Source organism: Triticum aestivum, chromosome 1D (assembly GCF_018294505.1).
Source record: "Triticum aestivum cultivar Chinese Spring chromosome 1D, IWGSC CS RefSeq v2.1, whole genome shotgun sequence".
NCBI classification, from domain to species: domain Eukaryota; kingdom Viridiplantae; phylum Streptophyta; class Magnoliopsida; order Poales; family Poaceae; genus Triticum; species Triticum aestivum.
In genome coordinates this window covers 51,946,927-52,019,015 of record NC_057796.1, presented here as the reverse complement: position 1 = coordinate 52,019,015, position 72,089 = coordinate 51,946,927, and the positions used below count along the sequence as shown (strand labels likewise).

General features: G+C 46.0%; 2 long non-coding RNA genes across 7 annotated transcripts; both read right to left on the bottom strand.

Moving 5' to 3' along the window:
• Positions 1 to 29,883: 29,883 nt before the first annotated feature.
• LOC123180223 (uncharacterized) lies at positions 29,884 to 32,964 on the bottom strand. Of its 2 annotated transcripts, XR_006490780.1 has the most exons (3): positions 32,442 to 32,959; positions 30,748 to 32,299; positions 29,884 to 30,330 (listed from the first exon to the last, which is right to left on the bottom strand). It is a non-coding gene; the product is annotated as an uncharacterized lncRNA (long non-coding RNA). The 2 variants fall into 2 exon arrangements; XR_006490779.1 differs by lacking the exon at positions 29,884 to 30,330 and having other exon boundaries at positions 30,659 to 32,299; positions 32,442 to 32,964.
• A 28,520-nt stretch (positions 32,965 to 61,484) lies between these two features.
• LOC123180221 (uncharacterized) lies at positions 61,485 to 63,670 on the bottom strand. Of its 5 annotated transcripts, none has more exons than XR_006490775.1 (5): positions 63,038 to 63,669; positions 62,888 to 62,945; positions 62,611 to 62,681; positions 62,206 to 62,303; positions 61,485 to 61,739 (listed from the first exon to the last, which is right to left on the bottom strand). It is a non-coding gene; the product is annotated as an uncharacterized lncRNA (long non-coding RNA). The 5 variants fall into 5 exon arrangements; XR_006490777.1 differs by having other exon boundaries at positions 62,888 to 63,152; positions 63,254 to 63,669; XR_006490778.1 differs by having other exon boundaries at positions 62,888 to 63,382; positions 63,519 to 63,661.
• Between the last annotated feature and the right edge of the window lie 8,419 nt (positions 63,671 to 72,089).

The following is a 72,089-nucleotide window of genomic DNA, read 5'->3' as shown; positions in this document are numbered from 1 at the left end:
CCAGGGAGGCGAGGCACCGAGCTCCGCCGCAAGTCCCTCTGCTGCTCTGCGTCGCGCCGCTGCTCTGCTTCCCGGAGAACCTCGACGAGAGCCTCGCTCGTGCCCCCTTTGTCCCGTCGCCAAGGCCCGTAAGCGGACTGTCAAGCATCGCCTCCGGGGTTTTGCGTCAAGTACCCCACCGGCATGACCGACACCCGTACCAGTACACCGGCGCTGTGGGTTTCGTCAAGTCCTTCGACGACCGACGCTTAGTACCACTACGTTTGCCATGTACATCTACACCAAGACCGGACCGACAAGTACCCCGACAACGTGTGTACCTCTACCGTCGATCCCGTGGACGTCAAGTCCCTCTTCGAGACGTATACCACTACTTCCCTCGACGAACTCGACCCGTTCCAAAAAGGCACGCTTCGAAGGTATATTGACGAGTCGACGCCCGTGAACGAATGTATGAGTGTTGTATGAGATGCCCGTGGTTGCACCATTTCCGTTGTCGTTGCCGTGGCACCATTTCCGTTGTCATTGCCGTGGCACCATTTCCGTTGTCGTTGCCGTGGCACCCCTTTCGTTCCGCCATGGTGGCCAAATGCTTCATAACATGCTATTGTCCACATTTTCATAAAATTGCTTAAACCTTGCATTGTCATCCGCATCATGATAACAACAATTAAAATGTCTAAAATTGATGTTTTCTTTAAAATTGCCAATTGACATATGGGGATTTTCCGGTATTGTCGTTTGTTATTTCCGGCCTCTTTTAAACTTGCCTTCATAGATAGTTTCCATATGCTTCACCCCTTACCATGGTTAACAACATTTAATATTGTTGGTTACTTAAACAAGAGCGAACTAAATAACTTGAATGTGGTGTTTCGTCAATATGCAACTCGTTGCATATTGAGCTCCACTTAATTTGTAGTGTTGTTTGTTGCACTTTGCCATGCCATGCCTCACTAAACCGGACATGCATCATATTTGTTTTTGCATCATGCCATGTGTATGTGGTGGTTGTTTACTATGTTGTTTGTTTCTTTCCGGTTTACTTCTCTCATTAGCTTCGGTTTCGTTCCGGAGTTGTGAGGATTCGTTCGACTACATCCGCCTGTCTTCTTCATGGACTCGTTCTTCTTCCTTGCGGGATCTCAGGCAAGATGACCACCCCTCGAAATCACTTCTATCTTTGCTTTGCTAGTTGCTCGTTCTATTGCCATGCTGCGCTACCTACCACTTGCTATATCATGCCTCCCATACTGCCATGTCAGCCTCTAACCTTTGTCACCTTCCTAGCAAACCGTTGTTTGGCTAGCCCCTCTTATAGCGTTGCTAGCTGCAGGTGAAGATGAAGATTGCTCCATGTTGGATTATATTTATGTTGGGATATCACAATATCTCTTATATTATTAATGCATCTATATACTTGGTAAAGGGTGGAAGGCTCGGCCTTATGCCTGGTGTTTTGTTCCACTCTTGCCGCCCTAGTTTCCGTCATACCGGTGTTATGTTCCTTGATTTTGCGTTCCTTACGCGGTCGGGTGATTTATGGGACCCCCTTGACAGTTCGCTTTGAATAAAACTCCTCCAGCAAGGCCCAACCTTGGTTTTACCATTTGCCTACCTAAGCCTTTTTCCCTTGGGTTCTGCAGACTCAAGGGTCATCTTTATTTTAAACCCCCGGGCCAGTGCTCCTCTGAGTGTTGGTCCAACCTGTCAGCCGCCGGTGGCCACCAGGGGCAACTCTGGGCTGGCCTACCGGAAGCTTGGACAATCCGGTGTGCCCTGAGAACGAGATATGTGCAGCTCCTATCGGGATTTGTCGGCACATTCGGGCGGCTTTGCTGGTCTTGTTTTACCATTGTCGAAATGTCTTGTAAACCGGGATTCCGAGACTGATCGGGTCTTCCTGGGAGAAGGAATATCCTTCGTTGACCGTGAGAGCTTATAATGGGCTAAGTTGGGACACCCCTGCAGGGTATAAACTTTCGAGAGCCGTGCCCGCGGTTATGTGGCAGATGGGATTTTGTTAATATCCGGTTGTAGAGAACTTGACACTTGACCTTAATTAAAACGCATCAACCGCGTGTGTAGCCGTGATGGTCTCTTCTCGGCGGAGTCTGGGAAGTGAACACAGTTTCTGGGTTATGTTTGACGTAAGTAGGAGTTCAGGATCACTTCTTGATCATTGCTAGCTTCACGACCGTTCCGTTGCTTCTCTTCTCGCTCTCTTTTGCGTATGTTAGCCACCATATATGCTTAGTGCTTGCTGCAGCTCCACCTCACTACTCCTCCTTTTCCTATAAGCTTAAATAGTCTTGATCTCGCGGGTGTGAGATTGCTGAGTCCTCGTGACTCACAGATACTTCCAAAACAGTTGCAGGTGCCGATGATACCAGTGCAGGTGACGCAACTGAGCTCAAGTGGGAGCTCGATGAAGATCTTGTCCGTTGTGTTGTTTCTTTTCTTGTTGATCAGTAGTGGAGCCCAGTTGGGACGATCAGGGATCTAGCAGTTGGGTTGTCTTCTTTTCTTTTGGTTTCGTAGTCGGACCTATGTGTGTATCTCTGAATGATGTATGATTTATTTATGTATTGTGTGAAGTGGCGATTGTAAGCCAACTCTTTATCCCATTCTTGTTCATTACATGGGATTGTGTGAAGATGACCCTTCTTGCGACAAAACCACAATGCGGTTATGCCTCTAAGTCGTGCCTCGACACGTGGGAGATATAGCCGCATCGTGGGTGTTACACTATCTATAAACCGCCATCTTGGGTATACTCTTGGGCTTCATTTAGATGAACCATCATAATGGATGACCTGGACCCTCCTGGGCGGGTCATATCTGATAGTCATATCCCCAACATTAGGCCCCAGGTTGATTTGAACTTGTTCATGTCAATCTTCAACATTTTTAGAAAGAAATCCTTCTTCATCTTCCTGTGCAATGCTGTAACCCACCGTGACGTCATCCCCGGAAATTGCGGTAACCCGTCGTGATGTCACCTGTAATTAATACGACGCATGACCCAAATCTTAATAAATCTTTTTCTTAACTGACCCTTCCAAAAATTGAGGCGCTCACGCCGTCACATATCCACTTTTCTGTCTCCTCGATTCCCGCGCATGCCACTTATCCTTCTGGCCTTATAAATAGGGCCATGAGCTCACTTCTCATTCTCCCCCTTTGCCTTCTCTCCTTCTTCTTCCTCCTCACGACGTCCCAGTGCACCCGAGCTCTGCCGCCATCGACCTTCGTCCTCTTCATCAACTCCGGCCGCTGCATCACCTTGAACCGACCAGAAACGCCGCGGTGCTCCTCCGCTGTCAATCAGCGTCAGTAAGTCTTCCCCTTTCCCCTTCATAGATCTGTTTTTAGGGTTTCTTTGTTCGTCGGTGTTCATCGCTGTTCTTCCCCTTCTCCGTCTCAAATCGCATAGTTTTGATCGGAAAGTTGTACAAATCTCGCGCGGTAGCAGTTTTAGCACCTGTTTTTGATACTAGAGCATATCCTTATCGCAACAGATCTCATCTAGGCACCCCCACTTTTTCTGCTGTCGCCACCTTAGGTTTAGGATTTATTTCCTTTTTTCTGACCTGTCACAGATCCAATCTCATAGCTTCAATTTGTGAAACTTGTTTGTCCCACTTAGTAAAATTTCGCTCTTATCAGATCTTGAATACTAGTACGTGTCATGGCGGCTTACATATCCGGTTTATAATTAATCATATATCATTAGTCCTCACTTAAGCCGCCAGTCTGAATGTATACTGCAACTGTTAACTTGTGATTTCACCAACTGACTTGAACCGGTAAATAATTCACTTCCTTTAGGTTTTCTTTCTTTCACAATGCCACCAAAGATAGTCTATACATGCAATTGGGTCCCCTCCATCGTCACTGAGGGCACATTCAGAGACTTTGTCAAAGTCGGGTACTTGCCCGCAAAGAGCGTTATGCATTACCGCGCCCCTGAACCGGGCGAAGAGAAACCTCAGCCAAAGGATGGTGAAGTCATTGTATTCACTGATCACATGAACCGGGGCTTCTCACCACCCGACTCTAAGTTTTTCCGGGATGTTATGCACTTCTTTCAGCTCCATCCTCAAGACATCGGACCCAATTCCGTGTCAAATATCTGCAATTTTCAAGTCTTTTGTGAAGTATACCTTCAAGAGGAGCCCATTGTTGAACTTTCTAGAGAATACTTCTATTTAAACCGCCAAAATGAGTACACGAACGGACCCAGCTTGGAACTTGGCGGAATCTCAATTCAGCGAAGAAGAGACGCCATCTTCCCTTACGCGACTTTGCCGAGTCACCCCAAAGATTGGAATAAGACATGGTTTTATTGCAAAGATACCTCTCCGGCTGATGAGAATCCATTGCCGGGTTATTGCATTGAGCACTTGGACCCAAAGCGTCTTCTTCCTAAAAAACTTACTGCTGCTGAACGTGCAAAGCTTGCCCCTACTATTGCAAAAGTCAAGGCTTTGCTGGCCAATGGGTTAACTAGCATTGACTTGGTTCGGTGCTGGGTTTCTTGGCAGATCATACCCTTGAGTCGTCGGTCTGGCTTAATGTGTACTTACACTGGTGGTGTAAAGGATCCACTGTGTCACACCTCCGTGCAATTAACTAACGAGGCAATTAATGAAATGACCGAGTCCCTTGTGAATGAAGACCCGGAAGATTGCATTAAAGTGGGTCTGGCCCCTTTCTGCAAACTGAACCCACCACCGGATGTGAGTCTCTGAATTTTTCTTACCTTTACTTCATTATTCAAATACCTTTATTAACTCAACCTTTAATGACCTTTACAGGCGAAGTCTGACTTTTGGAAAGAGGAGTATGATCATGAAGCTGCCAAGAAAGCCAGGGTTGTCAAGAAAGTCGCCAAGAAGACCACCAAGAAAAAGAAGAAACCAAGCGCCTCTGATATGCTTAGTCTGGATGACACTTCTGAGTCGGTGGTAGCCCTTGACTCTCTTGGCTTGTTTTTCAATCATCTTATTGACACTGACTATTTCAGGATAACACGGGAGCCAGCCAAGCAGTTGAAGAAGAGGTAACTATTATTTCCTCCGGCTCAGAACCTTTGTCACGACAGAAACTTCGGCAAGTAACCCAGAAAGTAAGGTTTTCACACCCCTTGGCTTATTTAGACCCTCACTTTCTTTTGAAGCAACAGCAACACGAGAATCGACGTCAGACCCGGACCAGTGGAGGTGAAGAATTGTCCTCCGGTTTACCGAACACTCCCGCTCCTCGAAAACGGCGAAACGAGGTTCTTTTTTAAGTTAATACTTTTACCTGCTGGCGGGTCTTATTTTTCTATCATTTAACTCTGTTGATTTCATTTGACCAGGAAGTTGCCCGCTCTTCCTTTGGTGACTCATCGCAAACTGAGTTGCCGGCTTTTAAAACTGCCCCTGGGTAATGGCAATCACTTTTTACTCTGTACCTCTTTATATTCTTATACTTAAACTGACTTATCATAACCCGTACAGTGGACAAGCGAAGCAAAATAAGAAGGCGAAAGCGACCAAGCCAACCGAAGCGCCTATAGTCACTGAGCCGGAACAGCAAATCTCTGTACCTGAAACTTCTGACAAACAGCTAGAAAAACCGGCCTCTGACGCTTCACCTGAAATTCCTGACCTCTCCCGTGATCACATGGATGTCAATCCTGAACTCACTGAGTCATCCAATCCACTTAAGCCGCCAGAAGATCATGGTGAAGATGTCATAATTACTGGCACCAGCTTCAAAGAACCTGGACATCCAACCTTCTTGGCCAAACACTCCGCGAAAGATGAATTCATCGAGAAGCGGAAAATGAAATTTGACATTGCTGATTACTCTCAACTGAACGTTAATGAAGTATTCTCTGGTTATCTCAACCAAGTTCATTCCAGTCGCGACCTTGAAATTGATATGGTGAAGCAGATGCACCAAAAATAAGAGGTATGGCTTCCGGCTTTTAAATAAGTTATGTATATCCTTCCAGCCCCCAAGTCTACTGGTTATGATAATAGGCTGTAGACTTAGCAGAATCCATAAGCTTCTGTCATAGAATCCCTCCAAGGCCGGTTTAAAATTAAACCGGATGTTTGAAAGAATGTAGCCTTGCATCCGTAGTCCCCAAGGGCCGGTTTAATCAGCATGAATAGGCCGGTCCTATTTACCATTGTCTTAAGAAAAGAGAGCTTATCTGTGTAGCCCCCATGAGTCGGCTGGGACTGTTTACAGCACAACCGGCTCATCAATAGAAAGACACAAGCAATATGCATTAGCCCCAATTGCCAAGTAGTCTTGCTTGCAAAGTGCTTGGGATTTTATTCAGAAGAGTCGTGTTACTTAAAGAAACTCTTTGACAGACATTAGCCCCCAAGTGCCAAGTGTTATTGCTTGCAAAAGGCTTGGGACTTATATTTTTGTCATCCTGGTATGAATGTATTTACAACTCTGTGCTTCATACAGACTGCTGTCGCTGAACTGGAGTCACAGTTAAATGATGCAAAGACCCGGTTGGCGACTCAGGAATCTGAGACCCAGAAAGCCGAGTCAAAATTCCAGTTTAGCGTAGCTGAATCGGAGAAGCTGAAGACCAGTTTTGAGGCGGAGAAAAGCACTTGGGCTGAAGAAAAGACTGTTTTAACGCAGCGGGCTGAAAAAGCAGAGGCGACTCTTCAAGAGGTGACCACTGAGCTCACCGGCTTAAAACACCGTGTTTCTCAGATGGTCTCTGCTATCTCTGGTGAGTCGCCTTGCTAGTCATCAAAAGTGAATCCTTGTCGTTATAATATAAATCGCCATTTAACCAATCTATGATGTATCCAGGGCCCAGGAGCAGCAACTTAAACCAAGACATGCTTAGGAAGCTCAAGGCTGTCTACACACTTCTCGAACAGCTGTACACCGGAACCCAACGTGCATTGGCCGCAATTTCTCCAACGAACCAGGCGCCTACTCTGTTGATAGATGTGTTGAAAAAGCTTTCTGTGCTGCCTGCTAGGTTTGAGGAGATGAAGCGATCGTCTGCAAGAGCTGGCGCCGTGACGGCTTTGAGCCGGGCCAAGGCATGGGTACCAGAGCTTGACCCGTCTAAGGTAGCCACTGGATACCCAAGCTTAAAGGAAGATGGCACTCTGTTTGATCAAAAGGACTTCTCAGCTTGCGTAAAGGAAATACGTCTAATGGCGACTCTGATTGCCAATGATTCTGATCTTACGAAGTACCATCCGACTTATAACCAGGAGAATCAGAAGATGCCGACCCTGGCTTATAGAGTGATGAACTTAATCCCCCCAATTCGTAAGCACACTTTTGCCCCTGAAGTTGAGCCGTCTGATCTTATAGATGACGAAGCTGAATTTCAAGCTTTATCTGGTATCAATTGGTCATCACCAAACTTTCAGACGGCGGAAGAGGACGAAGAACCGGAAAGGGAGAGGCCTCCAATCAACAAGGCCAAGAAGATTGAACCGCCTGGCGGTTTATATATTTGATCCTTGAAAAACTTGATCTCATTTGGCTCATACAACCATGTAATAGGGTAGTGAAAACTTGAATCTGTCGTGCCATCATGCACGTTTTTGTTTTTGCGCAACACTGCTCGTTCGTTGGTTAAAAGACTATCATTTTATGCTTATAATAGCACTGATTGATGTAGATCTGGTTTATCATTACCCTGCACACAAAGAAAACACAAGTGCCCTGGCGGCTTACCGCCGGGCGGGTCATGATATCCCATTGAAGCCACTGGGGACAAATAGTCCAAAACCAAGGCTGGTCTGACCGTAATGTTTAACATAAAATATCATACCAGTGGCTTTATGCTTAGACTGCCGGTTGAGCAACCTTATGCAGTTAGAGGAGGTAGAGCTTGAACTTTTGACAGGAGCAATTGGTAGCCCCCAAGGGATGGCTCATTATGATGTGATGAGTCGGGTCTTCAATAAGGCCAATAAAAATGACTTTATGTATTTGATGTAATCTCAACTTGAATAATGTAGCCCCCAAGTGCCAGGTTGTAAGCCTACAGCGACTCGGGACAATTCCTTAAATCGTAGAAGAAATTATATCCATTGATAAGATAATATCCATTGCGCTGAAGCGACTTTGAAAACCTCAATCATAATATTAGTTATTGATAACCATAATAAAAATCCAGCCATGTTGGCTATTAAAGATTTGAATGATATAACCCGGTTTGGAGACCGGTTCCTGTGGTGCATATTTAGACTACCGGCTTATCAGCTCCACACAGCTAGAGTTTTTAGAGTGATGACTCAAAAACATAAGATTATTATTCTGGCGACTTAGAGTCTGCCATCCTGGCGGGTTGTAGAGACCCAAAAGATGCTTCAAATATGAGCCATAAGTAGGGCACATGGACCCGACTTGTAAAAAACCAGAAGGCAAAAAAGAAATCATAGAATAAGAAATCAAAAGAAATTCAAGGCTTTTGTAGGCTGCCAAGCCAAAGTATCTTCTTCAATGAAACTAGCCTGAGCCACTGGATTGTTCGTGCATTCCGTGAGCCTGACTCACAGTACCCAATCAACATTTGAACCCAGATAAAGTCAGGTCTTGCTCAAAGACTTATCAGGAGTACGCGGGGTCAGAGTAACAACATACATCACGGGCCGATTTATCCAAGTTTCAAGGAAGGCGGCTTATGGAGCCTGGATCGATCCTGACTATCTGTAAGCCGTGCTCTCACATGACAGCCGTCGTTTGAACCTTAACAAGCTCAGATCTTGGTCGAATACGCCATAAAGATTGATCGTTAAGAGTTCGACGGGTCAATCGGGATTACCCGATGGAGTTGAAGCAGCTGGCTACAGGTAGGATGACCCAGAAAGGTTATGTCCTGTTTGGTAAAATACGCCTATGTTTGGACAAACCTGGTCAAGAGGGTAGTAAGGCTATGTTCTCTTTGGTCGAATACGCCTATGTTTGAACAGGAAGCCCCCAAGTGACATACTGACAAATCGTGCTCATCAGGGACCTATGTTTGAGCGGTGTTGTGCATCCAACTCTCTTTGGTCCCTGAGGTTTAGGCGTCGAGCCTCTTAAAGGAATATGATGATAAAGACTCAGCTTCGAGGAAGTGAAACGACAGAGGCCCTGAATTATCAGGGATGCCGGCTTTATTATACTGCTTATAATATATACATCAGGTAACTATATACATCATGAGAGTCATGGCTTAAGTATAGTAGGGCCGAAGATGAGCAATATTCCACGGCCGATGGGTCTCCTCCTCCGACTTACATGAATCCTTGTGTTCTCGAACGTCGATAAGATAATATGACCCATTATGCAGATTCTTGCTGACCACAAAAGGTCCTTCCCAGGGCGGCGAGAGCTTATGCATATCTGTTTGATCCTGGATGAGCCGGAGCACTAAATCGCCTTCTTGAAAGGTTCTGGTTTTGACCCGGCGGCTGTGATAACAACGCAGATCTTGCTGGTAAATCGCCGAACGAGCCGCCGCGAGGTCACGCTTCTCATCTAACAGGTCAAGCGCCTCTTGACGTGCCTTTTCATTGCCAGCTTCAACGTAAGCCGCCACCTGGGCTGAATCGTGACGGATGTCACTAGGGAGAACCGCCTCTGCGCCATAAACCATGAAGAAAGGTGTGTAACCCGTAGATCTGTTGGGGGTTGTATCGATACTCCATAATACCGAGGGTAACTCCTCCACCCAAACAACCCGGCGTTCTCTGCAAAGGAAGCATAAGCCGGGGCTTGATGCCTTGCAGAATCTCCTGATTAGCTCGTTCCGCTTGACCATTAGACTGAGGGTGAGCCACAGACGAAACATCAAGCCGGATATGCTCTCGTTGACAGAACTCTCTCATAGCACCTTTAGAGAGATTAGTGCCATTATCTGTTATAATGCTGTGTGGAAAGCCAAAATGGAAAATCACCTTCTTAATGAATTGAACCGCTGTTGCCGCATCACACTTACTGACCGGCTCTGCTTCAACCCATTTGGTGAACTTATCAACCGCCACCAAAAGGTGGGTCTTGTTATCCTTGGACCTCTTGAAAGGCCCAACCATATCAAGTCCCCAAGTCGCAAACGGCCAAGTAATTGGAATCATCCTCAATTGTTGAGCCGGTACATGAGCTCGTCATGAAAATTTCTGACAACCATCACATTTTCTTACCAAATCCTCAGCATCAGCATGAGCCGTCAACCAAGGGTGTGTTTGGTTTCGGAACGAAGTGGAATGGAATGTCATGGTTCCATTCCACTAGAATGGGTTGGTTCCGTCCTTGTGTTTGGTAGAGACAATTCGAAGGAATGGAACGGTTACATTTCGGTGTTTGGTTTTAGAGATCGAAACGGAATGGATTTCTTCATATCTGTTATTTTCTTGTGATTATGTACAATAGAACTTTGACATCAAACACAAACAAGACGCATATATAGAGGTAAAAGGAAATCATCAACACAACAATTCTTTCAATTGCAAATGATGGTATATGCCCAAAACAAGTGATACATATTTGCCTGTCAGACATTAGCAACAATTAGCCATAGAACTTCATCAATTTTCTGTCATCTACAAATAAAACATCAAATTCAGTGGGAAGACAGCAAGAGCAGCACGACACACAACAACAATTGTAGCAGTTGCAGGCCATGAGCAGCACTTGCAGGACGCACGCAAGGGCCAGCTAGGAGCAGCACGCACGCACGACACACGTGGGGCTGCCGCCGGCAAGGAAAGCAACAGTGCCATGAGTGTGACTGTGGGGGTAGATGAGTGGGAGAGAGAGGATCCACAGGCAACTGGAGATGTCCGTCGCCGTCGCTGGACCTTGAAGGATCTGACGGGAAGGGAAGGGGAGGGGACGGCCACGATCCGGTCGTCGCCACCAGCGTCAGCGGCAAGTGTGCCGGCGGCGAGGTTGGGAGCATGGCTTCGTACCGATCCGTTGTCGCTCGCCTGCTTCCGGCCGCCTCCCTAGGCTTGCCGGATGTGAGAGAGATACGAGAGAGAGATAAGCAGGGCGCTCAGAGAGCCGTTCCGTGTCGTCCGCTCGATTTGGAGAGACGACTCGGTTGCGCATAAAGAGAGAATATGCCATTCCCAGGAATCAGTGCGTTCTGGTCCTTGGACAATCTAAACACGGGAACCAACCCGTGCCGTTCCACTTCGTGACAGAAACCAAACACACCCCAATAGAACCCATGACGGAAAGCCTTAGTTACAAGAGATTTAGAGCCGGCATGATGACCACAATCTCCTTCGTGAATCTCTCGTAGAATCTCCCGGCCTTCTTCAGGAGAGACGCAACGCTGAAACGCCCCTGTGACACTGCAATAGTGCAACTCCGCATTGACAATTGTCGTTGATTTAAACCGCCGGGTTATCTGTCTGGCCAAGATCTCATCCTCTGGCATCTCACCCCGGGTCATGTAAGCCAAATACGGAATTGTCCAATCAGAAATAGCATGAAGAGCCGCCACCAATTGTGCTTCCGGGTCAAGGACAGCAAGATCTTCCTCTGTAGGCAATTTGACAGAACGGTTAAGCAAAATATCCAGGAATGTGTTAGGTGGCACCGGCTTACGCTGAGATCCTAGACGGCTTAAAGTATCAGCCGCCTCGTTCTTCCTGCGATCAATATGCTCAACTTGATAACCCTTGAAATGACCTGCAATAGCATCAACCTCTCGGCGATAAGCCGCCATGAGTGGATCCTTAGAATCCTAGGTGCCAGAGACCTGTTGGGCTACCAGATCTGAATCGCCAAAACACCTCACCCGGCTTAAATTCATCTCTTTAGCCATCCGAAGACCATGGAGCAGGGCCTCATACTCAGCTGCATTGTTAGTACAAGGGAACATTAGCCGGAGAACATAAGAAAATTTATCACCTCGGGGGGAAGTCAAGACAACTCCAGCCCCCGAGCCCTCCAATTGCCTAGATCCATCAAAGTGAATAGTCCAATATGTCTTATTCGGCTTTTCCTCAGGTGCCTGCAACTCTGTCCAATCATTGATGAAATCCACAAGTGCTTGGGACTTGATGGTCGTACGAGGCACATACTTTAAACCATGGGGTCTGATGTCTACTACGCAACCTTCTTCTTGTAGACGTTGTTGGGCCTCCAAGTGCAGAGGTTTGTAGGACAGTAGCAAATTACCCTCAAGTGGATGACCTAAGGTTTATCAATCCGTGGGAGGCGTAGGATGAAGATGGTCTCTCTCAAACAACCCTGCAACCAAATAACAAAGAGTCTCTTGTCTCCCCAACAGACCCAATACAATGGTAAATTGTATAGGTGCACTAGTTCGACGAAGAGATGGTGATACAAGTGCAATATAGATAGTAGATATAGGTTTTTGTAATCTGAAAATATAAAAACAGCAAGGTAACAAGTAATAAAAGTGAGCGTAAACGGTATTGCAATGCTAGGAAATAAGGCATAGGGTTCATACTTTCACTAGTGCAAGTTCTCTCAACAATAATAACATAATTGGATCATATAACTATCCCTCAACATGCAACAAAGAGTCACTCCAAAGTCACTAATAGCGGAGAACAAACGCAGAGATTATGGTAGGGTACGAAACCACCTCAAAGTTATCCTTTCTGATCTATCTATTCAAGAGTCCATAGTAAAATAACACGAAGCTATTCTTTCCGTTCGATCTATCCTAGAGTTCGTACTAGAATAACACCTTAAGACACAAATCAACCAAAACCCTAATGTCACCTAGATACTCCAATGTCACCTCAAGTATCCGTGGGTATGATTATACGATATGCATCACACAATCTCAGATTCATCTATTCGACCAACACAAAGAACTTCAAAGAGTGCCCCAAAGTTTCTACTGGAGAGTCAAGACGAAAACGTGTGCCAACCCCTATGCATAGATTCCCAAGGTCACGGAACCCGCAAGTTGATCACCAAAACATACATCAAGTGGATCAATAGAATACCCCATTGTCACCACGGGTATCCCACGCAAGACATACATCAAGTGTTCTCAAATCCTTAAAGACTCAATCCGATAAGATAACTTCAAAGGGAAAACTCAATCCATTACAAGAGAGTAGAGGGGGAGAAACATCATAAGATCCAACTATAATAGCAAAGCTCGCGATACATCAAGATCGTGCCAAATCAAGAACACGAGAGAGAGCGATCAAACACATAGCTACTGGTACATACCCTTAGCCCCGAGGGTGAACTACTCCCTCCTCGTCATGGAGAGCGCCGGGATGATGAAGATGGCCACCGGTGAGGGTTCCCCCCTCCGGCAGGGTGCCGGAACAGGGTCCCGATTGGTTTTTTGGTGGCTACAGAGGCTTGCGGCGGCGGAACTCCCGATCTATTCTGTTCCCCGATGGTTTTAGGGTATATTGGTATATATATAGGAGGAAGAAATACGTCAGGGGAGCCACGAGGGGCGCACGAGGGTGGAGGGCGCGCCCTCTGCCTCGTGCCTTCCTCGTTGCTTCCCTTACGTACACCCCAAGTCTTCTGGATTGCTTCCGTTCCAAAAATAACTCTCCCGAAGGTTTCATTCCGTTTGGACTCCGTTTGATATTCCTTTTCTGCGAAACACTGAAACAAGGGAAAAAACAGAAACTGGCACTGGGCTCTGGGTTAATAGGTTAGTCCCAAAATTAATATAAAAGTGTTTAATAAAGCCCATAAACATCCAAAACAGATAATATAATAGCATGGACCAATCAAAAATTATAGATACATTGGAGACGTATCAGCATCCCCAAGCTTAATTCCTGCTCGTCCTCGAGTAGGTAAATGATAAAAACAGAATTTTTGATGTGGAATGCTACCTAACATATTTACCCATGTAAGTCTCTTTGTCGTGGCAAGAATATTCAGATCCATAAGATTCAAAACAAAAGTTTAATATTGACATAAAAATAATAATACTTCAAGCATACTAGCAAAGTAATCGTGTCTTCTCAAAATAACATGGCCAAAGAAAGCTATCCCTACAAAATCATATAGTCTGGCTATGCTCTATCTTCATCACACAAAATATTTAAATCATGCACAACCCCGATGACAAGCCAAGAAATTGTTTCATACTTTTGATGTTCTCAAACTTTTTCAATCTTTACGCAATACATGAGCGTGAGGCATGGACATAGCACTAAATGTGGAATAGAATGGTGGTTGTGGAGAAGACAAAAAGGAGAAGATAGTCTCACATCAACTAGGCATATCAACGGGCTATGGAGATGCCCATCAATAGATATCAATGTGAATGAGTAGGGATTGCCATGCAACGGATGCACTAGAACTATAAGTGTATGAAATCTCAACAAAATAAACTAAGTGGGTGTGCATCCAACTCGCTTGCTCACGAAGACCTAGAGCATTTTGAGGAATCCCATCATTGGAATATACAAGCCAAGTTCTATAATGAAAATCCCCACTAGTATAGGAAAGTGACAACATAGGAGACTCTCCACAATGAAGATCATGGTGCTACTTTGAAGCACAAGTGTGGTAAAAAGATAGTAGATTGCCCCTTCTCCCTTTTTCTCTCATTTTTTGTTTTGTTTTTGTTTTTTTTGTTTTTTGGGCCTTCTCTCTTTTTTTGGCCTCTTTTTTCTCTTTTTTTTCGTCCGGAGTCTCATCCCGACTTGTGGGGGAATCATAGTCTCCATCATCCTTTCCTCACTGGGACAATGCTCTAATAATGATGATCATCACACTTTTATTTACTTACAACTCAAGAATTACAACTCAATACTTAGAACAAGATATGACTCTATATGAATGCCTCCGGCGGTGTACCGGGATGTGCAATGACTCATCAGTGACATGTACAAAAGAATTATGAACGGTGGCTTTGCCACAAATACAATGTCAACTACATGATCATGCAAAGCAGTATGACAATGATGGAGCATGTCATAATAAATGGAACGGTGGTAAGTTGCATGGCAATATATCTCGGAATGGCTATGGAACTGCCATAATAGGTAGGTATGGTGGATGTTTTGAGGAAGGTATATGGTGGGTGTATGATACCGGCGAAAGGTGTGCGGTATTAGAGAGGCTAGGAATGGTGGATGGGTGAGAGTGTGTATAATCCATGGACTCAACATTAGTCATAAAGAACTCATATACTTATTGCAAAAATCTATTAGTTATCGAAACGAAGTACTACGCGAATGCTCCTAGGGGGATAGATTGGTAGGAAAAGACCATCGCTCGTCCCCGACCGCCACTCATAAGGAAGACAATCAATAAATAAATCATGCTCCGACTTCATCACATAACGGTTCACCATACGTGCATGCTACGGCAATCACAAACTTTAACACAAGTATCTCTCAAATTCACAACTACTCAACTAGCATGACTCTAATATCACCATCTTCATATCTCAAAAGAATCATAATGAATCAAACTTCTCATAGTATTCAATGCACTTTATATGAAAGTTTTTATTATATCCCTCTTGGATGCCCATCATATTAGGACTAAATTCATAACCAAAGAAAATTACCATGTGAAGCATGAGAGTTCATAAATTTCTTCAAAATAATATAAGTGAAGCATGAGAGTTCATAAATTTCTTCAAAATAAATCCACCGCCGTGCTCTAAAAGATATAAGTGAAGCACTAGAGCAAACAACAAACTACTCCGAAAGATATAAGTGAAGATCAATGAGTAGCCAAATAATTATGCAACTATGTGAAGGCTCTCACATTTAAGAATTTAAGATCTTGGTATTCTATTCAAACAGCAAGCAAAACAAAATAAAATAAAATGACGCTCCAAGCAAAACACATATCATGTGGTGAATAAAAATATAGCTCCAAGTAAAGTTACCGATGAAAGAAGACGAAAGAGGGGATGCCTTCCGGGGCATCCCCAAGCTTAGGTGCTTGGTTATCCTTGAATATTACCTTGGGGTGCCTTGGGCATCCCCAAGCTTAGGCTCTTGCCACTCCTTATTCCATAGTCCATCGAATCTTTACCCAAACCTTGAAAACTTCACAACACAAAACTCAACAGAAAACTCGTGAGCTCCGTTAGCGAAAGAAAAGAAAACACCACTTCAAGGTACTGTATTGAACTCATTATTTATTTATATTGGTGTTAAAACTACTGTATTCCAACTTCTCTATGGTTTATAAACTATTTTACTAACCATAGACTCATCAAAATAAGCAAACAACACACGAAAAACAGAATCTGTCAAAAACAGAACAGTCTGTAGTAATATGTAACTAACGCAAGCTTCTGGAACTTAGAAAAATCTACCAAAATAGGAAGACCTAGATAATTTGTTTATTGATCGACTGCAATTGGAATCAGTATTTTATCACTTTCTGGTGATTTTTAACAATTGTTTTCGTGAACAGAAAGTTTCCGGAATTTTCAGCAAGATCAAATAACTATCATCCAAGAAGATCCTATAGGTCTTACTTGGCACAAACACTAATTAAAACACAAAAACACATCTAAACAGAAGCTAGATGGTTTATTTATTACTAAACAGGAACAAAAAGCAAGGAACAAAAATAAAATTGGGTTGCCTCCCAACAAGCACTAACGTTTAACGCCCCTAGCTAGGCATGATGATTTCAATGATGCTCACATAAAAGATAAGAATTGAAACATAAAGAGAGCATCATGAAGAATATGACTAACACATTTAAGTCTAACCCACTTCCTATGCATAGGGATTTTGTGAGCAAACAACTTATGGGAACAATAATCAACTAGCATAGGAAGGCAAAACAAGCATAACTTTAAAACTTTAAGCACATAGAGAGGAAACTTGATATTATTGCAATATGTAGAAGCATATATTCCTCTCTCATAATAACTTTCAGTAGCATCATGAATGAATTCAACAATATAACCAGCCCATAAAGCATTCTTTTCATGATCTACTTGCATAGAAATTTTATTACTCTCCACATAAGCAAATTTGTTCTCATGAATAATAGTGGGAGCAAACTCAACAAAATAATTATCATGTGAAGCATAATCCAATTGAAAATTAAAATCAAGATGACAAGTTTCATGGTTATCATTATTCTTTATAGCATACGTGTCATCACAATAATCATCATAGATAGGAGGCATGCTTTCATCATAGTAAATTTGCTCATCAAAGCTTGGGGGACAAAAAATATCATCTTCATCAAACATAGCTTCCCCAAGCTTGTGGCTTTGTATATCATTAGCATCATGGGTATTCAAAGAATTCATACTAACAACATTGCAATCATGATCATCATTCACATACTTTATGCCAAGCATTCTATGTAATTCTTCTTCTAGTACTTGAGCAAAATTTTCCTTCCCATCATTTTCACGAAAGATATTAAAAAGATGAAGCATATGAGGCACCCTTAATTCCCTTTTTTGTAGTTTTCTTTTATAATATAAACTAGTGATAAAACAAGAAACTAAAAGATTCGATTGCAAGATCTAAAGATATACCTTCAAGCACTCACCTCCCTGGCAACGGCGCCAGAAAAGAGCTTAGTTGACGGGGTGTGAGTGCCGCTTACCTAGCCTCCCCGGCAACGGCGCCAGAAAAGAGCTTGATGTCTACTACGCAAACTTCTTCTTGTAGACATTGTTGGGCCTCCAAGTGCAGAGGTTTGTAGGACAGTAGCAAATTTCCCTCAAGTGGATGACCTAAGGTTTATCAATCTGTGGGAGGCGTAGGATGAAGATGGTCTCTCTCAAACAACCCTGCAACCAAATAACAAAGAGTCTCTTGTGTCCCCAACCCACCCAACACGATGGTAAATTGTACAGGTGCACTAGTTCGGCGAAGAGATGGTAATACAAGTGCAATATAGATAGTAGATATAGGTTTTTGTAATCTGAAAATATAAAAACAGAAAGGTAACAAGTAATAAAAGTGAGCGTAAACAGTATTGCAATACTAGGAAACAAGGCATAGGGTTCATACTTTCACTAGTGCAAGTTCTCTCAACAATAATAACATAATTGGATCATATAACTATCCCTCAACATGCAACAAAGAGTCACTCCAAAGTCACTAATAACAGAGAACAAACGAAGAGATTATGTTAGGGTACAAAACCACCTCAAAGTTATCCTTTCTGATCTATCTATTCAAGAGTCCATAGTAAAATAACACGAAGCTATTCTTTCCATTCGATCTATCCTAGAGTTCGTACTAGAATAACACCTTAAGACACAAATCAACCAAAACCCTAATGTCACCTAGATACTCCAATGTCTCCTCAAGTATCCATGGGTATGATTATACGATATGCATCACACAATCTCAGATTCATCTATTCAACCAACACAAAGAACTTCAAAGAGTGCCCCAAAGTTTCTACCGGAGAGTCAAGACGAAAACGTGTGCCAACCCCTATGCATAGATTCCCAAGGTCACGGAACCTGCAAGTTGATCACCAAAACATACATCAAGTGGATCAATAGAATACCCCATTGTCACCACGGGTATCCCACGCAAGACATACATCAAGTGTTCTCAAATCCTTAAAGACTCAATCCGATAAGATAACTTCAAAGGGAAAAGTCAATCCATTACAAGAGAGTAGAGGGGGAGAAACATCATAAGATCCAACTATAATAGCAAAGCTCGCGATACATCAAGATCGTGCTAAATCAAGAACACGAGAGAGAGAGATCAAACACATAGCTACTGGTACATACCCTCAGCCCCGAGGGTGAACTACTCCCTCCTCGTCATAGAGAGTGCCGAGATGATGAAGATGGCCACCGGTGAGGGTTCCCCCCTCCGGCAGGGTGCCGGAACAGGGTCTCGATTGGTTTTTGGTGGCTAGAGAGGCTTGCGGCGGTGAAACTCCCGATCTATTCTGTTCGCCGATGGTTTTAGGGTATATTGGTATATATAGGAGGAAGAAATACGCCAGGGGAGCCACGAGGGGCCCACGAGGGTGGAGGGCGCGCCCAGGGGGGTGGGCGCACCCCCTGCCTCGTTGCTTCCCTTGCGTACACCCCAAGTCTTCTGGATTGCTTCCGTTCCAAAAATAACTCTCCCGAAGGTTTCATTCCGTTTGGACTCCATTTGATATTCCTTTTCTGCGAAACACTGAAACAAGAGAAAAACATAAACTGGCACTGGGCTCTGGGTTAATAGGTTAGTCCCAAAAATAATATAAAAGTGTTTAATAAAGCCCATAAACATCCAAAACAGATAATATAATAGCATGGAACAATCAAAAATTATAGATACGTTGGAGACGTATCAGGGTCCGAGCTCAATGGCCCATTTAGCGACCCGGCCTGTGGCTTCCCTGTTTTGGATGATGTCTCCTAAGGGAGCAGAACTAACCACAGTAATGGGGTGACCCTGAAAATATTGCTTGAACTTCTGGCTTGCCATAAAAACCCCATACACAAGCTTCTGCCAGTGTGGATATCTCTGCTTGGACTCAATAAGTACCTCACTGATGTAATAAACCGGCCGTTGAACCGGATATTCCTTGTCTGCCTCCTTCCTTTCTACCACAATAGCCACACTGACGGCTCGGCTATTGGCAGCCACATATAACAACAGAGGCTCTTTATCAATAGGGGCAGCAAGAACCGGTGGCTCAGCCAGCTGCTTCTTAAGTGCCTCAAACGCCTCATTAGCCGCATCACTCCAGACAAAATGATCTGTCTTCTTCATCATCTGATACAGCGGAATAGCTTTCTCTCTCAACCGGCTTATAAACCGGCTTAAAGCTGCAATGCGACCCGCCAGGCGCTAAACATCATTAACACGCGCCGACTTAGCCAAAGAAGTAATAGCTTTGATCTTCTCCGGGTTAGCTTCAATGCCTCTGTTAGAAACCAGGAAACCCAAGAGCTTGCCAGCTGGTACCCCAAAGACACACTTGGTCGGGTTAAGCATCATCTTGTAGACCCGGAGATTGTCAAATGTCTCCTTCAAATCATCAATCAAGGTCTCCTTCTTCCTGGACTTCACCACAATGTCATCTACATAAGCGTGAACATTGCGCCCAATTTGATTGTGAAGGCAATTTTGCACACACCGCTGGTAAGTCGCCTGGGCACTCTTGAGCCCAAAAGGCATAGATACATAGCAGAAGGCTCCGAACGGAGTAATGAAAGCCGTCTTCTCCTGGTCCTTAACTGCCATCTTGATCTCATGATAACCAGAATAAGCATCCAAAAAACTCAGACGCTCACAACCCGCCGTAGCATCAATGATTTGATCAATACGGGGGAGAGCAAACGGATCAGCCGGACAAGCCTTATTCAAGTCCGTGTAATCCACACACATGCGCCAAGTGCCATTCTTCTTAAGCACCAGCACCGGGTTAGCCAACCACTGAGGATGAAAAACTTCAACAATAAACCAGACCGCCAAGAGTCGGGCCACCTCTTCACCAATGGCCTTCCGCCTCTCCTCGTTAAATCGGCGAAGAAACTGCTTGACCGGCTTAAACTTGGGTCAATATTAAGAGTGTGCTCAGCGAGTTCCCTCGGTACACCCGGCATGTCTGAAGGCTTCCATGCAAAGATGTCCTGGTTCTCATGGATGAACTCGATGAGCGCGCTTTCCTATTTGGGATCCAGATTGGCACTGATGCTAAACTGCTTAGATGAGTCGCCAGGGACAAAATCAATCATTTTAGTGTCGTCTGCCGACTTAAACTTGAGCAAAGGATCATGCTCTGTGGTTGGCTTTTTTTAAGGACGTCATGTCTGCCGGGTCAACATTATCCTGGTAAAATTTCAGCTCCTCTGCTGCACAAACTAATTCAGCATAGGCAGCATCTCCCTCTTCACACTCCAAGGCCACCTTGTGACTCCCATGCACTGTGATGGTGCCCTTGTAACCCGGCATCTTAAGCTGTAAGTAAACATAACAAGGCCTCGCCATGAACTTAGCATAAGGCGGCCGCCCAAACAGAGCATGATAAGGGCTCTTGATCTTGACCACTTCGAAGGTTAAAGTCTCAGACCTGGAGTCATGCTCATCTCCGAAAGAAACTTCCAAAGATATCTTACCCACTGGATAGGCTGACTTACTCGGCACCACGCCATGGAACACGGTGTTTGACGGCTTAAGATTTTTATCAGTCAGTCCCATGCGAGGGAAGGTCTCATAATAAAGTATGTTACTGCTGCTGCCCCCGTCCATGAGTACCTTAGTAAATTTGTAGCCCCCAACCTGAGGCGCCACCACTAGAGCCAGCTGACCCGGATTATCAACCCGGGGTGGGTGATCCTCGCTACTCCACACAATAGGCTGCTCTGACCACCGCAAGTAACGTGGTACTGCCGGCTCAGCAGTATTGACTGCCCTCTTATGAAGCTTCTGACCCCGCTTACATAAGCTAGTGGTGAAAACGTGGTACTATCCACTATTCAACTGCTTCAGGTTGCTCTAATAACCAGACTACTGATGCTGCTGATTTCCCTGATTATTCTGTTGGTTGTAGCTGCCCTGGTTACCGTGGCCCTGAAACCCGGAATTTGAACCGCCGCCTCCTTGACCCGGACCACGAGAGCCGATCCCTGAACCGCCGTTCGGGCCATGGTTGCGTTGGATGGACTCCCTAAAGCTTCTCATTATGCTGCAATCTTTCCACAGATGGGTAGCCGGCTTCTGATCCATTCCGTCTTTAGGACATGGCTGATTTAACACTGCATCAAGGTCAAACCTGGTCCCTTGAACCGGCGGTCCCTTACGACGCTGGCTATAATTGCGCACACCGGTGTTAGCCACAAAATCATCAGCCTTGCACTTACCGTTGCCACCCTGATTGGTAGGATTATATTGCTGTCCCTTCATGCCGCTACTCTTCTTTCCCTTTCCCGATCTTTCATCCTCAGAGTCGGGTCCTTGGTACCATCAGAGTCGGCATACTTAACAAGAGCCGCCATAAGCTGCGCCATGTCGTTGCAATGAGGCTTAAGCTGCCCAAGTTTCTGATTGAGTGGAATAAAACGGCAATTCTTCTCCAGCATTAGAACCGCTAAGCCGACGTTGATGTTATCTGAAGAATGTATAATAGTCGAGACCCGACGCACCCAGCTGGTCGTTGACTCGCCCTCAGCCTGGACACAAGAAACCGAATCCACGATCGACATAGGCTGCTTGCATGTATCTTTGAAATTCTGGATAAACCGGGCTTTCAGCTCTGCCCATGATCCGATGGAGTTAGCCGGCAGCCCCTTCAACCAGGTACGAGCCGTCCCTTCCAGCATCATGGTGAAGTACTTAGCGTATGCAGCCTCGCTAACATCCAGCATCTCCATAGCCATCTCATAACTCTCCACCCAAGCCTCTGGGGGCTGATCTGCTGTATAATTGGGCACCTTGTGAGGGCCTTTGAAGTCCTTGGGCAAACGCTCGTTCCGTAGAGTCGCCGTTAGACACGGCACACCGAAAGCTCTAAAAGTTACACGCGCCTCAACTGAAGCCATCGGGTAAACCGGCGTGTGCTGGTGAGCCGCCAGCTCGGCCTCCCGGCGCGTTCTGCCCTGGTCCACCAAATCCTGTGCATTGGCACCATTGCGCGCCGGATCATGTTCATGAGGTTGGTTACGACGCCGCTCAGTACTCGAAACTGCTGGCGAGTCAATGTGCCGGCTGTAGCTCCGGCTCGGACGAGGGGTCGAATGAATCCAGTCACGACTATAGGAATAAGCCTACTGTTGTACCAAAGCCGTTTGAAGAAGCTCCCTGGCCCTTCGGGTTTCAACCGCCATCGGAGTCTCGCCCTCAACTGGCAGAGCCACCAATCGCGTAGCTGCAACAATCATATTGTCTAGAGGGGTGGAGTAATGACCCGGTGGCGTCATCACGTGCTGACGTGGGGTGTTGTTCATATGCGGAGAACCTGCTATGCGCGGCTGACCCGACGCCCCACCCCCTGGCGCCTCAAGTGCCTGGTCTATCATCGGCGGGTTACTAGCCCCCACTCCGGGTGTGTTGAAGAGGTTCCTTGACTCATAAATTGAGGGCAGACGACTCTGGCGTTTTCTTCTCAAGACTTCGTTTGAAGCATTCTGGTCCACCATAAGCCGGTACGAATCTGCTTGAATCCGCTGGGCCTGGGCGTTTAAGACGGCCTGCTCTGCAGCCATCCTAGTGTTCTCCGCTGCCAATTCCGCTTTAGCTTGCACTATCTCATCACGCAACTTAGCCACATCCACCTTATGCTGTTCCTAGTTGTCTGCGGTTACCTCCATCCCCATCAGAGTCGCCAGATCATCCAACAGATCCGTCAAAACTTGAGCCGGCGGGCGTGTTGAACCGCCAGCACCCGCCGTCGTCACCGCCGCAGCACTGCAAGTCATGGTCGCGGCGGCTGTCGAACCAAGAACCGGCTGCGTGCCAGCCATGAAAATCGACACTCTGTTCGGCGGCTCGTGGGGGTCCGGAATACTGTCGCCATCGGAACAGCCCCCAAGCCGTCCGTCTTGCAGTTGATACAGCGAATCGGTTTCGCCTGTGGATGACTCACCATCGGAGTAGATGGCCGTCTCACGGCCAGACACATAGCCTTCAAACTCAGCCCCATGGATTCATCCAACAAAGGCATGCTTCACGGCGGGTTTAACCCGGGCGGGTCATGCACGCTGAGCCGTCTCGATGATGTCGGTGCAGATGTCCGGCTCGGGGCCTGGTTCGCCGATCTTGCCGATGAAGACGTGTATTCCGCCGACGGGGACCCGGTACCCGTACTCAATTGAGCTGGCCTCGGGGCCCCAGCCTGCATCGTCGATGTAGAGCTTGCCGCGACAACTCTTGGTCATCCGGCTCACAGCGTATCCCTTGATACCTTTGAACCTGCACTTCAAAAACTCAAAACCACCGTGCGCTAACCCTATGGCGGGCGCCAACTATCGTAGAATTGCAACGGCAGATGTCCTCATGGAAGGACTTAGTTGTGGAACCATTACGACGAGGTTAGCTTAAAGGGGTTAAACGGGACAAGGACACGAGGAGTTTATACTGGTTCGGCCCCTTGCGGTGAAGGTAAAGGCCTAGTCCAGTTTGAGGTGGTATTGCTAGGGTTTCGATTACGAGGGAGCAAACACGCTTTGCCTGGCTCTCGAATTGTTGTTTCTTGCGCTAAGCCGCTGCCGGGTCGTCCCCTTATATACATGGGTTGACGCCCTGCGGCCTACAGAGTCCCGGCCGGCTCATACAAACGTGTCCGGCTCGGTGACTTATCTTACATGCCTTATAATACAAGTTTACATATACATGGCGATTTACACTTACGAGCCTTAAGCCGCCTCCGGATTTGGGCCTTTTAACAAGCCTATCTATAAACCGTAATCTTGAGTATACTCTTGGGCTTCATTTAGATGAACCGTCATAATGGATGACCCAGCCCCTCCTGGACGGGTCATATCTGATAGTCATATCCCCAACACTAGCTTAACCCGTTCATCATCTAACATTGCTAGTGGAAAGAACCAAGTAAAATGTTTCGCGTACATGTAGGCTGATTCATGTGCTTGAGTTGGAGATGTCTTGGCCTTGCCAAATGAGTATCTTTAGTTCTTTACGTCCACTTCGAGTGAAGTTCAGCTGTAGATAAATCACCAGAAATCTGCGCCATGGCTTGAATGGATTACTAACTCCAGAGCTACTACCGTGATGTGAGATCAATACGAGCTACTTGGCTGTTTACATTAAAGAGGTGGCAAAATTTAAGTTAGTTGTTGTTGTCCTCTGTCCACCTATTATTTGGTACGACTTTTATATTCTACAGTGCAGCATACGCTAGACGTTTTGTAGCTAGCTTGGCCTCTATCACTAGTAGAGTTGTTTGTCAGTCTCACCAATTTCTCATATACATGTGTAGTGTGCAACTTTGTTTGGGAATGGGTGGTATCATGAATGAGTGGGACACAATTTCTCCGGTGGTCGCTACCAATCTGGAATGCCAAGCCAATAGCCCATATGACCATATACTTCTGGAGCCTTTTAAGGTAGATGATGAATCCATCTGGTGTCCAAATATGAGTTGGCCTTAGCTTAGTTTCGCAACAAATTTGTAGGATTTGTCCCTACTTAATGAAGGTTTGGCTGAGAATTTGATTGTCTGCAGGCACCCAGATGCGAAGCTACGGCTACTCGATCTCAGTCGGAGTCTCTCAAGGATGATGAAGTTACAGAGGTGTTGGTCAGTCTATGGGCGATATGGTGGGCTTGGCGCAACAATCAAGGTGCTAAGTATCGTGATTATTAGAAAAGCTAGGATAACGTAAAATATTATTCTACCTTGCCTTGTACTCCAAGATGATCATGTACTCATGTATATATGCCCACGAGGCTCAAGCAATAAAACAACTATTCCACCAATCTCTCTCTCTCCCTTCTAACATGGTATCAGTTTCCGGGTTCTAAGCCCTAGCTGCCGCCGCTTCTGCACCCGTGCGCCGCCCCCGGGGCGGTCGATCTCCATGATCATCGCCGGGGGCCGCGCCGCCCGTACTTAGGGTTCGTCCGCCGGTCGTGTTGACCGGCTACCCTAGAGAGTCTTTTACTCGATCCATTGATTGAGGTTTTTCTCTCTCGCTAGTCGATTGATCGGTATTCTTTTTTGGTTTTCCGATTTACGATCGGTTTGCGTCGCCCACATCGTCCGTCGTCTTTGCGTGGCTCTACTTCAACACTGGCCTCGAGGACATCTGTCGCCCCCCGCGCTTGTGCGCTGGTGGCACGCCCGCATCGCTGCGTCCTGTGTGCTGGCTACATCACCCGTGCGTGGCTCGTTGCTCGCGCGCCTGATCGCTCGCGCTAGGCTACCCAAGCTGTTCCACGTTGAACGGCCCGGATCACATGCGTATGCATGCTGGTCTTGGCTTATGCATGTGTGTCCCGCTTGGGTAAGTGCCCATGCGACGTACGGTTGCGCGATGCAGCTCGCAGACACCTCGTCGTTCGTCGCATCTTCTTGGTTTTGTTTGTCGCGTCTTCGGTCTGATTAACCGCATACACGCGTCTCCCTGGAATTTGTGAAGATCGCCTCCAAGTACAGCACCGCCCTTCACCGATCGAGCAACGCAGCTACAGCTACGGCGCCCCGTCGGGCCGCAGCGCCGCCGCCCCGTGGTTTTCTCCGTGGCTGCATCGATCCGCGCCGCTGCTTCGTCGTCCCTTCGGGCCGTAGCGCCACGGCACATGGTCCCCGCCATCACCCTGAGGCCGTTTCCGTGGTTGCACCACTCCACGCGCTGCCGCTGCGTCGCCCCTTCGGGCCGTAGTGCCGCGGCCCGCGGTCAACTGCCGCCCTGAGGCCGTCCCCGAGGCTGCACCGACCCTCGCGCTGCCGCTGCGTCGCCCCGTCGGGCCGTAGCGAGCGTGGCACGCAGTCCCTGCAACCGCACTGAGGTCTTCCCCGCCGTCGTCCCGACCCGCGCGCTGCCGCTGCGTCGCCCCTTCGGGTTGTAGCATCGCTGCGCGTGGTCCACTACGCCGTCCCCGCGCGTTGACTTCCACGTGATATGCGCCGCGCTGCCTCCCTTGGCGCGGGAACGTCACTGTCCGCGCCGGTCTTCGTCACGTTGTCGGGTTCATTATCGCCTACTTCGAGCACCGCCGCCGCTCCTTCTCTAGCCGCCGCCGCCGCCTCCTTAGGCCGCCGCTGCTCTTCTTCCGCGGCTCCACGGCGACTACCTCGACACCGGCGACCCCCGACTCGACACAGACCACGGCGTTCTTCGCACGGCTACAGCTACACCACCTACGCTCTCAACTACCTCGACAAACGGCACAAAGGGCTACCGCCTTGCTTGAGCAACCTCGTCGGTTTCCACTCCAGCCACGACTCCGCGATGCATCGACTGTTATGACTGTGGGGGGTGTCCGTCGGCTTCCCTTCGGATTCTTCTCCAGTCTCGTTGTCTGCGTCGCTACCGTTGTGACTGCAGGGGATGTTGAGTATCGTGATTATTAGAAAAGTTAGGATAGCGTAAGATATTATTCTACCTTGCCTTGTATGTACTCCTATATATATATGCCCACGAGGCTCAACAATACAACAACTATTCCATTAGCACCTATCGGTCAGTCAACGGAAACGTCTCCTCGCCGGAAATTCTGAAATAAATTCGGAATAAATGTGAGCACCAGGACTTGACTCTAGTGGGCTGGGGATACCACTGTCCACCTAACCATCCCAACCGCAGGTTGGCTCGCGCTCCACAGGAGATTTTTGAAGTGATCAAGATCGAGCATGAAACTAGGGAGTCGAACTTTGAAGCACACAACCTGGAAAAGGTTGTTGTCTCGCTTGATCCTAGCATATATGTGTGGTCACAAGGTTTACCTGATACTGTTGTAATCCCGAACTCCATTTTAGTTGAATAAAGTGGTTACAACCCCTCAATTTTTTTGACGGATTCCTCTCCACACGACTCACTGGATATGTTCTGTCGGAATCTCTTGACAGGCTGAACCCCGCTAGCCCAATTGGATTAGAAAGGTTGAATGATCAAATAGCTCTTGAGTGAACCCAAATCTAAGCTGGTAGTTGTAGCTACAAAAAGCCTGCAAGCCGGCAAACCAAGGTTTTTCCTTATTTACGAAAAGGCCTTAGGTTAAATTGTTAGGTTCTATGGTAGGGTGCATCGACTGTAAATTAAAATTTCCTACGCGTAGACAACCAAGAACATGCTATGGGAGATGGATCACAGTTTGTTACCACTAGACGCGCAGTGCCGTGCAGCGGAAGAAGAGTTGGTGCAGTGCGTTCGCGTGGATCGTCTCCTCCTCGTCCGATCTCCCTCGAACAGCCGGTCGTCCGATCCCACGTACAAGTTCGCCGGAGCGGCGCAGGTCCACCGCCTCTAACGGTATCCGCGCGTGCAGGAAGGAATACCGTGCTACGGACTGCTAGGTCCGATCACACAGTCGGCGACGAGTTGAGGTGGCTATTCGCAACACATGCAAACCCTAGTGACAGCGCCGAAGCGATCAACCAAAATGAGTGTGCGCACCTCCACTTTATATAGGCGTCCGTCGTGGGCTCAACACTTGGGCCTCGCACGAATCCTGAAGCCCACAAGTCTACTCGGCCACGATCCAAGCCTAGCTCGGATCATATCAGATCAGTGTCCTCGGATCCGACCTCATAGGTTCCTTCCCTTAAGCGCGCGACCCCTTAGGTTCAAGTCGGCTTGGTCACAGTTCGGATCACCTCCGACCTGCATGGTTGATAGCGGCCTCTAGCAAGGCGTGCCAACCACCAGTTAGACTATGAAGCTTGTTAGGCAAACCTGTACAACATGTCACACTTCTGTTCCCTTTGCCACACGATATATGTTGTCGGGCTCAAGGCGAGTCTGTCATCCTTGTGCTAGCCCGACCTCTTTCTCGATCCAGTGATGCCGACCACAAACAGGATTATCTCATAATCCTTGTCGCATGGCCATGCGTATCCTGGTCGAATCACACGAGGGGCCCAGAGTATATCTCTCCTGATCGGAGGGGCAAATCCCATCTTGCTCGACCATGTCTCGCAGCATGGGTCTGGACAAGCCCGAAACCTACCTTTGTAACTACCCTGTCACGGAGTAGCGTTTGGTTGGCCCAAAGCAGGTCTGTCACCATCCCGAGTACATGCGCCAGCTTAGGTCTTAGGACATAGAATGTATGTTGTACTAGAGACTCACAGATGACATATCGCTGCGTCTCATAGTTGGGTCTGTCCGACTCGGACCTTATCTCGACTCGGATCCGACTACGTCGAATCCGAACAGATCCTTCGGAGTCCATATTATCCTGTTAGCATCCAATTCTCCATGGCTAGTGAGACCAAGCCATCGACCGTGTCATACGCTAGTCTAGTCGGCTGCGCGTCCACACATCCCTTTCGATTAGGGACCTTTTAGGACAGTAATCATACAATGTATAGTCCCACAAACAAGTCACGTACTTGCTGATATACATCATTGATAATGTCCAAGGACTATCTTTATTCATAAATACAAGGAAATATCATCATACATGATTGCCTCTAGGGCATATCTCCAACACAAATATTAAGAATCCCATGACCTTACAAACACACCCAAATAGAAAAGTAAAATTACAATCAAAGCCTTGAGCGTACCGAAGTCTTCTCCCCCCGCATCCATCGACAACGCACCGTGAGGAAAGCTCGATGCCACCTTTGGGCCTCCGCCTTGGCGGGGTAAACTTTTTAAAACCCAGGAGCTTATATAATTAGTGGCTGGGAAGTGGTTGATGCAGGGCAGGAGACGTCGACGACCGCGATATGTGAAGAAAATCGCCAACCCATGGAAGTGAACACCGGTAAGGACATGTAGGAATTCCGAAGACGACGAAAGCAGGTCAAATCTAGATGGATCCACCGAAAACCTAAACCAACCTATAGGGTGCCGTGGCACTAGCCGACTGGAAATATAGGAGGGTGAGATCGGCCCACACCCTGAAATTCAAGGTGTATAGTTAGTAAATTGGAAGGGGTTCGCGGGATCCCTGTTTTTTTCGAGAGTGAGCAGGATCCCCGTAATCAGGCATAAGCCTAGCCTTTAAGGGAAAATCCCATTGGGAGATAAAAAACACATTCCTAACCCTAGTGGAAAGAACCTGGCAAAATGTATTGCGTGCATGCCGGCAGCTGATTCATGTGCTTGGGTTGGAGATGTGTTAGCCTTGTCAAATGAACATCTTTACGTCCACTGCGAGAGAAGACCAGCTGTAGATAGATCACCGCAAACCAGTACCATAGATTGAATGAATTAATAACTCCAGCTACTCATGTGACGTGAGATCCACAGGAGCTACTTGATTGGTTACATCGAGGGGCGGCATAGTTTAAGTTGGTTGTTGTTGGACTCTATCCATCTACTATTTAGTACGACTTTTAGATTCTCTAGTGAAACACTTGTGCAACTTAATTCACACTTACATTGATCGGTGCATCACATATATAATTAGTGCTGGATGTTTTTAGCTCTTGTGCCCAACATTGGAGTAGCTAGCTTGCCCTCTATCACTAGTAGAATTGTTTGTCAATCTCACCAATTTCTCATAGACATGTATAGCATGCAACTTTGTTTGTGAATGGGTGGTATCATGAATGAGCGCAACACAATGTATGAATTAGTTGCTACGACCCTGGGATGTCAAGGCAATAGCCCATATGGCCATATACTTCTGGAGCTTTTTAAGGTAGATAATGAATCCATAAAGTGTCCAAATATGGGCTGAAGGCAATTTGGTTTCCCAACGAATTTGGTGGATTCCCCTCTACACCGCTCGTTGGATCTTGTCCGTCGGAATCTCTCAGCAGGGTGAACTCCCCATGGCCCTGTTAGTTTAGACAGGTTAAAGGATTAGATAACTGTTGCGCTGAATCCAAGTGAGCTACAAAGCCTGTAAGTGGGCAAACAATGTGGGCTAGAACTTCTTTGCGCAATATAATTGGAGTTTACCAAATTTATTTACTGTTGGGGACAGGAAGCATGTGTTATTTATTTCTCTGTCACATGGGAGTACCATAGCTTAAGAAGTGCATTTGAAACTAGTCCACACGATTCTATGAAAATTCTAAAAAAAAGACTAGTATACACAATTTTTAACTAAACTAGATGATTCCCCGCGCGTTGCTACGGGAATGTATGGTCAAAAAATAAACATTGATGATCATGTAAAATGATAATTTTGATGATAAGATTACTCTCAGTCACATGGAATAATGTTATGAGTTGGGGAAAGAGCAAATTACTTTTCACTCTCCAGTACAGTTCTATGTGTAGGTGCTACTGCTATCGGGAATCCTGCACCAACCAAAGTTTGGAAGTACATGATGCAAGACCTGGTCGTTACAGACTTTCCGAATGCACCAGGTCTCCAAATAGCAATTTCCATGGCAAATAATTTGTTGATCTATTCGTTAACAATCTCTATCCCTCGAATAATTTTGTTGCCTTCTCTCCATTAGCATTGCAAGGCAAATGAAAAATCTAAGAAAAATAGAGCTATATTCCTTGACATGAGCACTTGAGCCGGCAGAACATTTCCAAAGCAAATTGAAATGTAATAAAAGATCCCTCAACTTTAAATATGCCCACCAAAAGACTAAGGCACGCCATGGAGTCAGGAGCCCTGCTGGATTAGTAACAATAGATGTCAATAAGGAAGCTCATAGTTATACAAAATAGCAATAGATATTTATTTTTTGACGAATAGATCAACAAAATGATAAAAAAGAAATAGATATATTACTATTCCCAACAAAAAGATTGATCACATGACAGTCATGACATGGGAGGAAAAAGGACAGATGCATCAAGTAGCAAACGGGGCAAGAACACGGCCCACTTTAAATTTTTTTTTGCATGTATTTCAGCATAGATGAACTATACAATTAGAAGGAAAAAATACTACCATGAGATGGTACATAAAAGATCCCTTACCAGACCAAAAGTAAAAGACAACAAAATTGTAAGTGAGAGTAATAAACATGGTCACAAAGCTGATGGCACCTAGATTGGTAATGGCCTAGTTCTCTACAGTATTTCATGAAGATTTTGCCCCACGTTACTCACAATAAGAAGGGAACATTACTTGCAGACGCCAAATCATTTTAAAGCAGCCGAAATATGAAGATTTGAGCACCCACTGCACTACTCCTTTGGCAAATTTTGGGTCATTCCCACAATCAAATTGACAAAAAAAATGGAATAATCCAATGAGTCTACACCACCAACAAAAATGAAATCATGTACATTTGATAGAAATGTACATATGAATATAGCAACAAACTTCAACGAATTGATATACTGAACCCTTTACAACTGGTGATGCACAAATGTTGAACCATACATAACCAGTGATTATTTTCTAGATTTAGGTGGCAATTATTACCATGAAGGTCAAGATAATGGGAATGAAGAAAGCATTGTGAATGAAAAATCAGAATATGATTTGGAATCCCATACGCTCAAAAGAACTCTACAATGCTGCAAAACTAAAACCGTGTTTGAGTTATGAAGTTTCCTTAGAGGAAAACAAAACATATCTTACCATCATATTGCAGCGATGAAGTATTTTTCAAGCATAAAAAAACCATTGGTTGTCAATGATATACCCATCATAGTATTTTTCATCTGTTGGGATGGCAATATAGATCTCAAAGTTTGTTCGCACAGTGCCGAAACATGAGTGGTATGACATCAACTTCACTGATTCATATCTTCTATATTTCAAATGAAAGTTGTCATGTGGCCAAAGCCCCCAGCCAACTTGATGAAAAAGAGAACGGATCTGTGACGACACTGAAATAATCATAATGGTATGGATCAGTAATCCTATAATCTATGCTTTTGAGATCAATATAATGCAAGCGGGAACATCAGATTAACTTTGCATGAACTGGCAGGCATGACACAATTTTGGAGCAAAGGTGCAGACACCAACCTGATGCTGAAGACTATGGGAGCGATGCCTCTCCACTATCTGAAGGGGAATTTAAAATTCAAAAAAAAATCTGAAGGGGAATTTCTGCGGGAAGTTGCCGAGAGGCGGCGGCCTCGTCGCTTCTGGGCAGCAGGGAGGTGGTGGAGGTCGTCCTTGAGGAGGCAGAGTCGTCGAGGTGGCCGGGGTTGGGTGCCTCAAGTCTGCAGCGCGGTAGTCCTGCACCGGATCTCCCTCTCCCTTTCCCCTTACTCCGCCGCCCCCACCCCTCACCATCTCTCCCAGATCAGATTGAGCCGCAGGTGAGGCAGCGGCCAGATCGATGACGCGATGGAGGTCGCTCCGTCGAGGTCTTCGCGCGCCAGGAGAAGGAGAGGAGGAGGTGGCGCCATGGGGTGCCTCTGCTCGCCCGCGTGGAAGAACCCCGGATCAGTCGGCTGCAAGGCATCGATGGTGCGTGGGTGGCATCGCCTGTTCTGCTGCCAGGAAGAGGAAGGGATAAGAAGAGATCCACCGGTGGGCCTCTCTTGGGCTTCTGTTTATCGGTTATTACGCCGCCTCATCAGTTACGGAAGCCCAAAGAGGCTCTCGCTTCGGCTACCAGCATGATTTTTTTACCTCTGAAACAAAAGACAGCACGGCTTCTTGAATTTTTTTTGGTGATGTGGCAAGCTGGCAAGTGAAGATAAATAAGAGTTATTGCTGATGTGGCAAAGCTGCTGAGTTGGATAGCTTGCAAATTGAGAGAAATAGGATAGTGGGGATGAACTATTTAGATATTATAGATGTCTAAATTAGAGTGTATATATCCGTCCGAAACACCATGTTACGTCTCCAAATCACAAACTAGCTAGGAAACGGTATCTCTAAAGTGCATAATCATTTTCTCTACTACTTTTTTTTGAAACTCAAGCTTAATTCTTAATTAGAAGAGTACAAGAATCTCATCCGATACAACTCTCAGAATGGATTCTGAGGAGCTTGGTTCCATACCATACACAATTTATTAGTGATCCCTTCTCACTACTGGAATTTCCTTATACGCCTGCTGTCCGGCTCTCACCGTGAGCCAAACTGCGGGCACTCGGCAAACTAATATGTGTTGAGAGTACCACTCGGTAACCACGGGTTTACGGCAACGAGGTAATGTTGTTGACAGTGCTTCACTGCAAACAAGGCACAGTCGGCAAACAAAACAGACACCTGAGACGAATTTTCCACGCCAATGTACATCAAGTCTGGATCTGAGATTGAACTTGTCGCCATTCAGGGTCATGCACTGCCACCATCTTCTTCGATGGCCTAGCTAGGCTGGGCCGCCGTAGAAGTTCACCACACTGGATTCGTGTGGTTGTCGTCGGATTCACCAACATCACCGCCTAGCACCGCCTGACAGAGGCTCAAAAAATAATCTCCAACTCCGACCGCATCATCCCTCCAAGGCCTCCAAACTTTTTCCAACAAGTTGTGCTGGGGAACGCGGTAATTTCAAAAAAATTCCTACGCACACGCAAGATCTATCTGGGTGATGCATAGGCAACGAGAAGGGAGAGTGTTGTCCACGTACCCTCGTAGACCGTAAGCGGAAACGTTATGACAACGCGGTTGATGTAGTCGTACATCTTCACGATCCTACCGATCCTAGCAACGAAGATACGACACCTCCGCGATCTACACACGTTCAGCTTGGTGACGTCCCACGAACTCTAGGTCCAGCTGAGGTCGAGGGAGAGTTTTGTCAGCACGACGGCGTGGTGATGGTGATGATGAAGCTACCGGCGCAGGGCTTCGCCTAAGCACTGCAACGATATGACCGAGGTGGAAATCTGTGGAGGGGGGCACCACACACGGGTAAACAATCAACTTGTGTGTCTATGGGGTGCCCCTCCCCCGTATATAAAGGAGTGGAGGAGGAGGAGTGTCGGCCCTCTCATGGCACGCCCAAGGGGGGAGTCCTACTCCCGGTGGGAGTAGGATTCCCCCTTCCCTAGTTGGAGTAGGAGAGGAAGGAAGGAGGAGAGAGGAAGAAGGAAAGGGGGGCCGGCCCCCACCCCAATTCGGATTGGGCTTGGGGGGCGCGCCCCCACCTTGGCCGCCTCCTCCTCTCTCCCACTAAGGCTCAATAAGGCCCATAGACTCCCCGGGGGGTTCCGGTAACCTCCCAGTACTCCGGTAAATGCCCGAACTCACCCGGAACCATTCCGATGTCCAAACATAGCATTCCAATATATCGATATTTATGCCTCGACCATTTCGATACTCCTTGTCATGTCCGTGATCACATCTGGGACTCCGAACAACCTTCGGTACATCAAAACACATAAACTCATAATACCGATCATCATCGAACGTTAAGCGTGCGGACCCTACGGGTTCGAAAACTATGTAGACATGACCGAGACTCATCTCCGGTCAATAACCAATAGCGGAACCTGGATGCTCATATTGGTTCCTACATATTCTACGAAGATCTTTATCGGTCAAACCGCATAACAACATACGTTGTTCCCTTTGTCATCGGTATGTTACTTGCCCGAGATTCGATCGTCGGTATCTCAATACCTAGTTCAATCTCGTTATCAGCAAGTCTCCTTACTCGTTCTGTAATGCATCAACCTATAACTAACTCATTAGTCACATTGCTTGCAAGGCTTATAGTGATGTGCATTACTGAGAGGGCCCAGAGATACCTCTCCGACAATCGGAGTGACAAATCCTAATCTCGATCTATGCCAACTCAACAAACACCATCGGAGACACCTGTAGAGCATCTTTATAATCACCCAGTTACGTTGTGACGTTTGATAGCACACTAAGTGTTCCTCCGGTATTCGGGAGTTGCATAATCTCGTAGTCATAGGAACATGTATAAGTTATGAAGAAAGCAATAGCAACAAGCTAAACGATCATCGTGCTAAGCTAACGGATGGGTCAAGTCAATCACATCATTCTCTAATGATGTGATTGATACGTCTCCAACGTATCTATAATTTTTTATTGTTCCATGCTATTATATATTCTATTTTGGATGTTTAATGGGCTTATTTATACACTTTTATATTATTTTTGGGACTAACCTATTAACCGGAGGCCCAACCCAAATTGCTGTTTTTTTGCCTATTTCAATGTTTCGCAGAAAAAGGATATCAAACGGAGTCCAAACGAAATGAAACTTTCAGGAGAGTTATTTTTGGAACAAATGTGATCTAGAGGACTTGGAGTGGACGTCAAGAAATTACCGAGGAGGCCACGAGGCAGGGGGCGCGCCAACCCCCCTGGGCGCACCCTCCACCCTCGTGGGCCCCTCATGGCTCCACCGACCTACTTCTTCCTCCTATATATTCCTACGTACCCCCAAACCATCGGGGGCACCACGAAAACCTAATTCCACCGACGCAACCTTCTGTACCCGTGAGATCCCATCTTGGGGCCTTTTCCGGCGTCCTGCCGGAGGGGGCATTGATCACGGAGGGCTTCTACATCAACACCATAGCCTCTTCGATGATGTGTGAGTAGTTTACCTCAGACCTTCGGGTCCATAGTTATTAGCTAGATGGATTCTTCTCTCTCTTTGGATCTCAATACAAAGTTTTCCTCGATTCTCTTGGAGATCTATTCGATGTAATCTTCTTTTGCGGTGTGTTTGTCGAGATTCGATGAGTTGTGGGTTTATGATCCAGATTATCTATGAACAATATTTGAATCTCCTCTGAATTCTTCTAGTAGGCCAAACCAAACTGATAATTCGAAGAGACTTGCAAAGATAACCAATCATACATAAAAGAATTCAGAGGAGATTCAAATATTGTTCATAGATAATCTGGATCATAAAGCCACAATTCATCGGATCTCGACAAACACACCGCAAAAGAAGATTAGATCGAATAGATCTCCAAGAGAATCGAGGAGAACTTTGTATTGAGATCCAAAGAGAGAGAAGAAGCCATCTAGCTAATAACTATGGACCCGAAGGTCCGAGGTAAACTACTCACACACCATCGGAGAGGCTATGGTGTTGATGTAGAAGCCCTCCGTGATCAATGCCCCCTCCGGCAGGACGCCGGAAAAGGCCCCAAGATGGGATTTCACGGGTACAGAAGGTTGCGTCGGTGGAATTAGGTTTTCGTGGTGCCCCCGATGGTTTGGGGGTACGTAGGTATATATAGGAGGAAGAAGTAGGTCGGTGGAGCCACGAGGGTGGAGGGCGCGCCCAGGGGAGGTAGGCACGCCCCCTGCTTCATGGCCTCCTCGGTGATTTCTTGACGTCCACTGCAAGTCCTGTGGATCATGTTTGTTCCAAAAATAACTCTCCCAAAGGTTTCGTTCCGTTTGGACTCAGGTTGATATCCTTTTTCTGCGAAACACTGAAATAGGCAAAAAAACAGCAATTTGGGCTGGGCCTTCGGTTAATAGGTTAGTCCCAAAAATAATATAAAAGTGTATTAATAAGCCCATTAAACATCCAAAACAGAATATATAATAGCATGGAACAATAAAAAATTATAGATACGTTGAAGACGTATCAAGCATCCCCAAGCTTAATTCCTGCTCGTCCTCGAGTAGGTAAATGATAAAAACAGAATTTTTGATGTGGAATGCTTCTTAACATAATTTTCAATGTAATTCTTTTTATTGTGGCATGAATATTTAGATCCGAAAGATTCAAGATAAAAGTTTAATGTTGACATAAAAATAATAATACTTCAAACATGCTAACCAAGCAATTATGTCTTATCAAAATAACATAGCCAAAGAAAGCTTATCCCTACAAAATCATATAGTTAGGCCATGTTTCAATATCGTCACACAAACGTTCTCATCATGCATTACCCCGATGACAAGCCGAGCAATTGGTTCATACTTTTTAACGCGCTTCAGCCTTTTCAACTCTTACGCACTACATGAGCGCAAGCCATGGATATAGCACTATGGGTGGAGTAAAGTATAATGATGGGGGTTATGAGAGAACACAAAAAAGGTAGAAAGTCTCACATCAACGAAGCTAATCAACGGGCTATGGAGATGCCCGTCAATTGATGTCAATGAGAGGAGTAGGGATTGTCATGCAACGGATGCACTTAGAGCTATAAGTGTATGAAAGCTCAAACAAAAGAAACTAAGTGGGTGTGCATCCAACTTGCTTGCTCACGAAGACCTCGGGCATTTGAGGAAGCCCATCATTGGAATATACAAGCCAAGTTCTATAATGAAATTTCCGACTAGTATATGAAAGTGCCAAAATGAGAGACTCTCTATCATGAAGATCACGGTGCTACTTTGTGACGCCCCCGATTCAATCATACACTAATCATGCACGCAAACGTGTACGATCAAGATCAGGGACTCACGGGAAGATATCACAACACAACTCTACAACATAAATAAGTCATACAAGCATCATAATACAAGCCAGGGCCCTCGAGGGCTCGAATACAAGTGCTCGATCATAGACGAGTCAGCGGAAGCAACAATATCTGAGTACAGACATAAGTTAAACAAGTTTGCCTTAAGAAGGCTTGCACAAACTGGGATACAGATCGAACGAGGCGCAGGCCTCCTGCCTGGGATCCTCCTAACTACTCATGGTCGTCTTCAGCGGGCTGCACGTAGTAGTAGGCACCTCCAGTGTAGTAGGAGTCATCGTCGATGGTTGCGTCTGGCTCCTGGGCTCCAGCATCTGGTTGCGACAACCAGGTAGAAAGGAAAGGGGGAAAAGAGGAAGGAAAGCAACTGTGAGTACTCATCCAAAGTACTCGCAAGCAAGGAGCTACACTACATATGCATGGGTATATGTGTAAAGGGCCATCTCAGTGGACTGAACTGCAGAATGCCAGAATAAGAGGGGGATAGCTAATCATGTCGAAGACTACGCTTCTGGCAGCCTCCATCTTGCAGCATGTAGAAGAGAGTAGATTGAAGTCCTCCAAGTAGCATCGCATAGCATAATCCTACCCGGCGATCCCCTCCTCGTCGCCCTGTTAGAGAGCGATCACCGGGTTGTATCTGGCACTTGGAAGGGTGTGTTTTATTAAGTATCCAGTTCTAGTTGTCATAAGGTCAAGGTACAACTCTGGGTCGTCCTTTTACCGAGGGACACGGCTATTCGAATAGATAAACTTCCCTGCAGGGGTGCACCACATAACCCAACACGCTCGATCCCATTTGGCCGGACACACTTTTCTGGGTCATGCCCGGCCTCGGAAGATCAACACGTCGTAGCCCCACCTAGGCACAACAGAGAGGTCAGCACGCCGGTCTAGATCCTATGGCGCAGGGGTCTGGGCCCATCGCCCATTGCACACCTGCACGTTGCGAACGCAGCCGAAAGCAGACCTAGCCTAGTAGGCGTTCCAGTCCAATCCGGTGCGCGCCACTCAGTCGCTGACGTCACGAAGGCTTCGGCTGATACCACGACGTCGAGTGCCCATAAATGTTCCCGCGTAGTTGGTTAGTGCGTGTAGACCAAATGGCCAGACTCAGATCAAATACCAAGAACTCGTTAAGCGTGTTATTTTAAAGTAACCGCGGACGCCGTCCAGGGCCAGGCCCACCTCTCACCTAGGCGGTCTCAACCTGCCCTGTCGCTCCGCCACAAAGATCCACTCGCGGGTACTCCTACGAGCCGACCCGACTTTAGTCACCACAGGTATCATGTATAGAGTATATAAGTATATACCCGTGATCACCGCCCAAGTGATCACGGCCCGATAGTATAGCACAGCAGACGGACAAGAATGTAGGGCCACTGATGGAAAACTAGCATCCTATACTAAGCATGTAGGATTGCATGTAAAGGTAACAACAGTAGTAGCAAGGACAGGCTATGCATCAGGATAGGATTAACGGAAAGCATTAACATGCTACACTACTCTAATGCAAGCAATATAGAGAAGAATAGGCGATATCTGGTGATCAAGGGGGGGGCTTGCCTGATTGCTCTGGCAAGAAGGAGGGGTCGTCAACAGCGTAGTCGGTCGGGGCACCAGCAGCGGCGTCGGTCTCGTAGTCTACCGGAGAGAAGAGGGGGAAGAAACAATGAATACAATGCAAACAGATGCATGACGATGCATGGCATGACAAAGCGTGATGCTAGGTGTGCCCTAACGCGGTAGTAGGTGATACCGGCGAAGAGGGGGAACATCCGGGAAAGTATTCCCGATGTTTCGCGTTTTCGGACAGATGGACCGGAGGTGAAATGTTGCAGGTTCACTATGCTAGGGACGTGTGGTGAACGAACGGGCTGCGTATCCGGATTCGTCTCGTCGTTCTGAGCAACTTTCATGTAGAAAGTATTTTCATCCGAGTTACGGATTATTTTATATGATTTTCAAAGATTAAACCATTTTCTGGAATTAATTTTATTAACAGAAATCTATTAATGCGTCAGCAATGCATCAACATGATGTCAGCAGTCAGCTGACCCGTTTGACTAGTCAAACTGACCAATGGGTCCCACCTGCCATAGACAGTGGCCTTAACAGAGTTTAATTTCAATTAATCTAATTAATTAGATAACATGGGCCCACTGTCAATGAGTAATCAATTTAAATTTAATTAAATTAAGTAATTTAATTAGTGTTAGGGCGGGGCCCACTAGTTAGTGGCACTACGCTGCCTGGTCAGCAGTTGACTGGGTCAACCCAGTCAACTGGGACCCACGGGGCCCACTGGCAGTGGCTCTGCGGTGGCCCCAGGCCAGCCACGTCGGCGGCCGGCGCCGGAGTGGCTCCGGCGACCAAATCAACGGCGGAGGCGCTCGGGACCTCACCAGAATCGTGCTAGGGGCGGCTGTTTCGCGTGCGGTTGGCACCGTTCGAACACGCGCACGGCGCCGTGTCGGGTGGTGGTGGTGGCTCGCCCGGGGACGGCCGGAATACCCATCGGCGGCGAGCATGGGGGGCGACGGCGTTCGGGGCCACGTTGGGAATGGGCTAGGGGGCACGAGAGGGCGAGAGGAAGGGCTCGCCGGGCTCCTGGGAACACCAGGAGCACGACGGAGGGCTCGGACAGGGCCATGGCAGCGGTGGCCACGGCGGTGACGCAGCAGGGCGGCGGGAGGGTGAGCGCGACGGGGGAGCGAGCTACGGGATGCGGTGAGCTAGGACGGGAGGAGGAGGAGGAGGTGGAGCTCACTGTGAGAGCGTAGGGTCTCGACAGCGGGCGCGGGGAGAACCGGTGGAGCAGGTCGACGGCGAGGTCGCGCGGTGGCCGTAGATGAGGAAGAGGAAGAATGCGACGGCGGTGGCGCTCCCGGTCCCGATCCAGTGTCGAGGAAGAAGAGGCGGACCACGACGGAGCTCCTGGACTTGTCGGAGCGGCGAACGATGGTCGGTGGCCGCGGGAACGGCGGCACGTAGGTGACCGCGCTCGGGCGATGGGGAAGGTGTTGGAAATATGCCCTAGAGGCAATAATAAATGGTTATTATTATATTTCTTTGTTCATGGTAATTGTCTATTATTCATGCTATAATTGTATTGTCCGGAAATCGTAATACATGTGTGAATACATAGACCACAACCTGTCCCTAGTAAGCCTCTAGTTGACTAGCTCGTTGATCAACAGATAGTCATGGTTTCCTGACTATGGACATTGGATGTCATTGATAACGGGATCACATCATTAGGAGAATGATGTGATGGACAAGACCCAACTTAAGCATAGCATAAAAGATCGTGTAGTTTCGTTTGCTAGAGCTTTTCCAATGTCAAGTATCTTTTCCTTAGACCATGAGATCGTGCAACTCCCGGATACCGTAGGAGTGCTTTGGGTGTGCCAAACGTCACAACATAACTGGGTGACTATAAAGGTGCATTACGGATATCTCCAAAAGTGTCTGTTGGGTTGGCACGGATCGAGACTGGGATTTGTCACTCCGTGTAAACGGAGAGGTATCTCTGGGCCCACTCGGTAATGCATCATCATAATGAGCTCAATGTGACTAAGGCGTTAGTCACGGGATCATGCATTGCGGTACGAGTAAAGAGACTTGCCGGTAACGAGATTGAACTAGGTATTGGGATACCGACGATCGAATCTCGGGCAAGTAACATACCGATTGACAAAGGGAATTGCATATGGATTGATTGAATCCTCGACACCGTGGTTCATCCGATGAGATCATCGTGGAGCATGTGGGAGCCAACATGGGTATCCAGATCCCGCTGTTGGTTATTGACCGGAGAGGCGTCTCGGTCATGTCTGCATGTCTCCCGAACCCGTAGGGTCTACACACTTAAGGTCCGGTGACGCTAGGGTTGTAGAGATATATGTATGCGGAAACCCGAAAGTTGTTCGGAGTCCCGGATGAGATCCCGGATGTCACGAGAGGTTCCGGAGGTAAAGATTTATATATGGGAAGTCTTATTTTGGTCGCCGGAAAAGTTTCGCGCTTTATCGGTATTGTACCGGGAGTGCCGAAAGGGGTCCGGGGGTCCACCAAGGGGGTCCACCAGCCCCGGGGGGCCACATGGGCTGTAAGGGTGCGCCTTGGCCTATATGGGCCAAGGGCACCAGCCCCAAGAGGCCCATGCGCAAGAGATAAGAAAAAGGGGAGAGTCCTAAAGGGGGAAGGCACCTCCGAGGTGCCTTGGGGGGGAAGGACTCCCCCCTGGCCGCACCCTTCCTTGGAGGAAGGGGCAAGGCTGCGCCCCCCCTCTCCCTTGGCCCTATATATAGTGGGGGGAAGGGAGGGCAGCAAGATCTAAGCCTTGGGCGCCTCCCTCCTCCCCTGCAACACCTCTCTCTCTCTCTCGCAGAAGCTTGCGAAGCCCTGCCGGAGACCTGCTACATCCACCACCACGCCGTCGTGCTGTTGGATCTCCATCAACCTCTCCTCCCCCCTTGCTGGATCAAGAAGGAGGAGACGTCGCTGCACCGTACATGTGTTGAACGCGGAGGTGCCGTACGTTCGGCACTCGGTCATCGGTGATTTGGATCACGGCGAGTACGACTCTGTCATCCACGTTCATTGGAACGCTTCCGCTCGCGATCTACAAGGGTATGTAGATGCACTCCTTTCCCCTCGTTGCTAGTAGACTTCATAGATGCATCTTGGTGAGCGTAGGAAAATTTTAAATTATGCTACGATTCCCAACAGAAGGAGGGGGCGGCGTGGATCTGGGGGAGAGGGAGAGGCGCAGAGGCCGAGAGGGTGAGCGGGGGCGAGTGGGAGAGGGGCCCGAGGAGGCGGGGGCACTGGCGTCCTTATCCTCGATGCCGGCAAGGGGGGTCCGGCGGGGACGCGCCCGTTGCGACCCCGATCGTGGGAACAGGGGGAAGGCGACCCGGGGAGGGGCTGGGCCGGCGGTTGGCCAACTGGGCTAGGTGGGCCGGTCTGGCCTGCGAGCAAGGGCCGCCTGGTCCAGTAGGGAGGGGGGTCTTTTTCTTTTCTTTTCTTTATTTTTCTTTTCTGTTTTATTTCACTTTAAAATACTTAGGCACTTTCTAAAAAAATGTTTTCTCCACAATAATTACCAGTGCAATATTTGGCACCCACCGATCATTTTTGTTTTGACTTTTGAAAACTTTGGGTGTTTGTCACTAATTCATTTTTTTGAATTTGAAATGTTTTGAACTAACAGTTGATTAGCAACAGTAACAGAGATGACATGGCATCATCAGGAGAGTTTTACTGTAGCCTAATTATCCGGGCATTACATATCTCCTCCACTACAAGAAATCTCGTCCCGAGATTTAGGAGGTAGAAGGAAACAGTGCGGGGTATTCATCACGCAGGCGATCCTCGCGTTCCCAAGTGGCTTCATCTTCAGAATGGTGCGACCACTGGACTTTGAGGAACTTGATCGCCTTCTGACGTGTGCGGCGTTCAGCTTGGTCGAGAATGCGGACCGGATGCTCTTTATAGGAGAGGTCCTACTACAATTCGAGCACTTCATGATCCACTGCTCGGATTGGGTCCTTGAAGCAACGGCGGAGCTGTGACACATGGAACACATCGTGAACCTGAGAAAGGTTCGGCGAAAGCTCCAGTTGGTATGCCACTTTTCCATGCCTTTCGAGAATAGTGAATGGGCCAATATAGCGAGGAGCTAGTTTGCCCTTGATCCCGAAGCGGTGAGCACCCTTCATTGGTGTGACTCAAAGATAAGCCTTTTCGCCAGGTTGATAGACCATGTCTTTATGATGACGGTCATACTGACTCTTCTGACGCGACTGAGCAGTCCTGAGATTCTCACGAATAATGCGGACTTGTTCTTCGGCATGTTGGATAATATCCGGACCAAAGAGTGAACGTTCCCCAGTTTCTGACCAGTTCAGAGGGGTTCGGCACTTTCGTCCATATAACACTTCGAAGGGGGCCATCTTCAGACTAGCTTGATAGCTATTATTATAAGAGAACTCAGCATACGGGAGAGATTCCTCCCATTTCTTGCCGAAGGAAATAACACAAGCTCGAAGCATGTCTTTGAGAACTTGGTTGACACGTTCAACTTGCCCTTGCGACTGAGGATGAAACGCGGTACTGAATGACAGATGAGTTCCCATAGCTTCTTGGAAACTTGCCCAGAATCTTGAAGTGAATAAGCTGCCACGGTCTGAGCTGATAACCAATGGAATACCGTGGAGTGAAACAATCCTGGACATATAGAGCGTTGCCAACTGACTAGCAGTGATCGTTTCTTTGACCGCCAGAAAATGTGCAACTTTAGAAAGCCGGTCAATGACGACAAGAATAGCATCATTACCTTTCTGTGATTTGGGAAATCCAGTGACGAAGTCCATCTCAACATGGTCCCATTTCCATTCAGGAATAGAGATAGGTTGCAGAGTTCTAGCAGGTCTTTGATGTTCTGCTTTGATACGACGGCAAACGTCACACTCAGCAACATAACGAGCAATGTCTTCCTTCATATTAGACCACCAGAATCTCTGACGGATGTCTTGGTACATCTTTGTACTACTAGGATGGATACATAGAGGCGTATCATGAGCTTCTTTCATAACTTTCTGAGTCATATCCAGGTTCTTCTCTGCACATGGCACCACTAGGCGGCCTTTGAAGTACAAAGTGCCATCATCAGCAATAGTGAAGAATGAGGGCTTTCCTTCTGCGAGGTAGCGCTTAATCTTGTGGGCTTCAGAGTCATATCCCTGTATTCTCTTGATGGAGTCCAAGAGATCTGGTTCGACAGCCAGGGTATTGAGCGAACCCTGGGAAACAACCCGGAGGTTCATCTTGCGAAACTCCTTAGGAGGGGGAGCGAGTGCACCCGGAGGAACAATATGGAGGTTCAGCTTTCTGAATTCTTCAACAAGCGAGGGCTGAACTTTGTGAACCTGGAGGTGGTTGCAGTAAGACTTGCGGCTCAAGGCATCAGCCATTACATTGGCCTTGCCTGGCGTATAGGAAATACCCAAGTCAAAGTCTGCAACAATCTCCATCCATCTCTGCAGACGGAGGTTCAGGTCTGGCTGAGTAAACAGATACTTCAGACTTTGGTGGTCAGTGAAGATCTCGCAATGATTACCGAGAAGGTAATGTCGCCACTGCTTCAGCGCATGAATGACAGCAGCAAGTTCGAGGTCGTGAACTGGGTAGTTCTCTTCGTGAGGGCGCAATTACCGAGAGGCATAAGCAATCACTTTGCGGTCTTGCATAAGGACACAGCCTAATCCTTGACGGGAAGCGTCGCAGTAAATGACGAAGTCCGTCTTAGTATCAGGTGGAGCTAGAACTGGGGTAGAAGTCAACTTGTCTTTGAGTGCCTGGAAACTTTCCTGACATTTGTCTGTCCATTGGAACTTGACGCCCTTATGCAACAGTTTAGTCAGAGGCCTGGCGATCTTGGAGAAGTTCTCGATGAATCGACGGCAATAGCTGGCGAGACCGAGAAAACTTCTGACTTGCTTAACGTTCTTGGGAGGAGTCCAATCAAGGATAGCCTGGACTCGTTCAGGGTTGACGGCAATACCATCCTTAGAGATGACATGCCCAAGATAGGTTACTTCGGGTAGCCAGAATTCACATTTGGAGAACTTGGCATATAGTTGATGCTCTCGTAGCTTTTCCAGCACAAGACGAAGATGTTCAGCATGTTCTTCTTCGTTCTTGGAAAATACCAGGATATCATCCAGATAAACCACGACGAACTTGTCGAGGTAATCCATGAATATATATAGTTCATCAGACGAGAGAAGGTGGCTGGAGCATTGGTTAAACCGAAAGACATGACGGTGTACTCGTATGAACCATATCGAGTCACGAAGGCGGTCATTGGGATATCCTCTTCGCGAACACGGATCTGGTGGTAACCCAACCTCAAGTCGAGCTTAGAGAACACTGGTGAACCCGCCAGTTGATCATACAGATCATTGATCCGAGGAAGAGGGTATTTATTCTGAATGGTAGCTTGGTTTATAGGACAGTGGTCTTGAACTAATCGGTTTGTCCCATCCTTCTTCTTGACAAAGAGAGAAGGTGCTCCCCAAGGAGAGCAACTTGGGCGAATGAATCCTTTGCGAAGAGATTTGTCGATTTCCTCCTTAAGCTCAAGGAGTTCATGCTGCGGCATCTTGTAGGGTCGTTTGGCTATAGGAGTGGTGCCTGGTTTCAAGTCGATGATGAATTCAACAGCTCTAGTAGGGGGAATCCCTGGAAGTTCTTCAGGAAAGACGTCGAGGAATTCACGTACGACGGGAATGTTTTCAATGCCCTCGAGTGGTGCAGCATTCAATGCATAGAGCCTTGCCTCCGCATTTTGCACCAGAAGAACTTGGTAAGTAACTATTTCATCTGAAGGGTGTAGCAGATGGACGGTCTTAGTGGCGCAAATGATTGAAGCAGTATGCGCTTTTAACCAATTCATTCCCAGAATGAGATCAATGCTACAGGACTTCAGTACGATGGGAGAGACAAGAAATTCCAGTCCTTCAATTTCAACAGGAACGTCGTGACTAACCATAGAGGTTTGACATTGGCCTGCAGGGGTGTGTACCACTAGCGGAGTGTTCATCTCTTCGTATTTAATGCCATGCAGGAATGCAAATTCTGCTGATATGAATGAATGGGATGCTCCTGTATCAAATAAAACGGATGCTGGTACTGAATTTACGAGGAGTGTACCCATCACAGTAGCAGGCTGGTCTTGAGCTTCGTTGAGATCAACGTGGTTGGCATGAACACGACCATAAGACTTGGCCTTGTTGCTGCGGGGCTGGTTGCTTCCATGGCCAGTTGCTGGAAGGGCCAGTTGATTCTGGTTCTGGTTGCATTCTCTAGCACGGTGTCCTGGTTGACCACACCTGAAGCACAAACCATTATTGGGAGTGGGAACAGGAGCTTGGGGTGGTGGAGCTGGAAGTCTTGACTGCCTAGATGGTGGTGGAGGCAGACGAGGTGCAGCATGGGTCTGCCTTGGGGCAGATGCATTTGGACGGTACATGCTGTTCGGGATCCATATCTTACGCTTCTGTGAGAGCGGGCCCGAAGATGAGCCCGTGTCACGGTTGCGCCTGTGAGAGCTCTGGTATTCCTGCAGACCAGTTTCGACATTGATGGCCTTGTTCACCAAGGTGGCGAAATCAGCAAAGTCATGCACTAGAAGTGCGAGCTTGATGTCAGCTTGAAGGCCGTCACGGAACTTCTCCTGTCTACGGGCATCAGTTGCAATGTCCTCTTCAGCATAGCGGGACAAGTCCAGAAACTCCCGTTGATAAGCTTCAACGGTTTTGTTGCCTTGGGTGAGGTTGCGGAACTCACGCTTCTTCCGGTCCATGACCCCCTGAGGAATGAAGCGGGCACGGAAAGCAGCTTGGAAGTCTGGCCAGGTGATGATTGTTCCAGCTGGCAGAGTACGCCTGTGGCTGTCCCACCATTGAGCTGCGGGTCCCTTCAGGAAGAAGGAAGCAAAGGTGACATAGCTGACAGGGGCTACGTCGGCAGACTCCATCTCATAGGTGATGTCATGGAGCCAGTCATCAGCATCGAGAGGCTGAGTTGAGCTGCGGTACACAGTTGGGTTGAGGCGCATGAAATCCTGCAGAGTTACTGGGGTTGGCTGCTGGTCCATGTTGGGGCGAGGAAACTGAGCCATCATATTTTCCATGAATTGGCGGTTCAGTTCGAACTGCTGGATCATACCAGCCATGTACTCAGGTGGTGGTGGGGCATTGCCACCACTACCACGACCACCTGGTCTAACCATCCTGCTAATATATAACAGGGGTAGTTCAACATTGAGAAATTTGCAAAGACAAGAATCATTCATGATGAAACATGCATAATGAAAGGAGCACGATAGCTACTACATAGTAGTCGGCATAACTTACAAAAGGGGTCATGCATAGAGTCCAGTACATAGAGTTCAGTACATAGACTAAAACAACATAGGCGGCACACAGGCTCGCGGCGAATGCATCTAACACTAACAAGCAAGCCTACATTAGTCCCAAGAGGTACTGTGGAGGTAGGTGTAGCCTGAAAGCTGGTAGTGTCGCATCGGGAACTCCACGTCAGCAACCTGGGGTCCGCGAATACTCTGGTGCAGAACCTGGCGCTCAGGTGGCAGAAGAGGTCCAAGTGCGGGAGAGTGGCCTCCCACATCTGGCTAGCCGACACCCTGGGGCATCACAGTCATGGCTGGGTAGATCGCAGAACGGGGCAGCTCCCTAGATCGGACAAAGGGGTGCAACAGCGTCAGAGCACGGTAAAGGTGCTGACGGGTGGTGTACAACTCGTGGCGAAGAGCTCGGTTAGCTCGATCCAGCCCATCAGCATGCAGAACCAGGTTCTGATGGTAGAAGGGCTCTCGGGTGACAGTGGAGTAGGCAGCAGTATAGTATCCCTCCGCACCAACATCAGATGCGATAGCAATGTGCCTGAAAGGGGAGGTGTCCAACTCCCGATACTCTCCACGAAGACGTGTCAGAGCAGCATAAGCAGCATCGTGGACAGCCATATCGATGGTCACTCCAACGCCATGAGCGGTGTGCAGCACAGTAGTGGAGTCATACTCCCTCGAGTAGAGGTGGATGATGGCACGGTACTGCTCCTGGTTAAAGTCCTGGTACTCCTCGTAGACGGTGTACTCAGGGTGCCAGCGATAACCCAGATAGGTCATCATCTCAGCTAGCACAGCAGGTGATCCCGAGGCACCAATGGCCGTCGTGTGGCGCACGACCTGCCTTGTGGGTTCCATCTGAAAGCAAAGATGTTTCAAAGGAGTCAAATGACAGTGTGTGAATTGTTCAAAATACTATTCTAAGAAATAACTATGGCTTATCCAACTTTGGGGTGAATGCGGTCACGGGATCCTAGTGTTAGAGTTAGTAAATACGTTTAACCCGAGTAGAAGAGAGTTCAGAGTCCCAGAGTAAAGGTCGAGGAGTAAAAGATCCTAGTACCACCCAATGGCGACGTGGGCCCGTAAGACACACAGCCATGTTAGTAAAAGTTTTGTAATGTCTAGACTCGACTTCGGCCAATGAGTGTGGAAGGGGAATTCCTACACGCAGTCGGCTCTGATACCAACTTGTGACGCCCCCGATTCAATCGTACACTAATCATGCACGCAAACGTGTACGATCAAGATCAGGGACTCACGGGAAGATATCACAACACAACTCTACAACATAAATAAGTCATACAAGCATCATAATACAAGCCAGAGGGCTCGAATACAAGTGCTCGATCATAGATGAGTCAGCGGAAGCAACAATATCTGAGTACAGACATAAGTTAAACAAGTTTGCCTTAAGAAGGCTAGAACAAACTGGGATACAGATCGAACGAGGCGCAGGCCTCCTGCCTGGGATCCTCCTAACTACTCCTGGTCGTCGTCAGCGGGCTGCACGTAGTAGTAGGCACCTCCAGTGTAGTAGGAGTCGTCGTCGACGGTGGCGTCTGGCTCCTGGGCTCCAGCATCTGGTTGCGACAACCAGGTAGAAAGGAAAGGGGGAAAAGAGGAAGGAAAGCAACCGTGAGTACTCATCCAAAGTACTCGCAAGCAAGGAGCTACACTACATATGCATGGGTATATGTGTAAAGGGCCATCTCAGTGGACTGAACTGCAGAATGCCAGAATAAGAGGGGGATAGCTAATCCTGTCGAAGACTACGCTTCTGGCAGCCTCCATCTTGCAGCATGTAGAAGAGAGTAGATTGAAGTCCTCCAAGTAGCATCGCATAGCATAATCCTACCCGGCGATCCCCTCCTCGTCGCCCTGTTAGAGAGCGATCACCGGGTTGTATCTGGCACTTGGAAGGGTGTGTTTTATTAAGTATCCAGTTCTAGTTGTCATAAGGTCAAGGTACAACTCTGGATCGTCCTTTTACCGAGGGACACGGCTATTCGAATAGATAAACTTCCCTGCAGGGGTGCACCACATAACCCAACACGCTCGATCCCATTTGGCCGGACACACTTTTCTGGGTCATGCCCGGCCTCGGAAGATCAACACGTCGTAGCCCCACCTAGGCACAACAGCGAGGTCAGCACGCCGGTCTAAATCCTATGGCGTAGGGGTCTGGGCCCATCGCCCATTGCACACCTGCACGTTGCGAACGCAGCCGAAAGCAGACCTAGCCTAGTAGGCGTTCCAGTCCAATCCGGTGCGCGCCACTCAGTCGCTAACGTCACAAAGGCTTCGGCCGATACCACGACGTCGAGTGCCCATAACTGTTCCCGTGTAGTTGGTTAGTGCGTGTAGACCAAATGGCCAGACTCAGATCAAATACCAAGAACTCGTTAAGCGTGTTATTTTGAAGTAACCGCGGACGCCGTCCAGGGCCAGGCCCACCTCTCACCTAGGCGGTCTCAACCTGCCCTGTCGCTCCGCCACAAAGATCCACTCGCGGGTACTCCTACGAGCCGACCCGACTTTAGTCACCACAGGTATCATGTATAGAGTATATAAGTATATACCCGTGATCACCGCCCAAGTGATCACGACCCGATAGTATAGCACAGCAGACGGACAAGAATGTAGGGCCACTGATGGAAAACTAGCATCCTATACTAAGCATGTAGGATTGCATGTAAAGGTAACAACAGTAGTAGCAAGGACAGGCTATGCATCAGGATAGGATTAACGGAAAGCATTAACATGCTACACTACTCTAATGCAAGCAATATAGAGAAGAATAGGCGATATCTGGTGATCAAGGGGGGGGCTTGCCTGATTGCTCTGGCAAGAAGGAGGGGTCGTCAACAGCGTAGTCGGTCGGGGCACCAGCAGCGGCGTCGGTCTCGTAGTCTACCGGAGAGAAGAGGGGGAAGAAACAATGAATACAATGCAAACAGATGCATGACGATGCATGGCATGACAAAGCGTGATGCTAGGTGTGCCCTAACGCGGTAGTAGGTGATACCGGCGAAGAGGGGGAACATCCGGGAAAGTATTCCCGATGTTTCGCGTTTTCGGACAGATGGACCGGAGGTGAAATGTTGCAGGTTCACTATGCTAGGGACGTGTGGTGAACGAACGGGCAGCGTATCCGGATTCGTCTCGTTGTTCTGAGCAACTTTCATGTAGAAAGTATTTTCATCCGAGTTACGGATTATTTTATATGATTTTCAAAGATTAAACCATTTTCTGGAATTATTTTTATTAATAGAAATCTATTAATGCGTCAGCAATGCATCAACATGACGTCAGCAGTCAGCTGACCCGTTTGACTAGTCAAACTGACCAATGGGTCCCACCTGTCATAGACAGTGGCCTTAACAGAGTTTTATTTCAATTAATCTAATTAATTAGATAACATGGGCCCACTGTCAGTGAGTAATCAATTTAAATTTAATTAAATTAAGTAATTTAATTAGTGTTAGGGGCGGGGCCCACCAGTCAATGGGACTGGGCTGCCTGGTCAGCAGTTGACTGGGTCAACCCAGTCAACTGGGACCCACGGGGCCCACCGGAAGTGGCTCTGGGATGGCCCCAGGCCAGCCACGTCGGCGGCCGGCGCCAGAGTGGCTCCGGCGACCAAATCAACGGCGGAGGCGCTCGGGACCTCGCCGGAATCGTGCTAGGGGCGGCCGTTTCGCGTGTAGTTGGCACCGTTCGAACACGCGCACGGCGCCGTGTCGGGTGGTGGTGGTGGCTCGCCCGGGGACGGGCGGAATACCCATCGGCGGCGAGCATGGGCGGCGACGGCGTTCGGGGCCACGTCGGGAATGGGCTAGGGGGCACGAGAGGGCGAGAGGAAGGGCTCGCCGGGCTCCTGGGAACACCAGGAGAACGACGGAGGGCTCGGACGGGGGGCCATGGCAGCGGTGGCCACTACGGTGACGCAGCAGGGCGGCGGGAGGGTGAGCGCGACGGGGGAGCGAGCTACGGGATGCGGTGAGCTAGGAGGGGAGGAGGAGGAGGTGGAGCTCACTGTGAGAGCGTAGGGTCTCGGCAGCGGGCGTGGGGAGAACCGGTGGAGCAGGTCGACGGCGAGGTCGCGCGGTGGCCGTAGATGAGGAAGAGGAAGAATGCGACGGCGGTGGCGCTCCCGGTCCCGATCCAGTGTCGAGGAAGAAGAGGCGGACCACGACGGAGCTCCCGGACTTGTCAGAGCGGCGAACGATGGTCGGTGGCCGCGGGAACGACGGCGGCACGTCGGCGACCGCGCTCGGGCGGTGGGGAAGGAGGGGGCGGCGTGGATCTGGGGGGAGAGGGAGAGGCGCAGAGGCCGAGAGGGTGAGCTGGGGCGAGTGGGAGAGGGGCCCGAGGAGGCGAGGGGCGCTGGCGTCCTTATCCTCGACGCCGGCGAGGGGGGTCCAGCGGGGACGCGCCTATTGCGACCCCGGTCGGGGGAACAGGGGGGAAGGCGACCCGGGGAGGGGCTGGGCCGGCGGTTGGCCAGCTGGGCCAGGTGGGCCGGTCTGGCCTACGAGCAAGGGCCGCCTGGTCCAGTGAGGGAGGGGGGTCTTTTTCTTTTCTTTTCTTTATTTTTCTTTTCTGTTTTATTTCACTTTAAAATACTTAGGCACTTTCTAAAAAAATGTTTTCTCCACAATAATTACCAGTGCAATATTTGGCACCCACCGAACATTTTTGTTTTGACTTTTGAAAACTTTGGCTGTTTGTCACTAATTCATTTTTTTGAATTTGAAATGTTTGAACTAATAGTTGATTAGCAACAGTAAGAGAGATGACATGGCATCATCAGGAGAGTTTTACTGTAGCATAATTATCCGGGCGTTACATACTTTGAAGCACAAGTGTGGTAAAAGGATAGGAACATTGTCCCTTCTCTCTTTTTCTCTCATTTTTTTTATTTGGGCCTTTTCTCTCTTTTATGGCCTCTTTTTTTTAGTCCGGAGTCTCATCCCGACTTGTGGGGGAATCATAGTCTCCATCATCCTTTCCTCACTTGGGACAATGCTCTAAAAATGATGATCATCACACTTTTATTTACTTACAACTCATGAATTACAACTCAATACTTAGAACAAAATATGACTCTATGTGGATGCCTCCGGCGGAGTACTGGGATATGCAATGAATCAAGAGCGACATGTATGAAAGAATTATGAACGGTGGCTTTGCCACAAGTACAATGTCAACTACATGATCATGCAAAGCAATATGAAAATGATGGAGCGTGCCATGATAAATGAAACGGTGGAAAGTTGCATGGCAATATATCTCGGAATGGCTATGGAAATGCCATAATAGGTAGGTATGGTGGCTGTTTTGAGGAAGATATAAGGAGGTTTATGTGTGATAGAGCGTATCATATCACGGGGTTTGGATGCACCGGCGAAGTTTGCACCAACTCTCAAGGTGAGAAAGGGCAATGCACGGTACCGAAGAGGCTAGAAAATTGCGGAAAGGTAGGTGTGCGTATAATCCATGGACTCACATTAGTCATAAAGAACTCATATACTTATTGCAAAAATTTATTAGCCCTCGAAGCAAAGTACTACTGCGCATGCTCCTAGGGGAAGGGTTGGTAGGAGTTAACCATCGCGCGATCCCGACCGCCACACAAAGGATGACAATCAACAAATACCTCATGCTCCGACTTCGTTACATAACGGTTCACCATACGTGCATGCTACGGGAATCACAAACTCCAACACAAGTATTTTTCAATTCCACAATTACTCAACTAGCACAACCATGATATTACCACCTTTATATCTCAAAACAATTATCAAGCATCAAATTTCTCATGATATTATAATTAAAGCAAATTGCCATGCTGTTTTTAAGACTCTCAAAATAATATAAGTGAAGCATGAGAAAACAATAGTTTCTATAAAACAAATCCATCACCGTGCTCTAAAAGATATAAGTGAAGCACTAGAGCGAAACTATATAGCTCAAAAAATATAAGTGAAGCACATAGAGTATTCTAATAAATTCAAATTCATGTGTGTCTCTCTCAAAAGGTGTGTACAGAAAGGATGATTGTGGTAAACTTAAAAAAACAAAGACTCAAATCATACAAGACGCTCCAAGCAAAACACATATCATGTGGTGAATAAAAATATAGCTCCAAGTAAAGTTACCGATGGAAATAGACGAAAGAGGGGATGCCTTCCGGGGCATCCCCAAGCTTTGGCTTTTAGGTGTCCTTAGATTATCTTGGGGTGCCATGGGCATCCCCAAGCTTAGGCTCTTGCCACTCCTTGTTCCATAATCCATCAAATCTTTTACCCAAAACTTGAAAACTTCACAACAAACTTAGCAGAAAATCTCGTGAGCTCCGTTAGTGAAAGAAAACAAAACACCACTTCAAGGTACTGTAATGAACTCATTCTTTATTTATATTGGTGTTAAACCTACTGTATTCCAACTTTTCTATGGTTTATAAACTATTTTACTAGCCATAGATTCATCAAAATAAGCAAACAACACACGAAAAACAAAATCTGTCAAAAACAGAACAATCTGTAGTAATCTGTAACTAACGCAAACTTCTGGAACTCCAAAAAATCTACCAAAATAGGACGACCTATAAAATTTGTTTATAGATCTTCTTCAATTGGAATCAATATTTTATCACGTTCTGGTGATTTTTAACAATTGTTTTCGTGAACAGAAAGTTTCTGGAATTTTCAGCAAGATCAAATAACTAACATCCAAGAAGTTCCTATAGGTTAAACTTGGCACAAACACTAATTAAAACATAGAAACAAATCTAACCAGAGGCTAGATCAAATATTTATTCCTAAACAGAAGCAAAAATCAAAAAAACTAAAATAAAATTGGGTTGCCTCCCAACAAGCGCTATCGTTTAACGCCCCTAGCTAGGCATAAAAGCAAGGATAGATCTAGGTATTGCCATCTTTGGTAGGCAATCCATAAGTGGCTCTCATAATAGATTCATATGGTAGTTTCATTTTCTTTATAGGAAAGTGTTCCATGCCTTTCTTTAAGGAAAATTGGAATCTAATATTCCCTTCCTTCATATCAATAATTGCACCAATCGTTCTAAGGAAAGGTCTACCAAGAATAGTAGGACATGAAGGATTGCAATCTATGTCAAGAATGATAAAATCTACGGGCACATAGTTCCTATTTGCAACAATAAGAACATCATTAATTCTTCCCATAGATTTCTTAATGGTGGAATCCGCAAGGTGCAAGTTTAAAGAGCAATCATCAAATTCGCGGAAACCTAACAAATCACACAAAGTTTTTGGAATCGTGGAAACACTAGCACCCAAATCACACAAAGCATAGCATTCATGATCATTAATTTTAATTTTAATAGTAGGTTCCCACTCATCATAGAGTTTTCTAGGGATAGAAACTTTCAACTCAAGTTTTTCTTCATAAGATTGCATCAAAGCATCAACGATATGTTTGGTAAAAGCTTTATTTTGGCTATAAGCATGAGGAGAATTTAGTACGGATTGCAACCAGGAAATACAATCTATCAAAGAGCAATTATCATAATTAAATTTCTTGAAATCCAAAATAGTGGGTTCATTGATATCTAAAGTTTTAACTTCTTCAATCTTACTTTTATCAATTTTAGCATCAAGATCTAAAAACTCCGAATTTTTGGAACGCCTTCTAGGTAAAGGTGACTCATATTCAGTCCCATCATTATCAAGATTCATATTGCAAAACAAAGATTTAATAGGGGACACATCAATAACTTTTAGATCTTCATCTTTATTTTCATAGAAACTAGAAGAACACGCTTTCACAAAGCAATCTTTCTTAGCACGCATCCTAGCGGTTCTTTCTTTGCACTCATCAATGGAAATTATCATGGCTTTGAGAGACTCATTGATATCATGCTTAGGTGGAATAGATCTAAGTTTCAAAGAATCAACATCAAGGAAAATTCTATCTACGTTCCTAGCCAATTCATCAATCTTAAGCAGCTTTTCTTCAAGCAAAGCATTGAAATTCTTTTGTGAATTCATAAATTCTTTAACACTAGTCTCAAATTCAGAGGGCATCTTATTAAAATTTCCATAAGAGTTATTGTAGGAATTACCATAATTATTAGAGGAATTACTAGGATATGGCCTAGGATTAAAGTTTCCTCTATATGCGTTGTTACCAAAATTATTCCTACCAACAAAATTCACATCCATAGATTCATTACTATTCTCAATCAAAGTAGACAAAGGCATATCATTAGGATCAGAAGAAACACTCTTAGTAGCAAATAATTTCATAAGTTCATCCATCTTTCCACTCAAAACATTAATTTCTTCTATCGCATGCACTTTTTTATTAGTAGATCTTTCAGTGTGCCATTGAGAATAATTAACCATAATATTATCTAGGAGTTTAGTAGCTTCTCCTAAAGTGATTTCCATAAAAGTTCCTCCCGCGGCTGAATCTAAAAGATTTCTAGAAGCAAAATTCAATCCGGCATAAAAAATTTGTATAATCATCCACAAATTCAAACCATGTGTAGGGCAATTACGTATCATTAATTTCATCCTCTCCCAAGCTTGTGCAACATGTTCATGATCAAGTTGCTTAAAATTCATAATATCATTTCTAAGAGAGATGATCTTAGCGGGAGGAAAATACTTAGAGATAAAAGCATCTTTGCACTTATTCCAAGAATCAATACTATTTTTAGGCAAAGATGAAAACCAAGCCTTAGCATGATCTCTAAGCGAAAAAGGAAATAGCTTCAATTTAACAATATCATTGTCCACATCTTTCTTCTTTTGCATATCACACAAATTGACGAAGCTATTTAGATGGGTAGCGGCATCTTCACTAGGAAGGCTGGCGAATTGATCTTTCATGACAAGATTCAATAAAGCAGTATTGATTTCACAAGATTCAGTATCGGTAAGAGGAGCAATCGGAGTGCTAAGAAAATCATTGTTGTTGGTATTGGTAAAGTCACACAATTTAGTATTATCTTGAGCCATCGTGACAAGCAAGCAATCCAACACACGAGCAAACAAGAAGCGAGCGAAAAAGAGGCGAACGGAAAAGAGAGGGCGAATAAAACGACAAGGGTGAAGTGGGGGAGAGGAAAACGAGAGGCAAATGGCAAATAATGTAATGCGGGAGATAAGAGTTTGTGATGGGTACTTGGTATGTTGACTTTTGCGTAGACTCCCCGGCAACGGCGCCAGAAATGGCTCATTGTCAGAGTCAAATCTTGACTTGACTTGGTGTAGGCCTCCCCGGCAACGGCGCCAGAAATGGCTCATTGTCGGGAGTCAAATCTTGACTTGACTTCGCGCCAGAAATCCTTCTTACTACCTCTTGAGCACTGCGTTGGTTTTCCCTTGAAGAGGACAGGGTGATGCAGCAAAGTAGCGTAAGTATTTCCCTCAGTTTTTGAGAACCAAGGTATCAATCCAGTAGGAGGCCACGCCCAAGTCCCTCGCACCTACACAAACAAATAAAAACCTCGCAACCAACGCAATAAAGGGGTTGTCAATCCCTTCACGGTCACTTACGAAAGTGAGATCTGATAGATATGATAAGATAATATTTTTGGTATTCTTATAATAAAGATGCAAAGTAAAATAAAAGGCAATAAAAATAACTAAGTGTTGGAAGATTAATATGATGGAAAATAGACCCGGGGGCCATGGGTTTCACTAGTGGCTTCTCTCGAGAGCATAAGTATTACAGTGGGTGAACAAATTACTGTTGAGCAATTGATAGAATTGAGCATAGTTATGAGAATATCTAGGTATGATCATGTATATAGGCATCACGTCCGTGACAAGTAGACCGACTCCTGCCTGCATCTACTACTATTACTCCACACATCGACCGCTATCCAGCATGCATCTAGAGTATTAAGTTCATAAGAACAGAGTAACGCTTTAAGTAAGATGACATGATGTAGAGGGATAAACTCATGCAATATGATATAAACCCCATCTTGTTATCCTCGATGGCAACAATACAATACGTGCCTTGCTGCCCCTGCTGTCACTGGGAAAGGACACCGCGAGATTGAACCCAAAGCTAAGCACTTCTCCCATTGCAAGAAAGATCAATCTAGTAGGCCAAACCAAACTGATAATTCGAAGAGACTTGCAAAGATAACCAATCATACATAAAAGAATTCAGAGAAGATTCAAATATTCTTCATAGATAAACTTGATCATAAACCCACAATTCATCGGTCTCAACAAACACACCGCAAAAGAAGATTACATCGAATAGATCTCCACGAGAATCGTGGAGAACTTTGTATTGAGATCCAAAGAGAGAGAGAAGAAGCCATCTAGCTAATAACTATGGACCCGAAGGTCTGACGTAAACCACTCACACATCATCGAAGGGGCTATGGTGTTGATGTAGAAGCCCTCCATGATCAATGCCCCCTCCGGCAGGACGCCGGAAAAGGCCCCAAGATGGGATCTCACGGGTACAGAAGGTTGCGGCGGTGGAATTAGGTTTCCGTGGATGCCTCTGTTGGTTTGGGGGTACGTAGGTATATATAGGAGGAAGAAGTACGTCGGTGGAGCAACGTGGGCCCCACGAGGATGGAGGGCGCGCCCAGGGGGGTAGGCGCGCCCCCCTACCTCGTGCCCTCCTGGTTGCTTTCTTGATGTAGGGTCCAAGTCCTCTGGATCACGTTCGTTCCAAAAATCACGTTCCCGAAGGTTTCATTCCGTTTGTACTCCGTTTGATGTTCTTTTTCTGCGAAACTCTGAAATAGGCAAAAAAACAGCAATTTGGGTTATAATATAAAATAGCATGGAACTCCGGTTAATAGGTTAGTCTCAAAAATAATATAAAAGTGTATAATAAAGCCCTTAAACATTCAAAACAGAATATAATATAGCATGGAACAATCAAAAATTATAGATACGTTGGAGACGTATCAGTCATCCACATATAATATCAGAAATGCTACAGAGCTCCCACTCACTTTCTTGTAAATACAGGCTTCTCCAAAAGTCTGTATAAAACCATATGCTTTGATCACACTATCAAAGCGTATATTCCAACTCCGAGATGCTTGCACCAGTCCATAAATGGATTGCTGGAGGTTACACACTTTGTTAGCACCTTTTGGATCGACAAAACCTTCTGGTTGCATCATATACAAATCTTCTTTAAGATATCCATTAAGGAATGCAGTTTTGACATCCATTTGCCAAATTTCATAATCATAAAATGCGGCAATTGCTAACATGATTCGGACGGACTTAAGCATCGCTACGGGTGAGAAGGTCTGATCATAGTCAACTCCTTGAACTTGTCGAAAACCTTTCGCAACAAGTCGAGCTTTGTAGATAGTAACATTACCGTCAGCATCAGTCTTCTTCTTGAAAATCCATTTATTCTCTATGGATTGCCGATCATCGGGCAAGTCAACCAAAGTCCACAGTTTGTTCTCATGCATGGATCCCATCTCAGATTTCATGGCCTCAAGCCATTTTGCGGAATCTCGGCTCATCATCGCTTCCTCATAGTTTGTAGGTTCGTCATGGTCAAGTAACATGACCTCCAGAACAGGATTACCGTACCACTCTGGTGCGGATCTTACTCTGGTTGACCTACGAGGTTCGATAGTAACTTGATCGGAAGTTTCATGATCATCATCATTAGCTTCCTCACTAGTTGGTGTAGGAATCACTGGAACTGACTTCTGTGATGTACTACTTTCCATCTCGGGAGAAGGTACAATTACCTCATCAAGTTCTACTTTCCTCCCACTCACTTCTTTCGAGAGAAACTCCTCTAGAAAGGATCCATTCTTAGCAACGAATATCTTGCCTTCGGATCTGTGATAGAAGGTGTACCCAACAGTTTCCTTTGGGTATCCTATGAAGACACATTTCTCCGATTTGGGTTCGAGCTTATCAGGTTGAAGCTTTTTCACATAAGCATCGCAGCCCCTAACTTTAAGAAATGACAACTTGGGTTTCTTACCAAACCACAGTTCATAAGGTGTCGTCTCAACGGATTTAGATGGTGCCCTATTTAACGTGAATGCAGCTGTCTCTAAAGCATAACCCCAAAATGATAGCGGTAAATCAGTGAGAGACATCATAGATCGCACCATATCTAATAAAGTACGATTACGACGTTCGGACACACCATTACGCTGTGGTGTTCCGGGTGGCGTGAGTTGCGAAACTATTCCGCATTGTTTCAAATGAAGACCAAATTCGTAACTCAAATATTCTCCTCCATGATCAGATAGTAGAAACTTTATTTTCTTGTTACGATGATTTTCCACTTCACTCTGAAATTCTTTGAACTTTTCAAATGTTTCAGACTTATGTTTCATCAAGTAGATATACCCATATCTGCTCGAATCACCTGTGAAGGTCAGAAAATAACGATACCCGCCACGAGCACCAACACTCATCGGACCGCATACATCAGTACGTATTATTTCCAACAAGTTTGTTGCTCGCTCCATTGTTCCGGAGAACGGAGCCTTAGTCATCTTGCCCATGAGGCATGGTTCGCAAGCATCAAGTGATTCATAATCAAGTGAGTCCAAAAGCCCATCAGCATGGAGTTTCTTTATGCGCTTTACACCAATATGACCTAAACGGCAGTGCCACAAATAAGTTGCACTATCATTATTAAACTTATATCTTTTGGCTTCAATACTATGAACATGTGTATCACTACTATCAAGATTTAGTAAAAATAGACCATTCATCAAGGGTGCATGACCATAAAAGATATTACTCATATAAATAGAACAACAATTATTCTCTGATTTAAATGAGTAACCGTCTCGCATCAAACAAGATCCAGATATAATGTTCATGCTCAACACTGGCACCAAATAACAATTATTTAGGTCTAAAACTATTCCCGAAGGTAGATGTAGAGGTAGCGTGCCGACGGCGATCACATCGACTTTGGAACCATTTCCCACCGGATCGTCACCTCGTCCTTAGCCAATCTTCGCTTAATCCATAGCCCCTCTTTTGAGTTGCAAATATTAGCAACAGAACTAGTATCAAATACCGAGGCACTACTGCGAGCATTAGTTAAGTACACATCAATAATATGTATATCAAATATACCTTTCACTTTGCCATCCTTCTTTTCCACCAAATACTTGGGGCAGTTCCGCTTCTAGTGACCAGTCCCTTTGCAGTAGAAGCACTCAGTCTCAGGCTTAGGTCCAGACTTAGGATTCTTCACTTGAGCAGCAACTTGCTTGCTGTTCTTCTTGAAGTTCCCCTTCTTCCCTTTACCCTTTTTCTTGAAACTGGTGGTCTTGTTAACCATCAACACTTGATACGAGCTCGAGAATTGTCTTATCCATCCCTTGCATAGCTTGGTGGCAGTGATTGAAGAACTCTGTCAATGACACTATCATCAGGAAGATTAACTCCCAATTGAGTCAAGTGGTTATGGTACCCAGACATTCTGAGTATATCACTACCAGAAACTCGAATTTTCCTGTGAGCCCTAAACTGGCAGGAATATAGGGTATACCGACAGGAATAGTATTTCCTGTCGGCCAGCCGTCAGGCATAGCTTGACTGGGAAATTTAAATATGCCTGTCGGCCAGCTGACAGGGACCTTATTCCTATCGGGTTTTCTCATTTTCCTGACGGTTTTGGACCGACAAGGCCATGTTGGCGTCAGCTTTGGCAAACCAGGGTAATTATATATCCTGGTCAGATGTAACCGGCAGGAAAATAAGAAAGCAATGGACAAAAAAAGATTTACACATAGCTATTCCAGTACTGAGAATATTTACAACATAGAAACAGCAATATCTTACACCAACCATAGAGTTACATATTCACATCTCTTGAGATATAATTCCATAGAATTTACATACATGAATAGTCAACAAAAATAGAGGTGCAACATTTAACAACACAAGTGCATCAACTAAATATTCGCAATGTGAGACCTCATTTTCTATAATATTTTGTTGCAAGCTTCTCTTCAAGGTTACCCTGCAGTGGACATAATTGAACTTGAAAAAATATGGAAGTGTCAACAGTTTCCTCCAAAAAGGTAACAAGAAAGAGGAACAATATCTATAGGATATAATAAGCATAATATATTTGGTGTATCACTTTTTCAAATAACAATGGAATATATACCGTACTTGTTTTTATCACAGCAAAATTACCCAATTTTACAGCTACAGACAAAATAATGGAGTAATAGCATCATATCTTAGACCTGATACAAACCACGCAACTAAGAAAATCCATTCAAATGACAACCTGATCACATGCTTCTGGATTAGTTTGAAAGAACTATCAGCTAACCGCCTGAGTAGATAAGTTATTAGGGAGTTAAGTCTATCCATTTCAGATTTTGAAGAAAAATGGGCAAAGTCGTCATCATCTCAATAATAGAATAAAACCAAAGCAGTATGCAAATATTTGATAATGTAACAGCAGGGAACGGTACCTGTTTGTTCAGAAGAATATGTAGAATTTCTTGCCTTGATTGATAACCTGAACTTGTTGTTGCAGCCTCCTTGTTGTACTGGTAATCTTCCTTGTAACCTGCCATGTAGCTGCTCAATACTTCCTAAGTCATACATAATAAAGCGTGAAATCGGATGGCATGGACAAACTATACTCAAGAACACATTTTGATGGTACTGGCATACTGCATAGTGATACAATAAAAGACACCAATGAAATAGGAAGCGGTTGTGTTTAGACTAAACCAACATGGCCACTAATCGCTCAATAATGCTGATCTCATGATCTTGGGCACATAGGTATGTTTTAATATACGAGACAACTTGACTGGCGTTTATTCATGATAAAACATTGGAGAGGTGGGTGAGAACAAAAGTAAAAATACCTTAATTAGAGCAAAGGCTCTAGCATCTCTTGTAGATCACGAATCTTGCATTTTCTCCTAATCAAGATGAACTGCAAACTAGAAAAATCAGACCTCAAATAGGTGCCGACCAATATTTAGTTTCTACTAGGTTCATGTGCATACAACAACACAATATGGAAGGGAATAGTACCCGCAAATTACAAGACCAGAAAACAAGATGTGCATAAGCTATATTTGAGAAATTGGTGAAATATTAATTATTAAATGACTACAAGCATACAGTATTATCCATTACCTTGACAATGACCAGTTCAACTCTGTTTTCTTCCTCTTAAGAAGTGATTTTTTGAGTCCTGTAACTTGGAAGATATAATCAAATTATCTAACACAACCTTTATAAAGGGAGTTGTGCCTGTAGTACTAGTACAATCCCTTGAAGACATACGGCTGCAGAGGAGAGGCATCAACTACACTGGCCTATTCAAAACCAGTGTTTCAGTACAGCCATTTGCTTCCACCAGTACCCAGCAAATGAGGGAGGAGAAAATGCTCGTTAGTTTCTGGTGAATCCAAATGGAGGCACATATGAAAGTTTTCAGGAAAAGGAAATAGATCATAAAGGGGTACAAAAAACAGCAACTGGATCAGGAAGGGCCGGTACCTGGATGGAAATCGGTGGCCATCGGAGAAAGATGCAGTGTCGGTCGAGTGACGGCAGAGGCGTGTACGTTGACGCGATGCTCCTCGGGCAGCAAGGAGGTTGATGGCAAAAATCCTGAGTCGGTCGTTCCTGGTCGACAACCCATCAAAAATGGCGGATGGGGGCGAGAGGTTGGAGAAGGCGCAAACGGCGGCGAAGGATCTGGGGCTCAAACGGCGGCAAACGATCTGGTGACCTACCGGCGACCAAGGATCTGGGGACCTACCGGCGGCCAAGGATCTGGAGACCAACAGGCAGTGAAGGATCTGGGGCGCAGCGGACCGGCGACGAAGGATCTGGGGTGCAGCCGGCCGGCGGCGGCTAGGGATCTGGGATGAATCTGGAAGTAGCTCGGGTGGGGGAGTGATTTGGATTCTTTTCTAACTAGGGCTTTATTTCAACCTGTTAGCAGCGGGCCGAAATTTGGGGAAGTGGCGGGATGGGCTTTACTTTCGCGGGCGCAGAGATGGGCTTCATTTTGCTGTGAGTCACGCTCGACAAGGATACAAGCTAGTTCTGTGGGCCGAGCTGGAAACGACACCGATATTACTATTCCTGTGGGATTTGGGTTGGCGCACGGGAATATAGTCCATTTTCCTGTGGGCTAACGTGGGCCCGACAGGAAAATTGTTGACACACAGAAAAATTCGAGTTTCTGGTAGTGTATGTTCACTGACAGAACTATTCTCCTCCATTTTGCAGCTATAGAACTTATTGGAGACTTTTTATTTCTCAATCCGGGCATTTGCTTGAAATACTAACTTCAACTCCTGGAACATCTTATATGCTCCATAACGTTCAAAACGTCTTTGAAGTCTCAGTTCTAAGCCGTAAAGCATGGCACACTGAACTATCGAGTAGTCATCAGCTTTACTCTGCCAGACATTCATAACATCTGGCGTTGCTCCTGCAGCAGGTTTGGCACCTAGCGGTGTTTCCAGAACGTAATTCTTCTGTGCAGCAATGAGGATAATCCTCAAGTTACGGACCAGTGCATGTAATTGCTATCATCATCTTTCAACTTAGCTTTCTCTAGGAACGCATTAAAATTCAACGGAACAACAGCACGGCCATTTATCTACAACAACATAGACATGCAGAATACTATCAGGAACTAAGTTCATGATAAATTAAAGTTTAATTAATCATATTACTTAAGAACTCCTACTTAGATAGACATCCCTCTAATCATCTAAGTGATCACGTGAACCATATCAACTAAACCATGTCCGATCATCACGTGAGATTGAGTAGTTTTCAATGGTGAACATCACTATGTTGATCATATCTACTATATGATTCAGCTCGACCTTTCGGTCTCAGTGTTCCGAGGTCATATCTGCATATGCTAGGCTCGTCAAGTTTAACCCGAGTATTCTGCATGTGCAAAACTGGCTTGCACCAAGCTCATCACACCCGATCATCACGTGGTGTCTCGGCACGACGAACTGTCGCAACGGTGCATACTCAGGGAGAACACTTATACCTTGAAATTTAATGAGAGACCATCTTATAATGCTACTGCCGAACTAAGCAAAATAAGATGCATAAAGGATAAATATCACATGCAGTCAATATAAGTGATATGATATGGCATCATCATCTTGTGTCTTTGATCTCCATCTCCAAAGCACCGTCATGATCATCATCGTCACCGGCTTGACACCTTGATCTCCATCGAATCATCGTTGTCGTCTCGCCAATTATTGCTTCTACGACTATCGCTACCGCTTAGTGATAAAGTAAAACAATTACATGGCGATTGCATTTCATACAATAAAGCAACAACCATATGGCTCATGCCAGTTGCCGATAACTGTGTTACAAAACATGATCATCTCATACAACAATTTATATAATCACGTCTTGACCATATCACATCACAACATGCCCTGCAAAAACAAGTTAGACGTGCTCTACTTTGTTGTTGCAAGTTTTACGTGGCTGCTACGGGCTTAGCAAGAACCGTTCTTACCTACACATCAAAACCACAATGATTTTTCGTCAAGTTTGTTGTTTTAACCTTCAACAAGGACCGGGCGTAGTCACACTCGATTCAACTAAAGTTGGAGAAACAGACACCCACTAGCCACCTGTGTGTGAAGCACGTCGGTAGAACCAGTCTCGCGTAAGCGCACGCATAATGTCAGTCTGAGCCGCTTCATCCAACAATACCGCCGAATCAAAGTATGACATGCTAGTAAGCAGTATGACTATTATCGCCCACAACTCTTTGTGTTCTACTCATGCATATAACATCTACGCATAAACCTGGCTCTGATATCACTGTTGGGGAACGCAGTAATTTCAAAAAAAATCCTACGCACTGTTTTCGCAAGATAAATATCAAATTTATCTGCATTAGCGTTTTAAGTGCGGGCGTGCCAGTATACAACTGTATACAAATTCAGTACTTCGAATACACGGAAATAGGACTCACACTTTATTGAATTATCAAAGGATTGCCTATTTCTATTTCACATGTATGTTCCGTATTGCGCCTAAATATATATCTGACTGAGACGATTGCGAAAGTCCTTAATTCCTGAAACCTCGAAAGAATTCCAGTTAATTACATCTACAAGTCTACACTCGCAGAATACCTCCGATTAAGCTACATCAAATGGTCATTTATATTTATAAATCTCTAGCTCACACCTTCACAATGATATGCATGGAAATAAAAGAAACCATCGATGCACACATAAGTAACACACATTTTAACGTGGAAAACCAAAGTCGGGTAAAAAACCACGATGGCACGAAGGCCAAATCCATTATGTGAAATGTTTACATGTGAGGGGATTAAAACATCTCTTTAAATGGGATAAGCCTTTGTAAAATGCTCTGGACCAAAATCGCCTCGCTAACAAAGTAGTCACTTGTCCATGAATCAGTAATTGAATGTTTTATATGAAGTCTTGGAATAGTTATTCGGCCTCGTCGGTCACGAACCATGTATGTCAAGCCTCGTCGGTCATGACACAAACTCATCGGTCAGGGAAGAGAGTATGTCTTCTTGTGATGAACCGCTTGATTTGAGTCACGGCTCTATAAATCATTGAGGAGGGCGTCTTATTTATTCCAATGTAGATGGCCATGTCTGTGTTTGATCAATTATGAAGTCATCCCTTGTATATCACATGATAGAAAACTTTTGTCAACCACCGTGATGTATACTTGTGTTGACTAGTTTTTTACACCGACATTGAAATGTCCGCGACGACGATTGGAGCGTCTGGTAGAACCATGGGATGCCATAAATCTCTTTTTTCAAACCGGATCGTGACACATCCGCGGCGGCGATCGGGCGCTGGATAGAGCCGCGAGAGGCCATAAATCTCTCTTCTTCATACTGACACACAACATCTGCAGTGCCATAAATATCTCGTTTTTGTATCGGATAAACACACATCTGCGGTGACGATTTGATCACCATGTTGAGCCGCGAGATGTAATCACTCTTTTTATTTCCATATTGGGTAAACCCACATCTGCGGCAGCGATTTGATCACCATGTAGAGCCGCGAGATGTCATCGCTCATTTTTCCACATCTGATCAACACAAATCCGCGGCGACGATTAAATCGCCTTGTAGAGCCGCTAAATGTCATCACTCTCTTTTTTCATATCGGATCAACATACATCCACGGCGATGATTAGATCGCCATGTAGACCCCGCCATGTAGAGCCGCTAGATGTCATCACTTTATATATATATATATATATATATATATATATATATATATATATATATATATATATATATATATATATATATATATATATATATATATATATATATATATATATATATATATTAGATCAACTCACATCCGCTGCGACGATTGGAGCGCCAGGTAGAGCCGCGAGATCACATCACTTTCCTTTTCCATACCAGATCGCTATACATCAGTGGCGGCGATTGGTGCGCCATGTAGAGCCACGAGATGTCACAACTCATTTTTTGTAGATCAAAGTGTAGAATGTCCGCGACGATGATTAGATCGTCAGGTTGAGCTGCGAGACGCCACCAACGTAGATGTGTGTGTGTATTGCTCTGGTGGCGGCGGCATGGATGTTGTGGGAAGTGAAGTGCGCCGTCGCCCTTGGCAGCGGCCCAAGAACTCCAACCCCCCGTCCTCTCCACGCATCTGATGATTATATCTGTATCCCGTATGGCTTATCCTGGAGTAGATTCAACGGCCACTGACCAACAGCTTCCTCCGCACCTGTGGTGGAACTCCTGGATAGCATGCATGCATACTTATCCAACTAAACGAACTCCAAAAGTTTAAATCAACTCCGCTAACGGCTGTCACGTGTGCATGCATCTAAACATGTATGTGCACGTAGTAGCGCATGGTCCAAGTAATCCAGCACGTACCAATCAATCCACCATGTGTACTTATTATTCCTCTTAGCTATGGGTCCCACTTATAATCTTTTTTTAGAGAAAGTTGCCATCTACTAACCCACGTAAAATTCTAAGATGTCTCGCGCGTGTGTGTTCTCAATTTCTGATTGTCACCACCCCTGTACATCACTATGATTTCTTTTTAACTTGGCAACTGAGAACCATGTTGATATTATATTCTCAAACTTCCAATTACGATTTGAAATTTATAAACTTGCAAAACCATGACAAAATATCATCCAACACGCACACGCAAGATCTATCTAGGTGATGCATAGCAACGAGAAGGGAGAGTGTTGTTCACGTACCCTTGTAGACCGTAAGCGGAAGCGTTATTACAACGCGGTTGATGTAGTCGTACGTCTTCACGATCCGACCGATCCTATCACCGAAGATACGGCACCTCCGCGATCTGCACACGTTTAGCTTGGTGACGTCCCACGAACTCTAGATCCAGCTGAGATCGAGGGAGAGTTTCGTCAGCACGACGGCGTGGTGACGGTGATGATGAAGCTACCGGCGCAGGGCTTCGCCTAAGCATTGCAACGATATGACCAAGGTGGAAATCTGTGGAGGGGGGCACCGCACATGGCTAAACAATCAACTTGTGTGTCTATGGGGTGCCCCCCTCCCCCGTATATAAAGGAGTGTAGGAGGGGGAGGGCCTCTCATGGCGTGCCCAAGGGGGGAGTCCTACTCCCGGTGGGAGTAGGATTCCCCCTTCCCTAGTTGGAGTAGGAGAGGAAGGAAGGAGGAGAGAGGGAGAAGGAAAGGGGGGCCGACCCCCCACCCCAATTCGGATTGGGCTTGGGGGGGGCCCACCTTGGCCGCCTCCTCCTCTCTCCCACTAAGGCCTAATAAGGCACATTGACTCCCTGGGGGGTTCCAGTAACCTCCCGGTACTCCGGTAAATGCCCTAACTCTTCCGGAACCATTCCGATGTCCAAACATAGCATTCCAATATATTGATCTTTATGTCTCGACCATTTCGAGACTCCTTGTCATGTCCGTGATCACATCAGGGACTCCGAATAACCTTCGGTAAATCAAAACACATAAACTCATAATACCGATCGTCATCGAACGTTAAGCGTGCGGACCCTACGGGTTCGAGAACTATGTAGACATGACCGAGACTCATCTCCGGTCAATAACCAATAGCGAACCTGGATGCTCACATTGGTTCCTACATATTCTACGAAGATCTTTATTGGTCAAACCGCATAACAACATACGTTGTTCCCTTTGTCATCGGTATGTTACTTGCCCGAGATTCGATCGTCGGTATCTCAATACCTAGTTCAATCTCGTTATCGGCAAGTCTCTTTACTCGTTCTGTAATGCATCAACCTGTAACTAACTCATTAGTCACATTGCTTGCAAGGCTTATAGTGATGTGCATTACCGAAAGGGCTCAGAGATACCTCTCCGACAATCGGAGTGACAAATCCTCTCGATCTATGCCAACTCAACAAACACCATCGGAGACACCTGTAGAGCATCTTTATAATCACCCAGTTACGTTGTGACGTTTGATAGCACACTAAGTGTTCCTCCGGTATTCGGGAGTTGCATAATCTCATAGTCATAGGAACATGTATAAGTTATGAAGAAAGCAATAGCAACAAACTGAACGATCATCGTGCTAAGCTAACGGATGGGTCAAGTCAATCACATCATTCTCTAATGATGTGATCCCGTTCATCAAATGACAACTCTTGTCCATGGCTAGGAAACTTAACCATCTTTGATCAACGAGCTAGTCAAGTAGAGGCATCCTAGTGACACTCTGTTTGTCTATGTATTCACACATGTACTAAGTTTCCGGTTAATACAATTATAGCATGAATAATAAACATTTATCATGATATAAGAAAATATAAATAACAACTTTATTATTGCCTCTAGGGCATATTTCCTTCAAGTTGTCCCTCGACCGGTCCTCCCCACTACCAGCGCACCTTGGCGGCAGCAAGAGGGTGAGACGGTGGGAGGCGGCTTAGGGTTTACGATTGCCTCAGAGCCTTATACAAAGAAAGAACTTCTTTGTGCAATATAATTGGAGCTTATCATTTTATTTATTGTTGGATATATAGTGGAACCACTCGTGTCATATATTTTTCTCTCATAGGAGTACAGTAGCTCAAGTAGTGCATTTAAAACTAGTTTACGCTAAAAAAAGGTTGTAAAACAAATAAACTAGTGTACACAAGTTAGGGCGTATATATCCATCCGAAACACCATGCTTATCTCCAAATCACAAACTATCCAGCAAAAAATTGAAACGGCCTCTCTCATTCCTCTCTGGCCACTTCGTCAATCTCAAGATGATGCGCCAACACAGTCTACCGAAGATACTCATAGACGTAGGATGTGTGTATGCATTCATAGAGGTGAGTGTATGTGTGTACGCATGGGTTGCGTCTGTATTGTGTTCAAGAAAAAAGGTTTGCTTTCCTGTGGGTGTCTAACAATTAAAAAGTCAAAATAATTTACTGCAAAAAAAAAGAAAAAGACAAAAAGACAAAAAAATGTAGACTAATATAAAATATGGCAACCTCTAAGACTAATATATGCCGTCTGATGAGAAGGTGTAGTGCAAATACGTGCATAGAGACATATGGAGTATACACACACCACACTCAACAAACACTCCAACTCACACTTTTTCTATGCCCCCACTGACCTAAACTCAAAGTTGCCTAATTTCAGAAGTCTGACAACCCTCAGACTTCATGTGCGCACGCTAAAAAATACAACTGTGAATAGTGTCTTCATTTTTTTCTTCTTCTGAGTAATCATATGGGAGTCTATCTTTTTGGTTACTAGTAAATGCGCACATTTAGGCAATATATTAATTGCATGTGGATATTAGGTATGCTATTATTTGTGTTTTAATTCTGTGATTGGTGCAATATTTGGTATGATATTAATTGCACGTTAAACACGTTGAACGCTCGCCATTGGAGCAGTCTAGGTCGTTGAATTGACTTAGTTTGATGGCCGAGATCAGTTGGATCTGCCCCTTTGGGTCTTTTTATATTGGTATAGATATAGATGCATGTATAGCTTGAATTTTTGTTTGAACTTATATTAACTACAAGAAAAATACACATCCATGACAATTCTGCAAAAAAAAAATGAAATTCGGTCATCACTTCCATTACAAAAAAGTGAGAATATTGTCATGCATGTGTTGACTGTTTTTATCTATGACTAAAAATAATGATAAAATGTTGAAAAATCATCCTGGGAGGGCTGCCTGCGTACTTGGATGATGTTCTTTGTGCCTTCCATGACAAGAATGTTCGTGAGAAGTAACGGCGAGAATTTTTTGTTGATTGCTCGGATGAGCTGTACCTCACACGTATAGGTTTGGTGGTTTCGACCTGGTCGAGTCCGGATGTCAGCATCTCCAGAGCCATACAAAAATGCCGATTTCCATCCAGACACAATCCACCAGCGTCAATCAACGCCAAGAAATTGGTAGGACTGCTCGCTACTATGATCCAAACATGGCCTTAAGTTTTCTTTTTTTAGGAAATCACCGGAGGGACAACATGCCCTACCTGAATATAACACTGAATATATTTCTCATTGCATCGAAAAAAGCAGCAGAAAAACCCAAAGTAGAATGATGGCGCAGGCCATGACACTCAAGATCTCTAAGGACCTCGGAGGTATCCTCTCCAAACCTACCACTCGCTCATGTCTTCGTTTAAATTGCTTGCTGCTACAAAATCCTCTCACCTTTTAAAAGTGGCAAAGGATAGTCATATTAGTTTCCGGCCCGAGATGGGGCCGCCATTGGAACAGATCTCGGCCATTAAGGCCCAACAGCTGGTCCCGGCAGACCTTGCCAAAAGCGAGGCTCTAGGCGAGCTGCAGCGAACTCGCGCTGCTGAGGCTATGGCCAGGGCGGCGCGTGTAGCTTCCGATGTACAGCCGTAGGGGGAGGTCAGGCCAGAGGAGGCAGGCCCTCCCGTGTCCGCGAAGCATCCACGACTCGTGGTCGTGGCGTGGCCGCGGCCGTGGTAGAGGTCGCGGGCGTCGTGGGGGCAGGAGTGCCCAGTAGCGGACCTAGAAAGTATTTGGAGTGGGGGCAAACTAATTGACTGGGGGCATATTCTATAGAAATTTAAAGAATTTAAGAATATTTTTCCAAAAACACAAGCAAATCGTACCGAAATTTCATATTTTCAGTGGGTGCCTAGGCCCCCACTCACCATAACGTGGGTTCGCCCCTGGGAGTGCCTCTTCCACGCGCGACGAGAATCCGAATGATGGGGTGGGGACCCGTCCCCCTTTAGTTTCATGAGAGGCATCATCTGGAACTTACGCGGATTCGACCAACTTGACAGGGAGCGTCAACTGGCCGAA